General features: G+C 45.5%; 2 protein-coding genes and 1 long non-coding RNA gene across 4 annotated transcripts; 1 reads left to right on the plus strand and 2 right to left on the minus strand.

Moving 5' to 3' along the window:
* Positions 1–441: 441 nt before the first annotated feature.
* On the minus strand, positions 442–10,084 carry LOC116985107. Its single transcript, XR_004415206.1, has 3 exons — positions 9,807–10,084; positions 4,566–4,567; positions 442–460 (listed from the first exon to the last, which is right to left on the minus strand). It is a non-coding gene; the product is annotated as an uncharacterized LOC116985107 (long non-coding RNA).
* A 1,792-nt stretch (positions 10,085–11,876) lies between these two features.
* Positions 11,877–20,255, minus strand: mgst1 (microsomal glutathione S-transferase 1). 2 transcript variants are annotated; one of them, XM_033039533.1, is made up of 4 exons: positions 20,145–20,255; positions 19,868–20,009; positions 15,043–15,143; positions 11,877–14,014 (listed from the first exon to the last, which is right to left on the minus strand). In XM_033039533.1, exons 2-4 carry the CDS (start codon positions 19,982–19,984, stop codon positions 13,768–13,770), a joined length of 465 nt encoding a protein of 154 aa, XP_032895424.1. In that variant the 5' UTR covers positions 19,985–20,009; positions 20,145–20,255; the 3' UTR covers positions 11,877–13,767. The 2 variants fall into 2 exon arrangements, with proteins under 2 accessions (XP_032895424.1, XP_032895423.1); XM_033039532.1 differs by having other exon boundaries at positions 20,175–20,251.
* A 9,970-nt stretch (positions 20,256–30,225) lies between these two features.
* Positions 30,226–48,391, plus strand: slc15a5 (solute carrier family 15 member 5). The gene is made up of 9 exons (XM_033039329.1): positions 30,226–30,583; positions 32,646–32,868; positions 34,382–34,551; positions 36,471–36,691; positions 37,678–37,864; positions 39,633–39,821; positions 41,139–41,270; positions 46,854–46,962; positions 48,009–48,391. The coding sequence occupies exons 1-9, from the start codon at positions 30,226–30,228 to the stop codon at positions 48,151–48,153; spliced, it is 1,734 nt and encodes a 577-aa protein (XP_032895220.1). The 3' UTR covers positions 48,154–48,391.
* The last annotated feature ends 8,925 nt before the right edge of the window (positions 48,392–57,316 follow it).

Here is a 57,316-nt window from a genome sequence, read left to right on the forward strand (position 1 = left end):
CTGGAGAACATGGATAAGTGGAAATTTTAGATTGGGACAGAAGAAGAGTCCCACCAAACATCATCTATCCATGTTCTCCAGAGATGCTGCCTTACCCGCTGAGTTACTCCAGCACTTTGTGACCTTTTTAGAGTAATACATTCTTATATTTCCTTTAACAGCAATAAAACATTTCATTTTCATTATACCACATATGCTCACTATTTATAAGATGAAAATATACTAATAATGTTTTAATATCTTAGGGGATTTTTCTTTTAATTCTACATTCAGAACAGTTCCACTAGGACCTAATTAATACAAAGCTTTAAAACATCTTCAACAGACATAATTAATATATCCAAAATGTTTTTGTTACTCTGAAAACACGTTACAATGGAAATATGGGAAGTGAGCACGATTTCCATAAGCAATATATGGAAAATAAATGGACCGACATATATAAAAATATTTTTAAAAACTATGGGATATATGTTGCTTTCAAGTTGCAATTCATTGCACACTCATTTCCAATGAATGATTGGACCCAAGCAATGTTATCAGAGGGTGGAGGGTATATGGAACGAGCTGCCAGAGGAGGCAGTGGAAGCAGGTACTATAACAGCATTTACAAGACATTTGGACAGGTACATGGGTAGGAAAAGTTTAGAGGGATTTTGGCCAAACGCGGGAGGGTGGGACATGCTTAGATTGAGGCTTCTCAGTCGACAAGGATGAGTTCGGCAGAACCGTCTACTTTTGTGCTGCATGGGTCTTTGAGTCAAAACTAAATGATAGTTCTGTCACTCAGTGACCATCAGGAGGCAACATTGCATGGGGAATGTCTGCATTAGGACCTGCAACAATGCAGTTGCAAAGACCATCCAGTGTTCAGCAAACAGATGGATGGTCACTAAAAGGCAGAGAACTTAGAAACAAGGTGAACATTTTCACATAAATATTTTAGCAGCACAACAAGAAAGAATTTGAATTAATTTGGGCACCAGACCCTCTGGGAAGGGTGACAGATAATGTGACAATGCGCATTTTCATAAGGCAAATAATAACTTACATTAAAATGCTGCCTCTACCAAAGAAACGCTGTGTCCTGTTGAATAGTGAACTGTGGGAAAGAGGGATGGCATCTACAAGAACATCTCGATGAGGGTTAGTTAAGAGAAATTAATTTGAAACATTCTTGAGGAACATTTAGATTAATTGAAAGATACAGCATAGAAACAGGCCCTTCGGCACACCGAGCCCACACCAACCATCATCACCCGTTCACACTAGTTCTATGTTATCCCTACACACAATGGGTAATTTACAGAAGCCAATTAACCTACAAATCTGCATGTCTTTGAGATGTGGGAGGAAACTGAGACCTGGGGGAAACCCACGCGGTTACAGGGAGAACGTGTAAACTCCTCTCTGACAGCACCCTAGGTCGGGATTGAACCTGGAACTCTGGCGCTGTGAGGAAGCAGCTCTACCTGCTGCGCCCCTGTGCCACTCGGATTGTTATTTATTTCATGAGGGTGACAACAATGGTGCAATATGATGGAATGTAAGGCGAAAAGAGACACCTCTCTACAAATCACAGTGGGGCACAAGGACTCTTTCAATGTCAAAGAATGATAGGATTCTAGTGGAAACTAATTGTTGGTCAGTAAATCAGTCAGGACTTTAATTGCAACACATAAATCCCCAAATCACATCTATTTTTCACAGTTCTTACTTTTAGGTTTAGAAAATTGTTTGCTCCAACATTGGCACATCAAATCATAGTCCAAAACATTAACTCATATGACTACGGCGATCGTAGCGATAGGTTTAGTTTATTATTGCCACGTGTACCGAGGTACAGTGAAAAGCTTTGTTTTGCATGCTATCCAAACAGTTCAGCGGGTACTCTACATAAATGCAATCAAGTCAACCTCAAGTACGATAGGTAGAGCGAGGTGGAAGCTACGGAGTGCAGAATATAGTTCTCAGCATGTGGAAGTTAAAAAGATTTAAACTTACAGAATGGATTCAGCTGAAACTAAGAAGCTGCCACCTTCTTCTATCAAATTGCAAAACCAGCGAAATGCACTAACCTTTGCTTTCAGCTGAATCCATTCTGTAAGTTTAAATCTTTTTAACAAAGCTAACAAACAGTTGATGTTCCCTTTCCAATAACATAAGCGAGATAACAAGCACAGCTTCATGAATGTCTCCTCTATAATATAAACATTGAGAGAGTATTCAGACTATAAGATTATAATGTGCATCATAAGTAGAAAAAACCAAAATGCTTGTTCTGCAGAAATATAACCTCATATAACCATATATGGCTAACCCTTCCTCTGTCAGAAGAACCTGTCAATCTTAAGAAACTGTCAATCTTAAGGATCTGTCAATCTTAAGAGGCAAGAGACTGTACTATGCTTTGTAGATAAGGTATTGCTGAATCATTGATTATTGGGGTATATATACATGTACTGAGATCAATGTCATTTTGTGTGGGGATGAGAAATCTATATAGTCTGTAATCTGCATACTGTGAAGAGATTTACCACACCTGTCTGGCGAAATAAAGATTGTACTGCTTGATCACTGATTTTAATTGTGTTTTTGTCTGTTTAAGAATACTGAACCATAACAAGCATTGTAGGGCATCAGTTCCAGAGACAAAGCCCAATATCTGCATTGGGGTGGAGGTTTCCACCGGCTGGGCAGTCTCAAACCAGAGATCACGTTCTTGAAATAAAGGGTCAGCTACACAGAAGATAGACACAAAATGCAGGAGTAACTCAGAGGGTCAAACTCAAGTACAATTGATAGAGCAAAGGGGGAGATGCGGAGAGCAGAATGTAGTTCACAGCATCTGTATCTTCTGTCAGACGGGAGCGGGAAAAGAAGGAATGACTGGGGTGGGACAAGTCTTTGATTATGTTGGCTGCTTTCCTGAGGCAGCATGAAGTGTAGATGGAGTCAATGTTGGGGAGTCCGGACAGTCTAATGGACTGGACTACACCCTCAACAACTACTACTCTCTGCAATTTCTTGCGGACTGAGCTGTTTAGTTTAGTTTAGAGATAAGGCACAAAAACAAGCCATTCGGCCCACCAAGTCCGTAGCGGCTAGCGATCCCCACCCACTATCCTACACACACTAGGGACAATTTACATTTATACAAAGCCAATCAACCTATAAACTTGTACGTCTTTGGAGAGTGGGAAGAAACCAAATATCTCGGAGTAAACGGGGAGAACGTACAAACTCCCTACAGGCAACTACTGTAGTCGGGATCGAACTCGGGTATCTGGCGCTGTAAGGCAGCAACTCTACCGCCACACCATTGTGCCGCCCAATTCTCAAACCATGCTGGATACTCTTGTGGCAGTGTTTATTGCACAGACAAAGATCGCCAGTACACATGTCCATATGATGGATCATCGTCCTATACGCTGCTTAATGATTTAAGAACCTGACCATCCAATTGAATTAATATATTTTATTTTTTAATCTTTAGTAATATTAATATTACATGTAATATTGCATGTAATATTAATATGTAGTCTTCAAAATTCTAAACATTTGAAAATCTAGTCTTTAACATTTAAAACGTGGCGGTACGCCATTCATAGAACATAGGCCCGCAATATCCGTACCAACCATGATTGGAAGTTAATTGATTCTCCTCGGCTTGCAAGTCCATCCATTCCCTGCCTATCCACGGAAAAGCAACCAACATAATCAAAGACCTGTCCCACCCCAGGCATTCATTCTTCTTTCTGGCAGAAGGTAGAGAAGCTAGAAACCACGCACCACCAGTCTCGAGGGAACAGATTCTTCCCCTCTGTTATCAGGCTTCTGAACAGTCCTACCAGAACCATGGGTATTGTATGATGCACCTCTATTCCATTACGGACATTGGACTTTGTCTCTGGAACAGATGCCCTACAATGCTGGGAATTATATTCTGCATTCTGTACCTTCTCATTTCTTCCCATTTGCTCTACCTATTGTACTTGAGTTTGACTTGATTGTATTAGGGGAAGAATTTTCTGATTTGATTGGATAGCACACAAAGTTTTTCACGGTACACAAAGTAAGTAAGTTATTTTTATTTACATAGCACATTTAAATCAACTCGCGTTGAAACCAAAGTGCTGTACATAGAAGAAATTGTATTTCCATACATCCATACAAATAAAAAGAAAAACACAAGACACTATAGAATTTAACATGAACGTCCCCCCACAGCAGAATCAACGTTTTCTACTGTGAGTGAAGGCAACAAAGTTCATTCCTCTTCCTCTATGTTCACCCGTGGTCGGGGCCTATTTGAGGCCTCCGCAGTCGCCGCAGCTGAGGCCCGATGTTTCAGGCCCTCTCGCCGGGATGATGGAACTCCGGCGTCGGAAGAACACTCTCAGCGGCTTGGAGTTCCGAATCGGCCGCTTCCTACCGGAGACCGCGGCTCCCGAAGTCCACAGGCCGTGCTGGGCGGAGATTCACACTGACGACCTCGGCGAAAGATCCCAGGCCTCCGCGATGTTAAACTCAGCGCAGCCCGCAGCTGGAAGGTCCGCACCCACAACTCCGTGATGTTGGAGTCGGCGGTCGCAGCACTCCGGAGCTTACCACACGGCGATCCTCGGTAAGGCATCGCCCGCTCCGCGATGGTACTTCAGCGCTGCATCGCCGCCAAAGCTGAAGTTCTGGCCGGTCTCCGGCAGGAAACGCCGCTTCAGTCCAGGTGGCAGGCCGCGAGGTGGGGGCGAAGATGCGGCTCGGAGGAAAGACACATCTCCCACCAGGTAGGGACTGAGCAAAACAGTTCCCCACCCCCCCATAAAAGAACTAGAAGTCCTCCAACAAAACCTTTTAACACATGACAATAATAAACTTAAATCTAATATCCATGTGCCCATCTAAAAGCCTCTTAAATGCCACTGTCGTATCTGCCTTCACCACCACCCCTGGCAGCGGGTTCCAGGCACCCACCACCCTCTGTGCAAAAAAACTTGCCCCGCACGTCTGTATTAAACATTTACTCTCTCACCTTAAAGCTATGCTCCATAGTATTTAACATTTCCACCCTGGGAAAAAGGTTCTGACTGTGTACCTTTCTGTGTCTCTGGTAATTTTATATACTTCTATCAGGTCTACCCTTGGCCTGTGGCACTCCGGATAAAACAATCCCAGATTGTCCCACTTTTCCTTATATATAATGCCCTCTAATCCGGATAGGTACATGCCAATGCCAGTGCGTACCATCACATAAAGCACTGGTCCCGGTATAATTATGGCACGACTGAAGCTTTGTATTTCTGCCTCACCGATGCTGCCATTACTGAGTAAGCACTGGCAGAGTGTGAAATCAAACTTTCACCCGACAAAGGGCTGAGGCAGAGAAACCAATGTCAGTCAGCTTAAGTGCTGAGTTAGGAGGAACTCAGCACAGCGCCGCAGCTGGTAGAGCCGCTGCCTCACAGCGCCAGAGACCCGGGTTCGATCCAGGCCTCAGGTGCTGTCTGTGTGGAATTTCCACGTTCTCCCTGTGACTGCGTGCATTTCCTCCGGTTTCCTCCCACATCCCAGATTTGTAGGTTAATTGGCCTTGGTAAATTGTCCCTAGTGTGTTGGGAGTGGATGAGAAAGTGGGATAACATAGAACTAGTGTGAACGGGTGATCGATGGTCGGCGTGGACTCGGTGGGCTGAAGGGCCTGTCTCCATGCTGTAACTCAGCGGGTCAGGCAGCATCAGGCAGGTCGAGACCCTTCTTCAGTCAGAAATGTCAGTTCAGTTCAGTTTAGTTTATTGTCACTTGTACCTAGATACAGAGAAAAGCTTTTTACAGTCTGTCCATTCCCTCCACAGATGCTGCCTAACCTGCTGAGTTCCTCCAGCACCCTGTGTTTTATTCAAGATTCCAGCATCTGCAGTTCATCCTTCTCTAAATTTACAGTTAGTTCACACGGTACACTATCACTAACTGATTTTACAGTTCAAGTATTAGCATTGCTGTGAAGATTAATCTATTTTTGTCAGTGTTAATGGATGGTCAGCATGGACTCATTGGGCCGAATGGCTCACTGACTCCATATTCACCTTTCAACTTGCTATGTAAATACTAGGGACAGTAATGTGAGTCTCGAACCATAGGACACAGCTTCAGAAGAAAAGGATCTACCTTTAGAATGGACATGAGGAATTGCTTTAGCCAGAGGGCGGTGAATCTGTTGAATTTATTGCCACAGACGGCTGTGGAGGCCAAGTTTATGGGTATTTTTAAAGCAGAGATTGATTGGTTCTTGATTAGTAAAGTTACGAGGAGAATGCAGAAGAATAGGGTTGGGATGGGAAAATGATCAAATGGCGGAGCAGACTAGATGGGCTGAATGGCCTAATTCTGCTTCCATGTGCTAAGCTCTTCTGAAACATATTATATGAATCGTCACTGAAACAGATAAACAGAAGAGAGTGAGATGAAGAGAAAGTGAGAGATAAAATATAGGGAGGCGTACAGAGAGACTGAGAATGGAGGGAGAACTTGAGAGTGGGGGGGAGGGAAGAGAAAGAGATAGAAGGAGAGAGAGAAGGAGTGAAGAAAGAGAGGGAGAGAAAGAGAGGGACACAAAGAGATTCAGAGAAAAGCAATGACATTGTCATTGGGAAGAACTTCCAGGCTGAGAAGTAAAAACCCAGGCTATAGTTTGGCTGAAAACTCCAAACAAGTGTTGCAATCTAAGGAGAAAGCAGGAGCATGTTGCCACAGGCTGAACTAGGCCAAAGTTCAAAACTGGCAGAGACAGCAATATAATAATTAACCTGCAAAGAAATCAACATTTCAGAATTGAGAGAGCGGTGAATGCTAGCAAAGGTCCAGTCAAACCGTAGTGTAAAGTGTGTGCAGTATCGGCACGTTACAAACCCAGTTCCTGCTTGACTCCAATCCTCTTCCTGCATATGAGAGCCTCGAGAGAGAGAGAGAGAGAGAGAGAGAGAGAGAGAGAGAGAGAGAGAGAGAGAGAGAGAGAGAGAGAGAGAGAGAGAGTGAGTTAGTGAAAAATCTGTGACTGTCCTGATCTACACCATTGCCAGAGTTTGGTCACATGCAAATTGGAGGAACAGTGCCACATATTCCGCTTGGGTAGCTGACAACCCAACATTCAATTCTCCACTTTCAATTACACACCCTCCTCTCTTTCCCATTGCTCCTCCCCATCTCTGCACCCATTTCTCCCACCCTCGCCCACCCACCCTCACCCCACTCTGCTCCTCTCCCCTGTCTTGTACGCTCATCTCCCATCCCTGAGTCCCCCATCTCTCTTTTATCCCCCCCTCTTTCCCCCTGTCCCCTCCCTCTGGCTTTACATTTCACTCCTCCTCTTCTCTACTTATCCAACTCATTTTTGGCTCCTTTTCACCTCCAGCCATTGTCACTGACTCCACTCATCTGCTAATCATGTGCACCCCTCCCTGTATCCACCATTTGCCCAGAGTAGGGGAATTGAGGACAAGATTAGATTAGATTAGATTAGATTATTTTAGATTAGTTTAGTTTAGAGATACAGCTCAGCAACAGGCCCTTCGGCCCACTGAGTCTGCCTACACACACCAGGGACAATTTACACATACACCAAGCAAATTAACCTACATATCTGTACATGTTTGGAGTGTGGGAGGAAATCGAAGATCTCGGAGAAAACCCACGCCGTCACGGGGAGAACGTGCAAACTCCGCACAGACAGCACCCGCACGGTCGGGATCGAACCTGGGACTCAGGCACTGCAAGCGCTGTACGGCAGCAACTCTACCGCTGTGCCATTGTGCATTAGATTACTTACTTTTTCAGCTGAGGGGGGAAAGATTTAATAGGAACCTGAAAGGTAACTTTTTTATACAAAGAGTGATGGGTACATGGAACATGCTGCCGGAGGGAGGAGTTAGTGGAGGCAAGTGTTTTCATAACGTTTAAGAAACATTTGGATAGGTGCAGGAATAGGATGGGTTTGGAGGGACATGGACCAGTGTAGATGGGGCATGTTGGGCGGCATGGGCAAGTTGGGCCAAAGGGCCTGTTTCCACACTGTATGACTCAATGACACCATCACTTGCAAGACTTTGTCCCGCCCTCACCTCTCTTCTCCAACTTCCCCCCTTCTCCATCAGTCTGAAGAAGGGTTCTGACCTGAAACGGTGTCTCCCATTTCCCTCCACAGATGCTGCCTGACCTGCTGAGTTCCTCCAACACTTCGCGTTTTGCAAGGATATGGTGACATTGATTTCTTTTGTAAGTGAATTTCCAACACTTTAATTAAATTTCCAGCACAAATGTTTTAAAAAATATCTGAGACTTCATTGCAAACAGCATCCTTCTAAGTTTCGCCAAGGAACTAGTCTGCTAAATTATACTTGTGTGTGATTCTTGTAACACCACCACCCCCTACCCTTGGCTAAAGAACACAACAGCATTTGAGCTGAGGAAATTCAGGTCCAATTGACAATAAGAATTAAGATTCCCAGTGAAACACCACAGGAAAAGTTCCACCAGTAATTCCCAGCTAATGTTGTAAACCCCTTGCAATCTTTACCTCAAAAGTCATATATTTTCAGCACAGTGGTAGAGTTCTCCCCGTGACCGTGTGGGTTTTTTCCGGGAGCTCCATTTTCCACCCACACTCCAAAGACGTACGTTCCAAAGAAGTGCAGGTTCGTACATTAATTGGCTTCTGTAAATTGTCCCTTGTGTGTAGGATGGAGCTTGTGTCAAGGTGATTGATGGTTATGTGGGACTCGGATTCCTTATAACAACCTTATAGCAAGATTCCTTATAACAACCAATGCTATCCGTGCAAGAATTGCAAACTCCACTAGGAAATCCAGATACCAGCGTAACAATAGTCTTTAATAGACTTTATATTCGCACTAAACGTTATACCCTTTATCCTCTACCTGTAAACAGTGGACAGCTTGATTGTAATCACGTGTAGCCTTTTCTTTGAATGGTTAGCACGCAACACAAAGCTTTTCACACGTGACAATAATAAACTAAACCAACTTAAACGAAAGCAGATCAAGCAAGCCAAAGTTTAAGCGTGTACGTACAAGCAAAAACAGAAGACTTTAGATTTAGTTTTACAGATACGGAAACAGGCCCACCAAGTCCGTGCCATCCAGCGATCATCCGTACATTAGATCTATCCTAGGGAGGTACGGTGGCGCAGCTGTAGAGTTGCTGCCTTACAGCGCCGGAGACTCGGGTTTGATCCCAACTCGGGGATGCTTTCTGTACGGAGTTTTACGTTCTCCCCAAGACCACGTGGGTTTTTCTCTAAAATCTTCGGTTTTCTCCCATACTCCAAAGACGTAAAGGTATGTAGGTAAATTGGCTTGGTAAATGTAAAAATTGTCCCGAGTGTTAACATGCGGGGATCTCGCTGGTCGGCGCGGAACCGGTGGTCTGAAGGACCTGTTTCCGCGCTGTACCTCTAAACCTTCAAACTGTAAACACAAGGGACAATTTACAGCAGAAAATTAACCTACAAACCTGCGCGTCTTTGGAATGTGGGAGGAGACCAGAGCACCCGGAAAAAACCCACACGGTCACAGGGAAAACGTGCAGACTCCACACGGACAGCACCCAAGGTCAGGATCAAACACGGGTCTCTGGCGCTCTGAGGCAGCGGCTCTACCAGCTGCCACCCCACTGTGACACCCCATTGGAGAGAATTCAGTGAGTTCATTTTTATTAAATTGTAAACACTTAAAAGATTAGCAGCTATTCTCCGCTCAGTTACTAAGAAAAACGTCAACCAAAAATCTTTTCACTAAACATTTTGAACAATTTACTGGAACAAAACACAGCACCACCCTGTGGCTAGATTACGCAATCCAAAGGTGACAAGCGTATCAGTCGTTGCAGTGATAAACATCAACCCTTCTTGTATTTAATCATTTTCTCAGGATCTAGACAGCCCTTAATGCCCATCCTCCAAATGCCCTTGAGGTTGGGAACCACATTCTTGAACCATTTCAGTCTTTCTTTTACCAGATTGCTGCCTGGATTAGAGGGTTTCAGCTACTGGGAGAGGTCGGACAGAACTGGATTGTTTTCTTTGGAGGTTGAGGGGAGATTTCACAGAAGTATTATGAGTATATAAAATTACAGATAGGGTAGACAGTCAGAACCTTTTTATCCCAGGGTGGAATTGTCCAACAGGAGAGGGTATAGCTATAAGGTGAGAGGGGGAAGGTTTAATGGAGATGTGCGGGACAAGTTTTTTTGCAGAGAGTGGTGGGTGCCTGGAACACATTGCCAGAAGTGGTGGTGGAGGCAGATACGACACAGTAGTTGTTTTTAAAGAGACTTTTGGTTAGGTGTATGGATATACAAGGATGGAGAGATATGGATCATGTGCAGGCAGTGGTGATTAATTTAACTTGGCATTGCGTTTGGCATGGACATTGTGGGCCAAAGGGCCTGCTCCTATGCTGTGGATTTTCCCAGAGAGGAAATGTCAAAGACTTGAGGGCATAGTTTTAACGTGAGAGAGGCATCGTTTGAAGGGGGTGTGCAGGATCATTTTCTTTGCATAGGGTGGTGGGTGGCGGGAACGCGCTGCTGCGAGTGGTGGTGGAGGCAGATACGATAGTGGCTTTTAAGAGGCTTTTGGAAAGGCCCAGGGAATAGAGATATGGATTATGTGCAGTTAGTATCATGTTCAGCACATTGCAGATGAAGTGCCTGTTCCTGTACAGTTCTGTGTACAGTCTCTGCTTATAAAGCAGTCTTTTTTTTTTGCTACACTTACTGAATTATGCCCTGATATGCACATATAATAAAACAGAATAATTACCTGAGTACAAACAGTTTGTGATAGAAAAGCGAACAATCAGATTACTGATATGCAAAGTCCTGCCAAGGTCTATTACCCTTTTTATATCACAATTTCAATTAGGATTAAACTGGCCATCCAATCTTAGATGCCCGTAATGATCTCTCTACTTTGGAATGCAATTTTGAGCGTTGCTATTTATTACTTGCATACTAACAAGTTTTCTCTGGCATAATAACCTTGATTTCAGATTCTGATACTGCAAGCCTCCAAATTGCAGCCTTGGCTCTCTGACCCGTATGCGTGGAATAGGTTTCCTGAAATCCTCTTTACCTCATTACCCCCTTAATTGTTTCATTGCCAAATTGAACTAAGGATGGCACGGTGGCACAGCTGGTAGAGCCACTACCCCACGGCACCAGAGACCCGAGTATTATCCAAACCCTGGGTGCTGTCTGTGTGGAGTTTGCACGTACTCCCTGTGTCTGCGTGGGTTTCCTCCAGCTCACCCAAGGTCAGGATCAACCATGGGTCCCTGGTGATGTGAAGCAGCGGCTCTACCCATTGCACCACCCTATTTAAAAAACAATTTACTAACTCAAAACCCAGGCAACATTGCTGAACAAAACAGTTAGCATTAGACCTTGCATCGAAACATACATCCGTCTGAAGAAGGGCCCCGATCTGAAACGTCGTCTGACAATTTCCCTCCACAGATGCTGCCTGACCTGCCGAGTTCCTCCAGCATTTTGTGTTGTCCATGTAAATTTGGCAGTTTTTAAGACAAACCAGCTTTGTGGTTAAATGCCTCCAGAATACTTGCCAATCGCTGCCCGAGTAGTTATATAAATGTAGAATCCAAACAAAAAATTAAGATGAAATTGAGCTGTTTCATTAATTCACGACTTTGAATCAGACATTTTAGGCTCCGACTTTCCCCACCAATTTCTTTTAAACTTCACGCAAGACACACACTTTATAAAATAGTCTCGGTAACGTCCCACTGTGACCCGTGTAGAATTAAAAATTTGCTTGGTTCTGTTCAAGAAAAAAGAAACACAAATTGGTTTCAAGTATTTATTAAAAGAACATATACTGAAAAAGATAATTGGAATGTCATTATACGTACAAAAAGCAAAATCATTTATCTGAATTAAATCACATCAGAATTAAACTGGCTCATGGTCAAATGTTGGATGTGATAATGTGGGTACCTAACATGGAGATGAGTGGTGCCCGAGGAACATAGAACAGCACAGCACAGGAACAGGCCCTTCGGCCCACAATGTCTGTGCCCAACATGACAAAATCTAATGTCTCCGGCCTGCATGTGATCCATATCCCTCCATTCCCTGCATATCTACGTGCCTATCCAAAAGCCTCTTAAGTTCCACTGGAAGGAATGTGACGGTACTTAATTGATAATGAAAGCGTTAAAAGAATAAGCGGGTCGAGTTCTACAAAATCAGGTAAGTTTGGATCATGGCAGGTTTAGATCAGATTCATAGTGTCATATAGTAAGGAAACAGGCCCTTCGGCCCAACTCATCAATGCTGACCAAGATGCCCTCCCTAAATTAATCCCATGATGCTTTCAAGAGAGTTAGATATAGCTCTTAGGGCTAACAGAATCAAGTGATATGGGGAGAAAGCAGGAACTGGGTATTAATTTTATCTGATCAGCCATGTTTATATTGAATGGCGGTGCTGGCTCCATGGCCTATTCCTGCACCTATTTTCAATGCTTCTATTTGCCTAAAATGTTCCTACCCATGTACGTGTCCAAGTGTCTCTTAAATGCTGCCATTGTACCTGCCGCATCTACCTCCTCTGGCAGCTCATTCCATACACACGCCACCCTGAGTGAAAAAGTTGTCCCTCATATTCCTATTAAATCTTTCCCCTCTCACCTTAAACCTAAGTCCTCTAGTTCTTGATTCTCCTACCCTCGGTAAAAGAATCTGTGCCATCACCCTATCAATTCCCCTCATCTTTTTATACAACTCTATAAGATCACCCCTCAGCCTCTTGCTCTCCAAGGAATAAAGTGCTAGCCTGCCCAACCTCTCCCTATAGATAGGCACAAAGTGCTGGAGTAACTCAACCGGCATCATGCATCACTGAAGAATATGGATATGTGACCTTTCGGGTCGCGACCCTTCTTCGGACTGATGAAATTGTCCCAACCTGAAACCACACCTATCCATGGTCTCCAGAGATGTTGCCTGACCCGCTGGGCTACTCCAGCACTTTGTCACCAGCTGTTATATCTGTTCTTCCAGGGTACATTACAGCCTAATAAATGCATTCAAAATTACACTTAATTTCTTGTAAGGAACTGGCCCCTAGATTACAACTGGCAAAACCTTACTCTGTCAGTGGTGGAAACACGGAACTGCAGATGCTGGTGTACAAAACAAGACCCAAAGTGCTGGGTCTGTTTTGGTAAACCAGCAATTACAGTTCATTGGGTCTACATTTTTATAGAAGGCCAACAAGTGCGGTGTTGAATAATTACCAAGCAGAAACAAAGTTCCCTAAACGAGTTTTATCATATCAGAGGAGAAACGTTCTATCGCTCACCCCCACCCAGAACAGCAACGTCATCCTGTCTGAAGAAAGGTCCCGACCCAACAAGTCACCCATTCCTTCTATCCTGAGATGCTGCCTAACCTGTTGAGTTACTCCAGCATTTAGCTTCTATCTTCAGTTTAAACCAGCATCTGCAATTCTTTTCCAACACGTCATCCTGCAGTTTATTTAATCTTCCTTCCCACAACACTTTTCCAACAAACTAAACATGGATTTTGCACATACATTGTAATGATGTCGATTATTGTTGTTATTATTATTATACGGCATTGCTGAGTATAAGTAAAAATAGCGTGGAATTACGGGGAGGAGGGAATCTTTTTTTTGGTGGTTAAAGAAGTGGTGGACATTTGCCGCTTGGGTTTAAAAGCGCATGCCCGTCTTCAGCACCCTGTAGGCCATGGAGAAGGTGGTCGCCATGCCCACTATCCAGCTGATCCCTCGTGCGGGTTGGGGAAGAGGAGTCAGGTAGGCGATAGTGTGGAAGATGCGGGAACCGGCGAAGATTCGGAAATGCAGCAGTGCCGTGGTCAGGTCTGGCCCCGTGAGGGCGTACATAAAACCAAAACTGATGAAGGGGACAATATTCTCCAGGTCGTTCTGGTGGCACCTGCAAGAGGGGGCAGAAGAGACAAACACCTCAGGTATGTTCACAGTCTAGTTTAGTTTAGAGATACAGCATGGAAACAAGCTCGTCAGCCCGTGCAGCAGGGGCAGCGCAGTGGTAGAACGGTAAAGCTGCCACCTTACAGACTGTGACCATCCACCGGGTGGCGCCATCAGCAATGGCAGCCTCGCCAACGGCCTGTCTGTCTTTTCGTCTTTTTTGTTATTTTTAGTATATTTACTTTTTTTTTCCAATCTCTTACCTTGCCGGAGATGCGATTGTTTTCCGGATCGTATCTCCGGTCGCTCTGCGGCCTAACATCACGGAGCTAGCGGCCTTGCTCGAGACTGACTTTGAGCCCCACTTGTTGCTTTTTATTGGTATGACTGTATGGCAAATTAAATTCCTCGTATGTTGCAAAACATACTTGGCTAATAAAGTATGATTATGATTACAGCCCCAGAAAACCGGTTTCAATTCTGACCATGGGTGCTATCTGTGTGTAGATTGTACGTTCTCCCCGTGACCTACATGGGTTTTTGTTCCGGGATCACATTCCAAAGACGTACAGACTTGTAGGCTAAGTGGCTTGGTAAAATTGTAAAAAATTGTTGTGTGTGAGTGTGAGTGCGAGTATGTCACCAGTCGGCGTCGACATGGTGGGCTGAAGGGCCTGCTTCCATGCTGCTGCGCTAAACTAAACCAAAATTGGGGGTTAAAAAAAAAGACACAAAGTGCTGGAGAAAGTCAGCGGTAGCATCCCTGGAGAACATGGATAGGCAACGTTTCAGGTCGAAATCTTTCTTCAGATTGATTGTGTCGGTGAGAATTGGCCCAAATACATCATGCTTCTGCGCCCCCCACACATTTTTTTCCCTAATAATCCGTCTGAAGAAGGTCCCAACCCAAAACACCCATGTCACCTATCCATGTTCTCCATAGATGCTGTATGGCCTACTGAGTGACTCCGGCACTCTGTGTCTTTATTTGGTGAACCAGCAGCATCTGTGTGTTGTTGTGCCTCCATTTACCTCCTCACACGCTCCACATCCGGGTCGGACCTCGTTAACTTTTTCCCGGTTTCTTCATCCTTGCGACCATGGGCCCGGGCATCCTCTGCGTTGGCAAAGGCCTGTTCACAAATCAGGTTTTAAACATGTTAGCGGTAATTGAACAGAAACACAGTGCAAACAATTCTCTGCTTGTGGAAATCCAGAAATTATCGACTTCTACTGATTGAAAGATACAGCACGGCAACAAGTCCTTCGGCCCACCAAGTCCACGGCGACCATCGATCACCCGTTCACACTGGCACTATGTTATCCCACTTTCTCATCCAATCCCTACACACTGGGGGCACTTTTACAGAGGGTCAATTAACCTACAAACCCGCACGCCTTCGGGACGTGGGGGGAAACCAGAGCACCCGGAGAAAACCCACGCGGTCACAGGGAGAACGTGCAAACTCCACACAGAGCACAGCCGTAGTGAGGTTCGAGCCCGGGTCTCCGGCGCTGGGAGGCAGCAGCACTACCCGCTGCGGCATTGTGTCCTCAGAAATATTTGAGTAAGCAATTTAAAGTTCTGAAATTAATTCTGATGGGATCCTATTACAAATAGTGTCTATACCGCTAAAATAAAATAAATCTGTTATAACGAAAAGACCAAAAGCCTTATTTAGTACATGCCTCGCACAAGTACATATCAACTGATACGGGATTAATAATCTGATATTCCTCATGGAGAAATGCAGAAAAAATAAGCACAGATGTAATAAAAATGATAATTTTCTTTTGCAAACATAAAGTCTACAGTAAACCCTCACATGGGGGGAGGCTGCTGTCCATTATTGCTGATTGTCCGCTATAACTGAGTGAGGGGTGTAAAGATTCACCCAAGGCCGGATGGGAAGAAACATGACAAGTGGGAATTCACAGGCTGGGGAGCCACGGATGGGCCCGGTACTCACGCCTGTCTTCATGCTGCTCACTCTCTCCACTCCCGCAAACAGATGCTCCCGCCACGGGGTGCCAGCTCGTTGGGAAACTGGCGGAAGTGGGGAGGAGGGCTCAACAGGAGCCCCGGTCCGCTATAACCCAAACCCGCTACATAGATGCCCGTGATTGTGAGGGTTTGCTGTATTGATGTTGATCATTTATGTTTTAAGAAACTGCAGATGCTGGAAAAATCGAAGGTAGACAAAAATGCTGGAGAAACTCAGCGGGTGAGGCAGCATCTATGGAGCGACGGAATAGGTGACGTTTCGGATCGAGACCCTTCTTCAAACTGATGTGGAGGCAAGGGGGGGGGGGAAGAAGAAAGGAAGAGGCAGAGACAGTAGGCTGTGGGAGAGCTGGGAAGGAGGGAGAAAGCAAGGACTACCTGAAATTGGAGGTCAATGTTCATACCGCTGGAGTGTGAACTGCCCAAGCGAAATATGAGGTGCTGCTCCTCCAATTTGCAGTGGGCCTCACTCTGGCCACGGAGGAGGCCCAGGACAGAAAGACACATCAGGTTGGTTATTGCGAACCGGACGGAGGCGTTGGGCGAAGCGATCACCTCTTCCTTTCATCTTCCCCCCCCCCCCCCTCCACATCAGTCTGAAGAAGGGTCTCGACCCGAAACGTCACCTATTCCTTCGCTCCAAAGATGCTGCCTCACCCGCTGAGTTTCTCCAGCATTTTTGTCTACCTTTGATCGTTTAAGTTGTTATTTATTCCTTATGTGGAGAGGTTCAATGGTTTTAATGGAATATATCCATTTCAATCTTAGCATTTATTACTTTTAAAGACTTGTCCCACCCCAGTCATTCCTTCTACTCCCCATTCCCGTCGGGCAGAAGGTACAGAAGCTTGAAAATGTGCACCACCTGCCTCAGGGACAGTTTCTTCCCCTCAATAATCAGGCTTCTGAGCGGCCCATCCATAAGCTAGGGTACTGTCCAATTCACCTCTACCCCATTGCGGACGTTGGACCTTGTCTCTGGAACTGATGCGCTACAATGCTGAGAACTAGATTCTGCACTCTGTATCTTCCCCTTTGCTCTACCTATTGTACTTGCATTTGGCTTGATTGCATTCACATAGTATTTTGAATGGATAGCACACAAACAAAAGCTTTTCATTGTAACTCAGTTCATGTGACAATAATAACCTCATCCTTTCAAATGAAAATTAGCGATGCCAACAATTTAATAATAATAATAATAATTTGTTTATAGGGACAGTGCATATTAATGAACATTTGCATGTAAATATGCGAGATTGTAGCCAATCAGTAGCTAATTTATCAAGAGAGAGCATGTGTTCCAGATTATTGACAACACATGACAAAGTGCATAAAGAGGCAAGCTCAAACATGAAGTTAAGACCATTTGGAAGTTTCAACCCAAACACACAATTGAGGCGCCACATTTTGTAGAGCCGCTGCCTCACAGCGCCAGAGACCCGGGTTCGATCCTGACCTCGGGTGCCGTCTTTTGGTGGAGTTTGTCCATTCTCCCAGCTTCCTCCGGCTGCTCCAGTTTCCTCCCACATTCCAAAGACGTACATGTTTGTGGGTTAATTGGCCCTCTGTAAAATTGCCCAGTGTGTAGGGAGTGGATGAGAAAGTGGGAGCAGATAGAACTAGTGTGAACAAGTGATGGTCAGCATGGACTTGTTGGGCCGAAAGTGTCTCCACGCTGTATTTTTCAATCACTTCAATCACAATTAAGACAAAGTGATTTACTATTGAAGATTTAGCTGATAAATTATATCAAACAGCAATGACAATATTTGTTGCTTAAGTCAAGTGGATCTGAAATATTTCCTTTTCACAGGTTCATGATTTTTAATATCTGCATTTTGTTTTTTTACACAGAATTTGATTTTGTTAAAGTCTCAATAGCAAGAAAGCATAGAATGCTCCAATTAGTTTAAAATAGGAGCAAACTCAATTCATTCTTTCTTCGAGAATGAACACAAAAACAGGGATGTAATGCTGAGACTCTATAGGGCACTGGTCAGGCCGCATTTGGAATATTGGGAGCAATTTTGGGCTGAGGAAGGATGTGCTGGCTCTGGAGAGGGTCCAGAGGAGGTTTCCAAGAATGATCCCAGGAATGAGTGGGTTAACATATGATGAGTGTTTTATGGGCCTGTACTCACTGGAGTTTAGAAGAATGAGGGGGGGACCTCATTGAAACATACAGAATAGTGAAAGGCATATAGAGTGGATGTGGAGAGGATGTTTCCACTAGTGAGAGTCTAGTACTAGAGATCATAGCTTCAGAATTAAAGGATGTTCTTTTTGGAAGTTGAGACAAATTTCTTTAGTCAGAGGGTGGTGAATCTGTGGAATGTTTTGCCACCGAAGGCTGTGGCGACCATCAGTGGATATTTTTAAGGCAGAGATAGATTATTGATTAGTACAGATTTCAGAGGTTATGGGGAAAAGGCAGAAGAATGGGGAGAGATAGATGAGCCATGATTGAATGATGGAGTAGACTTGATGGGCCAAATGGCCTAATTCTGTTCTTATCTCTTATCACGTGGAAGCTTTTAGTTAGTTGGTTGACTATGTTGACAATGTAATAATGTGAACTTGCACCATAATTTTATGATGATGAACTTTGAACATCAAAAATACAAAACTGAACTTAATATATTCCACTCAAGGTAAATCGAATTTCCAGTTACAATTATTAATAATCAAGGTTTCTTCACTGACATGGTATTTCCTGTTTAGAGATACAGCGTGGAAACAGGCCCTTCGGCCCACCGAGTCCACGTCGACCATCGATCACCCATTCACACTAGTTCTATGTTATCTCACTTTCTCATCCACTCCCTACATACACACTAGTATAATTTACAGTCCCCAAGAGAAACAAGGAACTGCAAATTCTGGTATACAAAAAAAAATACACAAATGCTGGAGTAACTCAGGGGGCATGCAGCATCTCTAAAGAACATGGATAGGTGATGTTTCAGGTTGGGTCTGGTCTGAAGAAGGGTCCCAACCCGAGACGTCAACCATCCATGTTCTCCCTGTTCACCAGAGAAGCTGCCTGACCCGCTGAGTTACTCCAGCACCATGTGTCTTTTTTCCTCCTCACTATTTCATTGTTTTGCGATTAGAATTAAAGTGTTTAATTCTCATACGCAGCAAATATCAACAGGATATTGAAATTCTTATTTGTAGCAGTTTTACAGGCACATAAGATGCAATAACAGCAAAGACTTATCAGTTATTCTAAGTACATCATGATTGTGCTAAAGAACTAAAGTACATGGTGCAAAGTCTGGAGTGACTCGGTGCTGAAATAGGGTTGAGGCTAATGTTGTGCAGCGTGGTTCAAGAAGCTGATGGTTGTTGGGAAGAAGTTGCTCTTGAACCTGGTGATCACAGTTTTCGGGCTCCTATATCTTCTTCCCAATAGCAGAAGTGAAATGAAGTCCTTCTTCCTCCCCTCCCCCTCTCCCTCGTCACCCATCTCCCTCCCTCCCCCACCCCTCGCATTCCCTCCCGTCCCATCGAATCAACGGGATGGGAGGGAATGCGAGGGGTGGGGGCCCTTCGGCCCAACGTGCCCACACCGACCACCATGTCCCGTCTACACCAGACCCTTACATGCCCCGTCTACACCCACCTTTTTGTCCCTGATTTGGGAGTGAGAAAGTTGGCAACTCTATTCAGCACAGACATTGTGGGCTGAAGGGCCTGTTACTGTACTATTCCATGTTCTGTTCTTATGCAATCTTCAGGCAGTAACTGAGTGAATCGACTTTTTTTTTATATACAAATCGATAAGGTGCCATTTTAAAATCAGTTAATATCATTCCACTTGCGAACCTTGTTTATAGATTAACTTACCCCACGAGTCATCCTAAAATAGCCCGTCAAGGGTCCCATAAGCATCATCTTCAGCACCACGATGCTGGCATACGTGGAATAAGCCAGGAAAACCTCGTCTTTAAATATATCCAACATCTCCAAGCCAGGAAATCAGCAAACGCTGGAAAAACACACAGATAAAAACACACAGGTTAAATAATGATTGATGCTTTAAAATTACACTCCAGTCGCCAGCGTCCCTGTCTCGGTGGTTGGCGTGCACTTTTAAAGCAAAGGGTAAAAGTTTGCTTCTAACTTTTTAAGAGGCTGCAAGAAGTTGTTGTACTTGTGTGAAACTCTGCTGCAGCTCGACAACTCCCTGCTGCTGCCTCTACTGCCGCCGGATACTGGAGGACCGCGCCGTCCCGCCCCGCCCTCTGGGTCGCGTCTGCCAACACCAGCGCCACGCGTGCGGCACTTCGGCCCAACCCCTCCATACTAGCCCATCTACGCCAATCCCATTTACCCGCGTTTTCTTTCGTCTACCTTTTCATTTCTCCCTCCACAGTTTCTTCATCGGCTCTAACATGGGAAGTGGCAGTGATTCTAAAACTGCGAGCAGCAAAAATTTGCTGTTTAACAATGAAATATTAGTTTTGTTCAAGAAGGAACTGCAGATGCTGGAAAATAGAAGGTAGTCAAAAATGCTGGAGAAACTCAGCGGGTGAGGCAGCATCTATGGAGCGAAACCCTTCTTCAGACTCAAAGGACCATTGGATGAGCGGCTATTTCAATTATATCGTACTAAAAAGGATGCTGGTTTATGAATGAGTGAATTAATGATGAATGAATGAATAAGATTATTATCCAAGTATTCACATACAAGGAATTCTCCATTGATACCAAAGATGGACACAAAGTGCTGGAGTAACTCAGCGGGTCAGGCAGCATCTCTGGAGAAAATGGATAGGTCACCCTTCTTCAGTCTGATTGTAGAATTGGGGGGGGGGGGGGGTATACTGGAAGCAAGAGAAATACCAGGACAAATTTTGGGGACATGTAACCTCAGGCAAGGGGTTTCCCTGATATGCCAACTGGCTACAGACGGTGTGAACCCATGAGGACAGACACAAAATGCTGGAGTAACTCAGCGGGACAGGCAGCTTCCCCGGAGTGAAGGAATGGGTGAAGTTTCGGGTCGAGTCCCTTCTCAAACTGAGAGTGGAGAAGGTCTGAAGGGGAGAGGGAAACGAGAGGAATGGACGGGTAAGGTGTGAATACAAGAGATCAAAGGGGATGTGGTTCAAGGAGAATGTAGAACAGATCATTGTTAGCTAGGGGAGGGGGACAACGAGGCATACAATGTAAAATGTAATCAGGTGGGCAGGAGAACAATCTTCAGCGTAAACCAGCACCTGCAGTTCCTTCCAACACATTTCGTCTGATCCCATGAGGGATACATTGTTGTGATCTGTGGACATGGTGAATAGACTTTACGTGGAGGGGTAGGGGGTTGAGGAGTGGAAGGTGAGGGTGAAGGGAGGTGTTTGTAGAAATTACCTCTATTGGACAATTTAATGTTCATACCGTTGGAATGTATGTTGCCCAAGAAGAATATGAGGTGCTGTTCCTCCAGTTTGTGTGTGGCCTCACTCTGCCAATGGAGGAGACCCAGGACAGAAAAGGTCAGTGTGGGAATGGGAAGGGAAGTTAAATTGAGATATTCGATATATTGTACAACTTATATATTATACAACTTATTTTAATACATGGAAGTGCAAGATGTTGCATTTTGGGCAGTCTATCAAAGGCAGGACCTACAGAGTGAATGGAAGGGCTCTGGGGAGTGCTGAAGAGCAGGGATCTAGGAGTGCAGGTACATTGCTCCTTGAAGGTGAGGTGACAGGTAGATAGGGTGGTCAAGAAGGCTTTTGGCACATTGACCTTCATCAGTCAGTATTGAGTATAGAAGTTGGGAAGTCATGTAACAGTTATATAAGACATTGGTGAGGCCGCATTTAGAGTATTGTGTTCAGTTTTGGTCATTGTATTAAAGGAAAGAAGTTGTCAAGTCGTAAAGGGCACAGAGAAGATTCACGGGGATGTTGCCAGGACTTGTGGGCTTAAACTACAGGTAGAAGTTGAGTAGGCTGGGACTATTCCTTGGAGCACAGGAGGATGAGGGGTGATCTTATAGAGGTGTACATACTCATGAGATGAATAAATCGGGCAAATGCACAGATTCTTTTGTTCAGAGTAGTGGAATCGAGAACAAGAGGACATAGGTTTAAGGTGAGAGGGGGGAGGATTTAATAGACACCTGAGGTGTAAATTTATTACACAAAGGGTGGTGGGTATATGGAACAAGCTGCCGGAAGATGAGGTTGAGGCAGGTACTATCATAGCGTTTAAGAGACTTTTGGACAGGTACATGGATAGGACAGGTTTAGAAGATAATGGGCCAAAAGCAGGTAGGTGGGACTAGTGCAGATGGGGCATGTTGTTCGGCATGGACAAGTTGGGCCGAAGGGCCTGTTACCACACTGGATAACTCTGAATTTGTAACAAGTTTCAACTTACAAATATGCGCAACATTTTGAAATCAAGTGCCTTGGAAACTGAGGAGCTTGCTACAATTTGTATTGTTTGTTGCAAATGGCTCGCTACAGTTGCGGAGAATAGCAGAACAAGGTGGAGCTTCACCCCAGAGTCCTGCGTCCTCTGCAGCGATATGAATGATGCACTGCTCTGGTGTTGATTGGGCGGGCAGCATCAGTCAGAGGGGGGATTGGTTCAGGGTTTGTGGTTTGCCTAGATACTAGATTCTGTCACAGAGTCCAATCCTTCCTGAGATCTTCAACAGCCCAGTATTTGCAGCAGCCAACATGAAGCCGACTTGGTTATTAAAAACAACAGCAGGATCTTAGGGCGGCACATTGGCGCAGCGGGTAGAGCTGCTGCCTCACACTAGCGCTGTACACCCAGGTTCGATCCCGACCTCGGGTACTGTCTGTGTTTGGAATTTGCACATTCTCCCTGTGACCACGTGGGTTTCCTCCAGGTGCTCCGGTTTCCTCCCATGTTCCAAAGACGTGTGGGTTTGTAGGTTAATTGGCCCTCTGTAAATTGCCCCGAGTGTGTAGGGAGTGGATGTGAAGGTGGCGTAACACAGAACTAGTGTGAATGGATGATCGATGGTCGGCGTGGACTCGGTGAGCCCAAGCGCCCATTTCCTTGCTGTATCTTTCAATTCCATCAATCAACCAATCAATTCAATCAATCAATCTTACTCCAGCATTTTGTTACTCCAGCATTTTGTGTCTATTTTCGGTGTAAACCAACATCTGCAGTTCCTTCCTATACAATCAATCTTAATCAGCTGGGAAAGTTTGCTGAGGAATGGTTAATGGAGTTTAATGCAGATACGTGTGAGGTGTTGCATTTTGGAAAGGAAAAACCAGGGCAGGGCCTACACAATGAATGGCAGGGCCCTGGAGAGTGTTGTAGAGCAGAGGGCCTCTTTCCACTGTATCATAGAGTCACAGTCATACAGCATGGAAACAGGCCCCGACAGACCAACTTGCCCACACCGACCAACATGTCCCATCTACACTAGTCCCACCTGCCTGCGTTTGGCCCAATTTCCCTCTAAACCTAAACTAAAACTAAGCTAGATCTCACCAACACATATCAAGACCTGTCTTGGCTGGCAATGAGATTGGGCCCTCCCAGTGAGATCAGGACTTGGTGGGCCAAAGGGCTTGTTTCCTGGCTATATCTCTAAACTAAACTACCATGTCAGTGAAGAAACCTTGATTATTAATGACTGTCATTGTGAAATTCGGTTCACCTTGGGTGGAAAATATTGAGTTCAGTTTCTATCTAGTTTTGATGTACAAAGTTCATCATCATACAATTATTGCACAAGTTCACGTTATCACACAGCCATGTTAACCAACTAAAAGCTTCCTCTTGGGAAGAATGAGTTGAATTTTAACCTAATTGGAGCATTTCCATGATTTCTCACTTTTGAGAATTTACCAAAATCAAATGACTGTGTGTAAAAAAGCAAAATAGAGAGATATTAAAAATTCTGAACCTGTGAAAAGGGAAATATTTCATATCCAGTTGACCCAAGTAACATATATTGTTGATGCCGTTTGATATCATTTATCAGTCAGATCCCTCCTGCATCATCAGAATCTTACTACCAATGCAGGCTGCCCTCGGGGTGGCTGCCATCAATGTTGGCACAGTCTCAATGGGTTGAAGGGCCTGTTTCTGTGCTATATGACTCTGAAACAATTTCTCCCTACTCTGTTTAGTTTATTGTCATTTACACCAGAATGCAATGAAATTCCTTGTTCGCGTGAAGTCCACAGAGTAAACACTTTCCACAGATGCTGCCGGATCAGCATTTTCTGTTTTATTTCCAATTACCAGCACCTACTCTTGTTTGATTTTCACTTAATATTGCAGCCCAGTCCATCACACAGACCAGACTCCCCACCGTTGACTCCGTCTACACTTCACGCTGCCTCAGGAAAGCAGCCAACATAATCAAAGTCTTGCCCCACACCGGTCATTCCTTCTTCTCCCTGCTCCCATCAGACAGAAGATACAGAAGCTTGAAAGTGCGCGCCACCACACCGAGGAACAGCTTCTTCCCCTCTGTCATCAGGCTTCCGAACGGTCCTTCCATCAGCTAGAGTACTGTCTGATTCACCTCTACCCCATTGTGGACAATGGACTTTGTCTGGAACTGATGCGCTACAATGCTGAGAACTATATTCTGCACTCTGTATCTTCCCCTTTGCCCTACAGATTGTACTTGAGATTGACTTGATTGTATTTTTTATAACATTATCTAATCTGTTTGGAAAGCGTGCAAAACAAAGCTTTTCACTGTACCTCGGTACACATGACAATAATAAACCTAAACCTAATATCTTTGTGCTTATCTGAAAGCCTCTTAAACGCCACTTTCATATCTGGCTCCACCACCGCCCCTCGCAGCATGTTCAATTAAACCCACTCCCAAATTTAAACTTAAAACTAAAATATATTTAAACCTAAACCTCAATTTAAACCTAAACCTGAACAGAAACCTAACGCTAACCCAACTTTACTTCAGCCAGACATCTCCCTGCTGTTTCTCACGGATAAGAACCAGCAGCTGGGGACATCCAGAGGAGGGGACAGGTCAGGGAAAGCCATGTGTTGTCTGCACAGAATCCGATCTGTGATCAGGCGACTGAGAAGGGAGAGGGTGGATCATAGTGCTGCGCAGAGTACTTGCCAAAATTCCTCTGGTGCAGCAGACCCATGAATGGAGCTGGCACCAAGACTTCATCTGCCAACACTTGTGCCCATGCCAGCACAGGCTGGCAAAGCATTCCAATCCATCCAGTCCCCCATTGCCAAAGAGGAGTCCAAGTGCCCGGTGCAATTATCAGTGTTTCAGGTGAAATATCACCGACTGTTTACCAAAATAAAATAAAAACAGTGCTGGAGGAACGTGGGCGGCACAGTAATGCAGCGGGTAGAGCCAGAGACTCGGGTTTGATTCTGACCGGGTGCTGTCTGTGTGGAGTTTACATGTTCTCCCTGTGACAGCATGGGCTTCCTCCAGCGGTTCCAGTTTCCTCCCACATCTCAAAGACATGTGGGTTTGCAGGTTAATTGGCCCTCTGTAAATTACCCCCGTAGAGTGTAGGGAGTGAATGAGAAAGTGGGATAGCATAGAACTAGTGTGAATGGGTGATCAACGGATGGCGTGGACTCGGTGGGCTGAAGGGCCTGTTTCTGTGCCATATCTTTCAAACAAACTTCAAATCAACTCAGCGGGTCAGGCAACAACAGCCTGAAGAATGGACCCCCCCCCCCCCCCCGAAACATTGCTTTCCATTCGCTCCAAAGATGCTGCCTGATCCATTGAGCTCTTCCAACACTTGGTGAGATTTGCTCAAGTTTCCAGCATCTGCTGTTCCTGGTGTCCCAGTTTCAGGTTTTCATTGAAAGTGCATTCACAAATCTATTTGTCGTGATCAAAGTACAGAGAATATATAGCTTCACGTTTAGTTCAGTTTAGTTTAGTTTAGTTAGTTTAGAGATACAGCGTAGAAACAGGCTTTCCAGCCCACCGAGTCCACGCCGACCATCACTCTGAAGAGAGTCAAGTGTTTAATTATCAAAGGTCGACACAAAATGCTAGAGTAACTCAGTGGGACAATGTTCAATTATCATATGTACTGAGATGGAACAATGAAATTCTTATTTGCAGCAGCATAGCAAGTCTGTAAACAAAATACTCATAGATAACATAAAAAACTAAAAATGTTAAATAAATTAAAAGCCCCAATATTAGTACAACCAAGGCAATTTGTAACTTGGTGTTTGTAGTGTTCAATAGCTTGCTGGTTGTTGGGAAGAAGCTGCTCCCGAACCTGGACATTATGCTGGGCCAAACGCAGGCAGGTGGGACTATTGTAGATGGGGCATGTTGGCCGGTGTGGACAAGTGGAGCCGAAGGGCCTGTTTCCACGCTGTATGACTATGTTACAGTCCATAGAAGTTCATAGTTGAGGTTAGTGCTGTGTGGTGTTCAAGAACCTGATGGTTGTTGGGAAGAAGCTGTTCTTGAACCTAGTGGTCACGTTTTTTAGATCCCTGCATTTTCTTCCCGGTGGCAGGAGTGCAATGAGAACATGGCCAGGGTGGTGTGGGTCTCTGATGATACTGGCTGCCTTTTTGAGGCAGCGACTCCTGTAGATCCCTTCGATGGTGGGGAGGTCAGTACCCATGATAGACCGGGCAGTGTCCACCACATTTTGCGATCTCCTTGTTTTCTGGTCGTTCCTCAGTTACATTTTAAGCTAAAATCTAGTCTTTGTGGAGGTTTAGATCACACATTATTGCTTTGGGATTGGCCTGCGTAGCAAGGTATGGATCGATCCCTTTGGCAAGATCTTCAGATTCTTTGCCTTTGGAATTTTGTGGCAGGGTGTTTGTACATGAGTAATTGGTCTGTGACAATCAACGTCTGGTGTCAGGCTCAATCCACTTACCACTAATGCTAAACTCCACACACATTGCTGGCATACTTGAGCTAATAAGGTGGTATTATGATCTTGTTTCACGTCTGATAAGGTCACAGTCTGAATCAATACATTTTTGCAATGATGAAGTCCAGGCCCACAACTTGCTCTGCATTCTCAACTTGGTGGTGCAGCGGTAGAGTTGCTGCTTTAAAGCGCCAGAGACCCCGGTTCGATCCTGACCACTGGTGCTGTCCGTACGAAGTTCATCCATTCTCCCCGTGACCTGCGTGGGTTTTCTCAGGGTGCTCCGGTTTCCTCCCACACTCCAAAGGCGTAGAGATTTGTAGGTTATTTGGCTTCGGTAAAAATTGTAAATTGTCCCTAGTGTGTGTGGGATATCGCTGGTGTACAGGCATTGCTGGTCGGCGCGGACTCGGTGGACCAAAGGGCCTGTTTCTGTGCTGTATCTCAAAACTAAACTAGTTTTCCAAGTTTTGAAATGTTATCGTGTGTCCACAACCAATTCTCCCTTTCTTAAAGCACAGATTGTGTTCATAGTTAAGATCAGCAAACTCATTAACTGTTGCAAAGGGATTGCTTTGAGCCCTCAGTCTTCTAATGGATAAATGTCTGAGGAAGTGAAGATAGACACAAAGTGCTGGAGTAACTCAACGGGTCAGGCAGCATCTCTGGAGAGCATGGATAGGTGATGTTTCTGGTCAGAACCCTTCAAACTGAAAGATAGAGATGGGGGGTGGGGGAATGGCGGAGTGGGGAGGGGAACTGGAGGTGAGAAAAGACAGGATCAAAACAGGGCCAGCAACAGATGACCTCAGGAAGGGTGGTCTGATGAAGTGAAGCAGTAACTGGAGAATATATTGACAACTAGAGCACTGTGAGGAGAGCAGAGTGATTCAAATAACACTGCCTGTCGGAATCTGACAGAAGCAGAAGTAAGAAGCCAGAGGTGAATATCAAGTTTCTAAAGCAGAGAACAGTACAGCACAGGACCCGGCCCTTCGGCCCACAATGTCCATGTCAAACATGATGACAAGACCATCTCTTATCTACTTGGTCCATAACCCATGTCCCTCCATTCCCTGCATATCCATGTGCCTATCCAAAAGCCTGTTAAACACCACTATCATATCTGCCTCCACCACCAACTCTGGCAGTGTGTTCCACGCACCACTCTGCGTAAAAAACCCTCTCCCACACATCTCCTTTCAACTTTTGCCCCTCTCACTTAAAATGATCTTCTCTGACATTTGACATTTCCATCCAAGGAGAAAGGTTCTGACTGTCTACCCTATCTATTTATTTAAGAAAGAACTGCAGATGCTGGCTACCCTATCTCTACCTCTCAGGTTTTACACACTGGTATCAGGTCTCCCGTCACCCTCCGGCGTTCCAGAGAAAACAATCCAATTCTGGGCAACGTCTCCTTGTAGCTGATACCTTCTGAACTAGGCATCATTCTGCTAAAGCTCCTCTACACCCTTTCCAAAGCCTTCAAGTTCTTTTCGTATTAGGTCGACCGGAACTACACACACAATACTCCACGTGCAGCTCAACCAGAGTCCTATAAAGCTGCATCACGACTTCCTGACTCTTGTACCTCAATACCCTGGCCTTTGAAAGCAAGTATACCACACGCCACCTTCACCACTCTATCACCTTGTGTTGCCAATTTCAGAGAGTTATGGATTTTGAATCCCATGATGCCTTTGTACATCATTGCTGTTAAAAGTCATCATTACTGTCCCCTTATATTCGACCTACCAAAATGCTCACTCTTCCTCTGACTAAAATCCATCTATCATTTCTCTGCCCATTTCTGTAGGTGACCTATATCCCGCTATATACCTTGACAGCCTTTTAGTTATGGATTCATATAGAGTCATGGAGTCATTTTGCATGGAATTATGCCCTTCGGCCCAACTTGTTCATTCCGACCAAGATGCCTCATCTACGCCAGTCCCACCTGCCCATATCTCCCTAACTCTTTCTCATCCACCTACCTGTCCAAATGTCTTTTAAATGTTGTTATAGTACATGCCTTAACTACCCCCTCTGGCAGCTTGTTCCATAGACCCACCACCCTCTGTGTGAAAGGTTTCCCCTCAGGATCCTATTAAATCTTTCCCCTCTCACCTTAAACTTATCTCCTCTGGTTCTTGATTTTCTACGCTGGGTAAAAGATTCTGTGCATTCACTCTATCTATTCCCCTCAAGATCTTACACACCACCATAAGATCACCCCTCAGCCTCTGGTGCTCCAAGGAATAAAGTCCTTTCTTGATAACATCCTCCTAAATCTTCTCTGCACCCTTTCCACTTAATGACATCTTCCTCACTGTCATGTCCAGACAGCTTCAGGACACATCAAATGAAGAAACCAGAGGTGAATATGGTGTTTCTGAATTTTTATTATTTTAAAGACTATGTAATGCGAGTCTTTAGGCTTAGGTTTATTATCATCACATGTACCGATGCACAGTTTGCATGCTATCCCAACAGATCAGATATACTGTCCCATACATAGATACAATCAGTTCAAACAACAGTTAGAACAAATGAGAAGATACAAAGTGCAGAATATAGTTCTCAGCATTACAGAGCATCAGCTCCAGAGACTTCTACTTTTGTGTCCATCTTCCATGTTTTAAATGTTGACATCGCTGTCATCGTCTGCCCTGAAAAGGACGCAAGCTTCCGGTGGGAATCAGTGGGACCATCAGTGGGAGCCGGAAGCTTCAATAGATGATGGTGGTAGCAGAATTAGCTCGGGATACTTCCAGTTTCCAGCCCCCGCGCCTCATGCTCTGGGGCCAGTTCCAGAGACAAAGTCCAATGTCCGCAATGGGGTAGAGGTGAAAGTCCTGACACACCATGGACAATTTTGCAGAGGGCCAATTAACCTACTGTCCCACAGGTCTTTTGGATGTGGGAGGAAGCCCACGCACTCACAGGGAAAACCTGCAAACTCCATGCAGACAGCACCCAGGGTCAGGGGAAGAGATACAGTGCAGAATATACTTCTCAGCATTGCGGTGCATCAGTTCCAGAGACAAAGTCCAATGTCCGCAATGGGGTAGAGGTGAATCGGACAGTACCCTAGCTTATGGAAGGACCGTTCAGAAGCCTGATAACAGAGGGGGGGGGGGGCGAAGCTGCTCCTGATTCTGCCATTCTTCAATAAGTGAGTGTTGGCTGACTGAGGCAGCAGGAGGACGCGATGTACCCGCTGTGAAATAGTCGCACATGCTTGTGGAATTCACAGTGTACATCCCACCATCCTGGTAATGGAATAGTAAGCAGAGGCAGGTCCACTGCACGGACAGCAGGCGATCGGGGATGGCCGCGGTGGGTCTGGAACATCCACAAGGAACCGACGTGGACCCTTCCCAGCGGAGAGGAAGGAAGCAGGGAGGGGGCCGGAGAGGAGCGGTGCGCCATTCCAGGAAGAAGGTGCAGATTGTGCTCTGCCTGCTTCTGGTCGAGCTGTGTGAGCGCTTCACTCACTTTGGGATTGTCTGCAACATGGTTCTGTTCTGCACCCTGAAGCTGGGCTGCAGGAACCACCAGGCTGCCATGGTCAACCTGTGCTTCGTTGGAGCTAACACCTTGACTCCCGTCCTGATGGGCTGGCTGGTCGACTCTTGCACGAAGAGAACTGCACTGGTTTACATCTGCGCACTCCTCCACTTCACAGGTATGGGACCCATCGGCATTCACTGTTGAGATAGTGCCATATCCCCTGCTACACCGGACAAGGGGGGACCCCTTCCACCCAGGCAACGGACTGTTCCAGCTGTTACGGTCAGGCAAACGCCTCCGTTGTCATGCTGTGAAAATGGAGAGGATGAGAAGGAGTTTCTTCCCAGAGGCCATTAGGACTGTAAACTCCTATCTCACCAGGGACTAACTTTACTGAACCACTTTACTGTTGTGTGGTGTCTTTTTTAAATTGCTGTTTATTTTTCGTTTTTTTCCCTCCCACTAATATGTGAATATGTGATTCTGTTCCATTCTGTTTGTAGTTTTTTTGGACAATCCGCGAGCATTGCCACTTTTTAATTTCACTGCACATCTCGTATGTGTACGTGACGAATAAACTTGACTTGACTGATAAGGGTCAATCTGTGTTTAATTATAGGTAGACACAAAATGCTGGAGTAACTCAGCAGGACAGGCAGTCTGAAGAAGGGTCTCGACCCGAAACGTCACCCATTCCTTCTCTCCAGAGATGCTGCCTGTCCCGCTGAGTTACTCCAGCATTTTGTGTCTACCTTTGATTTTAACCAGCTTCTGCAGTTCTTTCCCACACACACAGTGTGTTTTAATTATCATGGGTACCAAAATGGAGAGATGAATTTTACATAGTTATCTGCTTAGTAGTGCATACTGGTAGCATAGGTGGTGAGAGCAGATATTGAGCGAGGTGGTTCTAGGACACCAGAACTAACTGTTGAGCCCTCCCAAGGTGTCATGGGAGTCATAGAGTCTTACAGAGTGGAAATGGGCCCTTTGGCCCAACTTGGCCACGTTTCCCTTGATAGTTCTGTTCGTGAAGATGAAACCCATAGATGTTAAAGATTAATTCAATCCATGAATGTGAAGGTTAGCTAAGAAATGGATGACAAATTTGATGTGAAATAGATAGAGGCATATAGCGTGGAAACTGACACCGGCCCAATTTGCCCACACTGGCCGACATGTACTGTCCACAGGAGAGGAGGAATGGGTGACGTTTCGGGTCGAGACCCTTCTTCAGACCCGAAACGTCACCCATTTCTTCTCTCCAGAGATGCTACCTGTCCCGCTGAGTTACTCCAGCATTTTGTTTCTACCTTCGATTTAAACCAGCATCTGCAGTTCTTTCCTACACCTGTTCCGTCTACACTAGTCCCGCATACCTGCGTTTGGCACATATCCCTCTAAACCTGTCCTATCCATGTACCTATCTAAATGATTTTTAAATGTTGCGATTGTACCTGCCTCAACTATCTACTCTGGCAGCTCATTCCAAACACCTACCTATTTGTGTGAAAAATCTGATTCTTATAAAAATCTTCCCCCCACCCCCCTCACCTGAAACCTATGTCCTCTGGTTCTCGATTCCTCTGCTCTGGGCAAGAGACTCTGTGCTACCTTATCTATTCCTCTCATGATCTTATACACCTCTATAAGATCACCCTCATCCTCCTGTGCTCCAAGGAATAGAGTCCTAGCTTGCTCAACCTCTCCTCATAGCTCAGGCCCTCGGGTCCTGGCAACATCCCCGTAAATCTTCTCTGCACCCTTTCCAGCTCGACACCATTTTTCCTACAACATGGTGCCCAAAACTGAACACAATACTCTCGATGTAGACAGTGGCTCTACCAGCTGTGCCACTGTGTCTGCAACATTGCTTTTTTTCAAGAGAAGATACAAAGTTCTGGAGTAACTCAGCGGGTCAGGCAGTATCTCTGGAGAACATGGAACGGCGATGTTTCGGGCCGCGAACCTTCTTCAGACCAGTTACAATTTGAGGACAACTAATGTTGTGCCTCAGGTTTAGATTTAGGTATTGGTTCGTTATTGTTACGTGTACCGAGGTACAGTGAAAAACTCTGTTTTGCATGCTCTCCAAGCAGATCAGGTATACCAAGCATGAATTTACTCAAGGTAACTCGCCATTTACGAAATGTTTTGGGGGGGGGGAATGAAAGCTGTGTAAATGATACCTAATTTGTCTCTGTGTTTGAGTGATTTTCTCTGCCTGACTCCCTAAGGTACAGTCACGTTGCCACTGGTCGCTTTCCCCTTTGAGGATTTCTATGTTGACACGCAGCGTAACACGCACAGCCCGGCTGCAAGGGAGCAGGTCGTGCTGTTTTACGTTGCCCTTGTGGCTGCCTCTGTGGGTTCAGGAGGAATCCGGGCCATTGTTTGCCCATTCCAGGCTTACCAGCTCCAGGGGTTCAACCTACACCAACTGCGAAGCTTCTTCAACTGGTCAGTGTCCACCCTCACGTGTTGATCTACCACTTTGAGAAAGAGACAAATGTGAATTAGTTTAGCAAATGCTGAATTCTCCATTGTCGGAATAAGGAACTCCGGATGCCGGCCGATACACGAAAGGACACAAACAGCTGGAGTAACTCAGCGGGTCAGGCTGCATCTCTGGAGAATGCGGATAGGTGACGTTTTGGGTCGGGATCCTTCTTCAGACAGATCCCAGCTTCCACCTCTCTTTTCTTGCTTCCTCCCACCTACTGCAATCAGTCTGAAGAATGGTCCCGACCCGAACCGTCACCTATCCATGTACTGCAAGACCTGCCTGACCTGCTGAGTTACGCCAGCATTCTGTATCCTTTTCTGAATTCTCCATTAGTTATGCCCTGTGGAACACCACTCTGATTTCACCTTCTTTATCGTATGAGTCGTTCCAATTCAGGAAAAAGTGAAAAATGTGAGAAAGAATTTATGTTCATAGCGCCATTCATGATCTAAGGTTATTTCAAAGTGTTTCCTAACCAATGAAGTGAAGTAAAAGAGAAATGGTGGATTTTCTTCCCACCTTAAGTACCTCCAAACAGCACCCTGATGATCAAATGATCTATTTTTAACAATGCTGGTTAGAACAAAGAACATAGAACAATACAGCACAGGAACAGGTCCTTCGGCCCACAATATCCGTGCCGAATGTGATGCCAAGTTAAAGTAATCTCCTTGTGATCCATATCCCTCCACTCCCTGCACATCCATGTGCCTATCTAAAAGCCTCTTAAACACCACAACAGTATCTGCCTCCACCACCACCCTCAGCAATGCATTTCAGGCACTTACCACCCTCTGTGTAAAAATCTTGCCTCGCCCAACTCCTTTAAACTTTGACCCTCTCACCTTAAAGCTATGCCTCTAGTGTTAGATATTTCCACCCTGAGTAAAAGACTCTGACTGTCTACACTATCTATGCCTCTAATAATTTTATATTACTTCTATCAGGTCTCCCCTCAGCCTCTGGCGTTCCAGAGAAGACAATCCAAGTCTGTCCAACCTCTCCTTGTAGCTAATGGCCCCGAATCCAGGCAACATTCCGGTGATCTCCTCTGCATCCTTTCCAAAGCCTCCACATCCTTCCTGGAATAGGATGACCAGAACTGCAAGCAATACTCCAAATGCAGCCTAACCAAAGACCTATGAAGCTGCATCATGACTTGATTACTCTATCAATTCTAAACCATTCCTATCAATTCTAAACCATTCCTATCCATTCTAATACTATTACATCCATTCTAAAACGTTCCCATTCATGCTAATTTTTCCTATCCATTTCAAACCTTTCCTATCCTCTCTAAATCTTGCCTAACTATTCTAAACCTTTACTATCCATTCAAAACATATTCTATCTATGCTAAACCTTTCCTATTCATGATATCCAACCTACTGTTTGAATTGTGTTCTATTATTCTGAAAGTTGTGCGTTCTTGCTTTGACCTGCTGCATGTGTTCCGTCTCCCTGTAGGTTTCACTGGTTTTCCAGCTTGAATTCGGTGTTTGTTTTTGTGAGCATTGCCTACATTCAGCAGTCGATAGCCAAAAACCTGGGCTACCTCATCCCATTCACATCTGTGCTCATGACTCTCATCACCATTCACATGGTGCAGAACCGACTCATCTTTCGACCCAAGGCAGGTGAGAGCAACAAGTAGTAACAAGGTGATAATTCCGAGTAATGGCTGCAGCACTTGCTGTTTACCCTTTCAGCGTGTTTCAATGAAACTTCCCCAAAAGTGTGGCACAGTGGTGCAACTGGTAGAGCCACTCACTGCATCAGAGACCCGTGTTTAATCCTGACCTCGGGTACTCGGGTAACTTTGGTTTAGAGACACAACATGGAAACAGGCCCTTCGGCCCAACAAGTCTACACCGACCATTGATAACCTGGTTAGAGGGATATGGGCCAAACGCGGGAAAATGGGACCAGCTTTGATGGAGCATCTTGGTCAGCATGGACGAGTTGGGCCGAAGGGCCTGTTTCTGTACTGTATGACTCTACGACTTCCACCACGAGGAAAAAGACTTTAACTCTCTACCAAATCTACCCGGCAATTAATTTTTGAACCTCGGCTTCCTGTACTCCAGGGAAAACAAAGCAGTGTAGGGAGGAACTGCTGATGCTGGTTTACACTGAAGATAGACACTAAGTACTGGAGTAACTCTGTGGGTCAGGCAGCGTCTCTGGAGAAAAGGAATAGGTGATGTTTCAGATGGAGACCCTTCTTCCAGACTGAGAGTCAGGGGAGGGGGAAACTAGAGGTATGAAAAGGTACAGAACATATCAGCACAAGTCCAGTCTGTGGTCCTGACAGGTGGAACTCTCTCTCTCTCTCTCTCTCTCTGTGGATCGTGAGAAGTAACTAGGGGAGGTTGTGAGTCAGCGATTCTCAGGAGTCAGCGGGAAGAGTAGAACGTGAAAGGCAAATAAGAAGAGTGAGCGACGGGAGAGGGCAGCTGTGTTAGTGAGTTGTTTTACAAAGTGCGTGAAATAGGATGACGTGCAACGCCTGTGGATCGCTAATACTATCAGCCGTCTTAATATTTTCGCCCCTTATCATCCATTTCATGACATTAGATTTGCTAATCTGAGCTGTGTTGTGTTAGTCGCAGAAATGTTCACCTTCTCTGAGCTTTTGGTGCGATTCTGTTTGACGGGGGCTTTAGTGGCATGAAAAAAACAAAATCATTCATCATGGGGAGAGGGTCAATGTCCTGGAGTTCAAAAATTAATTTGGGGTTAGATATGGAAGGGAGTAAAATTCTCTTTCCCGTGGTGGAAGTCTGGAGCGATACTGCACGGAAAAATACCAAATACAACTTGGCCTCTGACAAGAGCCACAAGGTTTCTTAAAGGTATAGAACCACTTTACTTAGAGGGTGGCATGTGTATCAGAAGAGGTTGTTGAGGCAGGTACTATAACATTTAAAAGGCACTTGGACGGGTACATGGATAGGAAATGTTCAGAGGGGATATGGATCAAAATTGTGGGCAAAAGTGATTAGCATAGATGGTCGGCATGGGCCAAAGGGGCTGTTTCTGTGCTAGATGACTATGACTCGCAATGCTATGAACAGTGAATGGGAGCCAGTGATTGCCAAGGGAAAGGTGGTGGCAACATTAATATGTTATTCATAAGTGCATGTTCATAAGTTCTAGGAGCAGAATTAGGCCATTCGGCCCATCAAGTCTACTTCGCCATTCAATCATGGCTGATCTATCTTTCCCTCCCAACCCCATTCTTCTGCCTTCTCCCCGTAACCCCTGACATCCGTACTAATCAAGAATCTGTCAATGCCTGTCTTAAAAATATCCATTCCCCTGGGCTCCACAGCCGTCTGTGGCAATGAATTCCACAGATTCACCACCCTCTGACTAATATCAGTTTCAATGTCTTTAATTACTTTTCATGTCTGAGGTGTCGAATGTTTCATCTTAAATGGACATCTTGGTCGGCGTAGGCGTGTTGGGACGAAGGGCCTGTTTCCATGCTGTGTGTACCACGTGTAGCTCTTCGATGTTGTAACGTATGTTTACCGTGAGGACTGGATTGCAGGAGGCTCTCTAATGGCCACGGCTGGTGTTGTGGTGACTGCGCTGAAGATGTGTTGCACAAAGTACCGTCACGTCAGTGGGGAGGTGCGAGACTGGTTGGACCGAGCCAAGGAGAACTACGGTGGCTGGTACAGCGAGGCCCACGTGAACAACGTCAAGTGCCTGGTGCGTCTCATCCCACTCTTCGCCTGTCACATACTCTACAGGTTCTGCATACTACAGGTAAGCCGGGCTATGCCCGAGCTGGCCGCCAGCACCTTTTCCGGAGTCACTATATACGTCCGCGCCCGGGTAGTATTAGGGAGGGGACTACGAGCTGTCCACGGGATATCCGGGACCGCTGGGCACCGCGGGGGGTGGAACGTATCCTTAATAATGATGGTGATACAGTCGTTTAAGAGTGTATTTGATATTTAAGAATATTTGTTTCGATAATTGGGTGATTTTGTATTATGGTGGTGGGCTTGTTTGGTATTGTTTTGTGTTGTATATATTATTCTTGCAATAATTGTTTACATTTAATTAAATTTATTTTTGGTAAAGAAAACCTTGGAAAGCTTCCTGCAGTTACAATTGGGCAGAAGGTTGTACAGCTGCCGCACTGCGTTCGATCCTGGCCTCGGGTGCTATCCGTACAGAGTTTGCACATTCTCCCTGTGACTGTGTGGGTTTCCGTCGGGTGCTCCGGTTTCCTTCCAAATCTCAAAGACGTGCGGGTTTGTAGGTGAATTGGCCCTCTGTAAATTGCCCCTGGTGTGGATGAGAAAGTGGGATAACATAGAACTCGTGTGAACATATGATCGATGGTCAGCATAGCCTCGATAGGCTGAAGGGCTTGTTTCCATGCTTGTGTCTCCAAACTAAATCTAAAACTAAAACTAAAAAAAATTCCCACCTACTCCCTACACACTTGGGGTGGTTTACAGAGGGCCAATAAACCTACAAACCCGCACATCTTTGGGATGTGGGAGAAAACCGGAGCACCCAGAGGAAACCCACGCGGTCACGGGGAGAACGTGCAAGCGTCACACAGACAGCGCCCGAGGTTTGGATCAAACCCTGGTCTCTGGCGCTGTGAGGCAGCGGATCTACCAGCTGCACCACTGTGCCGCCCTGAAATGTGATGTATATGATGGGCAGTGGTTTATATACTCCAAGGTCATAGGCTTGTCAACAATCACCACTAACACTGTGACTTGTGAATGCAGATCCCATCGGCTTACTTCATACAAACAATGCACTCCAACCTGAACTACAGAGGGTTTCTCCTCCCAGTAGCAGCCCTGAATGTAGTGGGCCTCATCCCTGTGTTGCTGATCGCTCCCTTCCTCGAGTGCCTTGGATCCTACCTCCTGAGTCTTCACAGAGACCCAATATCACCACTCACGCAGATCGGTATGTTGTATATCACCAATGTCTTGGATTTCCAGCATCCTCGGGTTTCCTTTCAGTTCCATTTAGTTTACATTAGTTTGAGGTTAGTTTACTTTTGTCACTTGTACCAAGATACAGTGAACTAATTCTACTGTACTGTTGGTGAGAAAGTGAATTGCTTACCCTTTCATGTTAGTTATTCCCCCTTGACTAAATATATAATGTTTCCATTTGAATGGATAAAGAATTTCTCGTTATTTAGTTTAGTTTATTGTCACGTGTACTGTGGTACAGTGAAATGCTTTTTGTTGCGTGCTATCCAGTCAGCGGAAAGACGACACATGATTCCAATCAAGCCGCCACATACAGATGCAGGATAAAGGGAATAATGTTTAGTGCAAGATAAAGTCCAGTAAAGTGCAATTCAAGATTGTTCGAAGGTCTCCCATGAGGTAGATAGGAGGTCAGGACTGTTCTGTACCCGGCGCGGGGATAATGTACAAACTCTGTACAGACAGCACCCGTAGTCAGGATCGAACCCGGGTCTCTGGCGCTGTTAGGCAGCCACTGCGCCACCGTGCCGCCCCAAGACCTGACCATTCTGCCAGTTTCTGTTGCATTTTCACAACACTTCATTCATCATCGTTGCAAACATTAGCGACGCAGTGACGCTGGTTTCCGACGGGAACGGTGACGGACGCAACACACATCTCTGTCCTCCAGTTCCTGCGGACTTCAGCCGCTAGAAGTACAGGATTTTGGTGTGTGTGTGTGCTTTTACACAGATCACTAAATGTTGGCTTCAGAAACCAACTGAAAAGATTGTGGAATTTCAAGTGTATAAATTGCAGATCTGCGTATGTAGGGTGTCCGCTGTAAACGTTCCAAGCTGAAAGTTGGCCCATTCACAACAAAAGGCTTTTCCCCACACCCACTCCTGCACTTCCCAATCACATTCCTCACCAAGACTAGTTGCTGCTAATTACATTCTCTCACAGGCTTTCGAGAAGGTTATTAAAATGAGTTATTATGCATAAGGAAACTAATGGCAAATGGATGGCAAATGATCTGTATAATTTTGAACATTATTTGCAGTCATTTAAAATCAGGCTTCTCACAGGCAAAAGATTAGACGCTGATTAATAATGTTGATATTTTCAGATCATCCCATTTTCACCTTCAGAACTTAGAATATAGAACAGTACAGCACAGGAACAGGCCCTTCGGCCCACAATGCCTGTGCCGAACATGATGCCAAGTAAAACTCATCTCCACTGCCCACACATGATCCACATCCCTCCATTCCATACATATCCATGTGACAATCTAAAAGTTTCTTAAATGAGGAACATCTGCCCGTGCATGCGGCGGTGGTGGTCACCACGGCAACGCTTCGCCAGGCCGACCCCGCAATGCCGCAGGACAACATGCCTTCGTGGTCAGGTCAAGAACCCTACACCTACAAACTGGGACTTGACAATGGCGCCAAACTGGCGACTCTGTATACTGTGTAGGAAGGAACTGCAGATGCTGGATTAAATCGAAGATAGATACAAAATGCTGGAGTAACTCAGCGGGACACTGCATCTGAGATGCTTATCTAACATGTGTCTAAGTGCTTACGCAGAGCGATACTTGTACTGAAATGTATGCAAAAATTAATTTCACTGTACCTCGGTATCTGTGGCAAATTAAATACGATGACCATTGGCCATGGATGATGCCTGCTCCAGATGTGAAGTTGTGGAGGACCTTGTCGCTCGTTCATCCAATTACTCCTGTCTTTCAGTTCTTGGACACCTGTGTGCAACGTTGTCCCTGGTGGTGGCAGGGATATCGGAAGTACACAGGAGGAATTTCCTCCTGGTGGAGCAGGTGCTATCCGGGAAGGTGCTCCTTGTATCTTCCATGCCCTGCTTCCAGCTCACTCCTCAGTACCTTCTCCTTGGAGTCGCCGAGGCACTGGTCACGCCAGCCTGTAAGTACATCGCTTGTGTGATTAGTTTAGTTTAGATTAGAGATACAGCTCTTTGGCCCACAAGGTCTGCGCTGACCAGCAATCCACGCCCCCAAACCCTACACACACACACGGGACAATTTACAATGATACCAAGCCAATTAACCTACAAACCTGTACGTCTTTGGAGTGTGGGAGGAAACGGAACACCCGGAGAAAACCCACGCAGGTAATGGGGAGAATGTATAAATGAGAATGAGAGGTTTAATTTCATTTAGTTTAGAGATACAGCGCGGAAACAGGCCCTTCGGCCCACCGGGTCCGCGCAGACCAGCGATCCCCGCACATTAACACTATCCTACACGCACTAGGGATAATTTTTACATTTACCAAGCCAATTAACCTACAAACCTGTACGTCTTTGGAGTGTGGGAGGAAACCGAAGATCTCGGAGGAAACCCATGCAGGTCACGGGGAGAACGTACAAACTCCGTACAGACAGCACCCGTAGTCGGGATCGAACCTGGGTCTCCGGCGCTGCATTCGCTGTAAGGCAGCAACTCTACCGCTGCGCCATCGTGCCACAGGCAAGGGGGGGGGGGGGTTTATTAGGCAGATGATTGGATCAAAGGCCAGAGTGAAAAACAGGCAGGTTTTGAAGAATTGTAATGAAATTGTGAATCAAGAACACTGTCACAGAGCCTCCACCTTGTGAAATTTTCCACTGGTGGTCATTTGATTCAAAACCCTGGTCACTACCATACACAACAATGGGAGCATCATCCTTATACACATAGCTCTTTCCTCAAAAAAACTTTTAATCTACCAGCTGCCATTCACAATTTTAATTTCCACAGAGATTTAACATTTTATCATAAAATGTCAGCTGATTCTTACTTGAAACAATTAATTGAATTAAAACACAAATGTTAATCGCAGTGGTTAATTTCAGCAGAAAAATGAAATGAAACCTAGCATTTGCATTGTAACATCAGACTGCCTGCAAGGTAATACGTTTCTTCCCAGTTGTTATCAGGCAACGGAACCATCCTACCACAACTAAAGAGCAGTCCTGAACTACTATCCACCTCGTTGGAGACCCTCGGGCCATCCTTGATCAGACTTTACAGGCTTTACCTTGCACTAATCGTTATTCCCTTATCATGTATCCGTCCAGTCTGAATGGCTCAATTGTAATCATGTATTGTCTTTCTGCTGACTGGCTAGCACGCAACCAAAGCTTTTCACTGTACCTCGGTACACGTGACAATAAACTAACCTAAAGTAAAGTAATGTATTGGTTAAGTTGTTGAATCTTATGCTTGTGTTTGGTTACAGATACACTGATCACATTTAGACTCTCTCCAAAGAGCATTCAAGGAATTGCAATGCATTTCATGGCTCTCTTCAATTGTGTGGGCTGCTTTGTAGGAGCGATTATAATTCAAAGCATCTATCAAGTATTTGGAGGTGAGAGTCACTAATATACAGGATGTACTCTAAAGCAACCCATGACTTCAATCTGAATGCCGGTGAGGTTGGGGGCGCACAAAAATACAGATACTAGAACCTTAATACATAAAGTGCTGGAGGAACGTGGTGACTGCCCACGTTTGGCCCATATCCCTCTAAACCTTAGTGTTTAAGAAGGAACTGCAGATGCTGGAAAATCGAAGGTACACAAAAATGCTGGAGAAACTCAGTGGGTGCAGCAGCATCTATGGAGTTCCCTCTAAACCTTTCCTATCCAAGTACCTGTCCAAGTTTTGTTATTGTACCTGCCTCCAGTACCTGGCAGCTTGTTCCACATTCCCACAAGCAATATGGGGGGAGTTGAGGGGATTAAACGATCAGTTTATATGTGTTGGAAGGAACTGCAAATGCTGCTTGTACACTGATGATAGACACAAAATGCTGGAGTAACTCTGTGGGACTGGCAGCATCTCTGGAGAGAACGAATAGGTGGATGGGATTATATGGGTGGTTGATGGTTTAGTTTAGTTTAGAGATACAGCGGGGGGGACAGGCCCTTCGGCCCACCAAGTCCGCGCCGACCACCAATCCCGCACATTAACACTATCCTACACACTCCAGGGACAATTTACAATTTTACCAAAGACAATTAACCTACAAATCTGTAAGTCTTTGTGGTGTGGGAGGAAACCGGAACACCTAGAGAAAACCCACACAGGCCACGGGGAGAAGGTACAAACTCTGTACAGACACGACCTGTCGTCAGGATCGAACCAGGGTCTCTGGAGCTGTGAGGCAGCAACTCTACTGCTGAGCCACCGTGCTGCCCTTGGTTGGTGGGCTGAAGAGCCAACTTCTATGTGACAGCATCCGAAGTCAGATATCTCTCAGTGACTCCCTGACTCAATGTAACATGTGGATGGAATTTAGACAATATATTCAGCCAGGCCACCCCTCACACACACACACTTTCTTTTCTTGTTTAAAAATCAACTACTTTAGTTTAGTTTAGGTTTGGGATACAGCGCGGAGCAAGATCCTTTGGCCCACTGAGTCCACACCAACCAGCGATCAACCCATACACTAGTTCTATCCTGCACACTAGGGACAATTTACAGAGGCACAATAAACCTAAAAACCTGCACGTCTTTGGGATGCGGGAAGAATCCGGAGTCCCCGGAGAAAACCCACGCGGTCACGGGAAGAACGTACAAGACAACACCCAAGGTCAGGATCAAACTCGTGTCTCTGGCGCTGTAAGGCAGCAACTCCACTGCTGAACCAGCATACCACCCTTGGTACTTCACACTCAACACTCTAATATTACCCTCGTTCTTAGATTATGGAGTAAGGTCTCTCTTCATAACTTGTAAATCTATGACATAGGATCAGATTGGTTCCCTTTCGCTGAATTTGTTCCAGTGTTTTAACATCGTTGCAAAATCCGAGACGTTATTCTCTACATGTTCTCAGTAATGACTTCTATCAACACACGGCTTTCTCACATTTACAACCTATTTCAACATTCACATTGTTTGAATCTTTGAACTTGCGGCCCTGCATTGTAAGAATAATTTTGCAGCTTAGCCAACTGTTATACTTAGATCATGATCTTTATTGATGTTAAGATCACACCGGGAATCACTTTATTTAATTAACTCCATTCAGTAATCAGTTACTATTTTAGTAGAAATTCTCATCTTTTACTCAGTTTTTATCCCGTCTCTCAGGTCGATTGCATTTAAATTTGTTTAAACTGCTTTTTTAGACTTTTTAATTTTTAATTCTATATTTCAAGAGGGTCAAGCCAAGAGTCAACAGAATGGGGAATCCATAGGCAAGAGTGTTTATATTGATTGAAATATGCAGCATGAAAACTGGCCCTTCGGCCCACCGAGTCCATGCCGACCATCGATCACCCATTCACACTAGTTCTATGTTAGGCCATTTTCTCATCCACTCCCCACACACTATGGGACAATTTACTGAGGCCAATTAACTAAAAACCCGCAGGTCTTTAGAATGCAGGAGGAAACCGGACCACCTGAAGGAAACCCACCCGGTCATGGCGAGATCGTTTAAACTCTACAGACAGCACCCGTGGTCAGGATCGTACCCAGGTCTCTGGCGCTGTGAGGCAGCAACACTGCCAATTGTGCCACTGTGCTGCCTAATTGTCATATCTATTGATAATGGCTTAACAGGCAATGTAAACGCAATAACACACAGATAATATATAACAATCAACAATACAATAAATTAATAACCAGAATACTAGAATAATACAAAGACTGATAGCTGTGGTGCAGACAAATTTGAGATTGCAACAATATTCAGTGAGTTATAGAGATCTAATGAAAAATCCCTGGAGAATTTATCGGGTTGCATGGTGGCGCAGAAGTAGAGTTGCTGCCTTACAGTGCGTGCAGTGCCAGAGACACGGGCGCTGTCTGTATTGAGCTTGTACGTTCTACCCATGACCGTGTGGGTTTTCTCCGAGATCTTCGGTTTCCTCCCACACTCCAAAGACGTACAGGTTTGTAGGTTAATTGGCTACTTGATATAAGTGAAAGTTGTCCCTTGTGTGTGTAGATAGTGTTAATGTGCGGGGATCGCTGGTCGGTGCGGTCGTGGTGGGCCGAAGGGCCGATAAATCCCCAGGGCCAGATAGGCTGCATCCCAGAGTACTTAAGGAAGTAGCTCCAGAAATAGTGGATGCATTAGTAATAATCTTTCAAAACTCTTTAGATTCTGGAGTAGTTCCTGAGGATTGGCGGGTAGCAAACGTAACCCCACTTTTTAAGAAGGGAGGGAGAGAGAAAACGGGGAATTACAGACCAGTTAGTCTAACATCGGTAGTGGGGAAACTGCTAGAGTCAGTTATTAAAGATGGGATAGCAGCACATTTGGAAAGTGGTGAAATCATTGGACAAAGTCAGCATGGATTTACAAAAGGTAAATCATGTCTGACGAATCTTATAGAATTTTTCGAGGATGTAACTAGTAGCGTGGATAGGGGAGAACCAGTGGATGTGGTGTATCTAGACTTCCAGAAGGCTTTCGACAAGGTCCCACATAAGAGATTAGTATACAAACTTAAAGCACACGGCATTGGGGGTTCAGTATTGATGTGGATAGAGAACTGGCATGGCAAACAGGAAGCAAAGAGTAGGAGTAAGGGTCCTTTTCACAATGGCGGGCAGTGACTAGTGGGGTACCGCAAGGCTCAGTGCTGGGACCCCAGCTATTTACAATATATATTAATGATCTGGATGAGGGAATTGAAGGCAATATCTCCAAGTTTGCGGATGACACTAAGCTGGGGGGCAGTGTTAGCTGTGAGGAGGATGCTAGGAGACTGCAAGGTGACTTGGATAGGCTGGGTGAGTGGGCAAATGTTTGGCAGATGCAGTATAATGTGGATAAATGTGAGATTATCCATTTTGGTGGCAAAAACAGGAAAGCAGACTATTATCTAAATGGTGGCCGATTAGGAAAAGGGGAGATGCAGCGAGACCTGGGTGTCATGGTACACCAGTCATTGAAAGTAGGCATGCAGGTGCAGCAGGCAGTGAAGAAAGCGAATGGTATGTTAGCTTTCATAGCAAAAGGATTTGAGTATAGGAGCAGGGAGGTTCTACTGCAGTTGTACAGGGTCTTGGTGAGACCACACCTGGAGTATTGCGTACAGTTTTGGTCTCCAAATCTGAGGAAGGACATTATTGCCATAGAGGGAATGCAGAGAAGGTTCACCAGACTGATTCCTGGGATGTCAGGACTGTCTTATGAAGAAAGACTGGATAGACTTGGTTTATACTCTCTAGAATTTAGGAGATTGAGAGGGGATCTTACAGAAACTTACAAAATTCTTAAGGGGTTGGACAGGCTAGATGCAGGAAGATTGTTCCCGATGTTGGGGAAGTCCAGGACAAGGGGTCACAGTTTAAGGATAAGGGGGAAATCCTTTAAAACCGAGATGAGAAAAACTTTTTTCACACAGAGAGTGGTGAATCTCTGGAACTCTCTGCCACAGAGGGTAGTTGAGGCCAGTTCATTGGCTATATTTAAGAGGGAGTTAGATGTGGCCCTTGTGGCTAAGGGGATCAGAGGGTATGGAGATAAGGCAGGTGCGGGATACTGAGTTGGATGATCAGCCATGATCATATTGAATGGCGGTGCAGGCTCGAAGGGCCGAATGGCCTACTCCTGCACCTAATTTCTATGTTTCTATGTTTCCGTGCCGTATCTCTAAACTAAATTAATCGATCAAAATTACCCATTTAGAATTGGCGTATTGATCACAATCCTTTATCGAGTAGATTGTTATCCCATTTATCTAATTGTCCTTCACCTCAATAGCTACACACTCAGTTGAAAGCGTATCTGGAAGAAAGCTGATAATTAATTTAGCAGTTTTATCAAAGAAGCTCTACTTAAAACAGTCAGCAATACGGTAAGAAGATGAATATGCAGATATTTTAAAACAAAATCGTACGCTTTTGAGGAAGCTAATTTTTAAATGGTCGTTTCATTTATCAGATGAATTGTCTGCTTAAGTACCTTGCTTTGAGTTAACGAGTATCTTGTTAATGGGAACATTCATTTAGAGAGAACATTTGTACAGGTTTTATTCATCCCCACAATCTGCAGACTATAGTGTTTAATATGAACGACTGGTTCAGGGGAATTTTAGCTTGGTTTGGAAATACAGCATGGAAACAGGCCCTTCGGCCCACCGAGTCTACTCTGACCGTCGATCACCCGTTCACGCTAGTTTTATGTTATTCCAATCTCGTAGTTTTGCTCGTAGTGTTTCATTCTTAAAAGTTTGCCACTGAATGATACAATTTCTGCAGAGTCATAGAGCTGTACAGCACGAAAACAGGCCCTTCGGCCCACCTTGCCCATGCTGACCAGGTTGGGTTAGTCCCATTTGCCAGCATTTGGCCCATGACCCTCTAAACCCGTGATATCCACATTTCTGTCCAAAAGGTATAATTGTATGCACTTCTATAGATTTCCCTGGCAGCTCATTCTGACAGACTACACTCTGTCCCTGAGGTCTTTCCTCTCTCACCTTAAGCCTGTGCCCTCTAGTTTTAGAATCCTCTAACCTGGGGAAAAGACTGCGAGTGTTCACATTACCCATGCCCCTTATGATCTTGTACACCTCAAAAAGGTCGCTGCTCACCTCTCAGCCTCTTACGCTCCAAAGAAGAAAGGCCCGGCCTATCCAACCTCTCCCTATAACTCAAGGCCGCACACACAGGTAACATCCTGGTGAATCTCTGCAGCACCCTTTCCAACTCCAAGATAACTTTGAATAGTTCCAAGTGTTCTTGGTTGCTCGTGTGTTGGGAGTCAAAATCTTGCAGCAAAGTCGGGGTCTCAGACGGGTTGCATCAAGGAGTCTTCATGATGGAACCTTCCCATCTTATCCATGTATCAGTGGGGCCTGTTTCAAAGACGCACCTCCACAGGACGGGCAGAAGATGGAGGAACTCTCGGTTGTGTGATTCCTATTTGCTCCTTTGTCTGAAGTTGCTGTCATTTTACACACTGATTGTCCTCCCTCCATAGGCCAATGGTTTCCAGATGATCTGAACAATGGGAATTTGGACCGATTCTTTTTCATTGTCGCAGCATTCATGCTCCTAAACCTCCTGGCCTTTTGGCGAATCTCACACAGGTAGGTATTTGTTTATTGTTTGTTAGTTTATTACCGTTGCGTGGACAGAGGTACAGCGATAAGCTTTTGTTTGCCTGCTATCCAGTCAAAAATAGACTGTACATGAATACAATCAACCTGTCCACAGTGCCCAGATGAAGGACAAAGTATACAACATTTAGTGCAAGATATAACATTGAAGTTTGATAAATTCCGATTAAAGATAGCTTCAATGAGGTAGATGTGAGGACCACACTCTGAGTTTCGTTTAGTTCAGTTCAGTTTAGTTTATTCTCTCGTGTACCGAGGTGGTACAGTGAAAAGTTTTTGTTGCGCATTAACCAGTCAGCGGAAAGACGATACATGATTACAATCGAGCCATCCACAGTGTACAGATACACGATAAAGGGAATAACGTGAATGACATTTAGTACCAGATAAAGCCAGTAAAGTCCAATCAAAGATAGTCCGAGAGTCTCCAATAGGTAGATAGTAGCTCGGGACTGCTCTCTAGTAGTTGGTTAGATGGTTCAGTTGCCTGAGAGCAGCTGGGAAGAAACTGTTCCTTGGAAAAAATACACTTCAAGGAAGGACACAAAGTGCTGGAGTCATTCAGCAGATCAGGCAGCATCTCTGGAGAACACGGACAGTTGATGTTTTGGATCGAGACCTTTCTTTTGATCGAAAAGTCTCGAATCGAAACATCGCCTATCACTGTTCTCCAGAGATGCTGCCTGACCTGCTGAGTTACTCCAGTTACTTTGTGTCATTTTGTGTAAACCAGCATCTACAGTTCCTTGGTACACAAAAAAACTCAGCGGGTGCAGCAGCATCTATGGAGCTAAGGAAATAGGCAACGTTTCGGGCCAAAACCCTTCTTCAGACCCTTCGCTCCACAGATGCTGCTGCACCCGCTGAGCTTCTCCAGCATTTCTTTGTGTACCTTCGATTTTCCAGCATCTGCAGTTCCTTCTTAAACTCTACAGTTCCTTGTTTGTACATTACGAGGATAACTGTTGACCCGCTTTTAATTCCATTCGTTGGTGTAACGTTGTTGCCTTGTGCAGGTACAGGGACCTTCGTCAAGAAGAGGACTGGTGCGTGAAAGGAAGTCTCCTGGACAAACTAATAGAACATGAAAAGTCTCTGAAATTCTATGACAGCATTCTGGAAAGTTCCACCACCTTCTGTCCTGTGGAAGTGGTTCTTTGAAACAAGCCCTTTGGATACAGGGTTTTACAGGGCCACAAGCCGAATGGAGGCAAATGGGACTAGCCCAGTATGGCAACTTGGTCGATATGGACATGGTGGGCTGAAGGGCCTGTTTCCAAAGTAGATAGTACCAATGTTTATATTTGAAATGATCTGCAATTTATCATAAAGTTAGTCATACAGCACAGAAACGGGCTCTTCGGCCCACTGAGTCCACGCCGACCAGTGGTCGACCAGTCACAATCATCACAGGATACTGAGTTGGATGATCAGCCATGATCATATTGAATGGCGGTGCAGGCTCGAAGGGCCGAATGGCTACTCCTCTACCTATTTTCTATGTTTCTATTCTGTTATTCCACTTTCTCCTCTACTCCCTACACACCAGAGACAATTTACAGAGGGCCAGTCAACCGACAAATCCGCACGTCTTTGGGATGAGGGATGAACCCGGAGCACGTGGAGGAAACCCAAGCAGTCACAGGGAGAATGTGAAAACTCCACATGGACAGCACCAGAGTTCAGGATGGAATCTGGGTCTCTGTCGCTGTGAGGCAGCGGCTCTACCCGCTGTACCACTGGGCCGTCCCACCTGATATCATAACAGCGCTGTCATAAAACGTGCAAAGTAACCAATAACTTTTTATATTACTCTATTTGTCAAACTTTATCGCTTGCCACCTGATTACAGAATATCGGTTTTTGAAAGTCCAGTCAATTCCTAAGTCTGTAAACTGCTGCCAACATTAGTCATGTTTCCAATTCTCGATGATTCTGATGAACGCAAATATTTTCTTCCGCAATAACGAATATTCGAATAAAATTCTCGGTGAAATAACTGCAGATCAGCAGTTCTTTTTGCAAAAAAAATGACACAAAGTGCTGGAGTAACTCAGCGGCTCAGGCAGCATCTGTGGAGAACATGGAAAGGGACATTTTCGGTTAGGACACTTCTTCAGAATCTGAAGAAGAAGTGTCCCGACCTGAAAAGTCAACCATCCATGTCCTCCAGTGATAATAATGAACAAATATACAAAGCAACCTCCATCTACACTTCTCGCTGCCTCAGAAGGCCACCAACATAATCAAGGACCTGGCACACCCCGGTCACTCATACCTCTCCCCTCTCCCATCAGGCAAGAGGTACCAAAAGTGTGAAAACGCACACCTCCAGATTCAGGGACAGTTTCTTCCCAGCTGTTATCAGGCAACTGAAACATTCTATTAACAACCAGAGAGCAGTCCTGCCCTCCCATCGACCTCATTGGAGAACTACAAACTATAATTGGACTTGACTGGACTTTATCTTGCACTAAACGTCATTGAGTCATACAGCACAGGAAACAGGCCCTTCGGCCCATCTTGCCCATGCCGCATCTAAGCTAGTCCCACCTGCCTGCGTTTGGCCCATATCACTCTAAACCTATCCTATCCATGTACCTGTCCAATTATCTTTTAGTCTATTGTCCTATTGTCTTATTGAGTTTGGTTTCCGACCCGAAACGTCACCTGTTCCTTTTCTCCAGAGATGCTGCCTGACCCACTGAGTTGCTCCAGCAATTTGAGTCTGTCAAGTGTCTTTTAAATGCGATTATAGTACATGCGCCCTTTGCCTCCTCTGCAACTTGTTCCAGATACACACCACCATCTGAGTGAAAAAGTTGCCCCTCGGGTTCCCCTCACCTTAAACCAATGTCCTCTGGTTCTTGATTCCCCGACTCTGGGTAAATGACCCTGTGCGTTTACTCTAACTAAACCCCTGATAAAGTTTTGTTTTTGTGCAGGTCGGGAATATCTAAGGACTCTTACCGCTTTAGAAATGGAGATTTAGAGTCGAGCCTGTCGTGATCTATAATAAAGATGATGTATGTTGTCCTAATTCAGAGCTCACTCCGTTTTAAATCTCTCCATTTCTGACACCGGCTTGACCTTACAAGTGCAATTGAATGTTTGTGTGTATTTTCGTATGCCTGTGAGGAATTTCATGCAGGACATTCACAGCAAGCTAAGAGAGCCTCGCCCCTGTACTTGCCCTTAGTACACGTTGCTAATCCTTCATGTGACATTCGAGGTTGTTGCCAGGACTCGAGGGTCTGAGCTAGCGATTGAAGATAGACACAAAATGCTGGAGTAACTCAGCGGGACAGGCAACATCTCTGGAGAGAAGGAATGGGTGACGTTTCGGGTCGAGACCCTTCTGCAGACTTGAGGAGTTATCTAACATGCATGTAACATGGTTAAGTTGCCTCCTACCGTGTAGAAATATCTGGGGTTTTTTGGCAAATAAAATTGAAAGTGTATGTAGCCTGCATCTTTGCATCCAAACTCATTATCGACACTTTGCTGAGAATTATCCTGGTACTTTATTGCATGGAATTTTAACTTCCACAAGACAGCTGCTCCTCCACCTACGGCTACGTTCCGAAAAACCCCTTCGTAAATCGAAAATATCGTCATTCAGAAACGCATTTAATACAATGTGATCACGTTACCTGAAGTGAGCAGCGCAAAGATCTTATAGCTATAAGATCTTTGGTGCAGCGGCTCGCTGCCGTTGCCGAGTGTCTGCACCATCGTAAAGTCGAAATATCGTAAGTCGAAGCATCGTAAATCGGGGAGCATCTGTATTGACACTGAGAACACAATAGCAGAAGAAACAAGCCAAGGCTAGTGAGCCCAATGTAAATGAGTCTGAAGCAGGGTCCCAACCTGAAACGTCACCCGTTCACACTAGTTCTACAAACCAGGGACAATTTACAGAGGCCAATTAATCTTTGGTGTGGGAGGAAACCAGAGCACCCAGAGGAAACCCACGCGGTCACAGGGAGAACGTACAAACTCTGTACAGATGGCACCTGTAGTCAGGATTGAACCCGGGTCTCTGGCGCTGTACGGCAGTAATTGCCGTGCCACAATCGATCTGTAGAAACTGAGAATGTTTGATGATCGACAAAAGTGCTGGAGAAACTCAGCGGGTGAGGCAGCATCTATGGAGCGAAGGAAATAGGCAACGTTTCGGGTCGAGACCCTTCTTCAGACCAATGTTTGAATGTCTGGTGGGGTTTTTTTCAGTTTTTTGGTTTTGTCTGTATTTTTATTCTGAATAAATTTATTTTTGGAAAAGGAAACTCCTGAATTTCAAGAGGCTGAGGGAATATGTTCCACGTTAGAGATCCACCAGGCACTGCAGCCCTTCAGGCTAATTTCAGGTTGTACTTTCTGCGCCTTGCTCCACCCCATTGTAGGCAGATTGCAGGAAGCAGACTGCACCCAAACTGGTTCCTCCAGCCTTTCAAGAAATCACTTAATGACTTCTGTAAAGCTTCCAGCTCACTTTCGCTCCTGTTTTCTCACGTTTTAAATAGAACCCTCCCATGGTTGCCGTGTTCACAAGAGTCTGACTCTGAACCAGTGTGGAGGATAGGTCGGCCTGTCACTGGGAAGCCTTGTGCAAATTCAACAGCAGATGGCTTCATTCACATCTCGGCAGGAGATTTGCCGGGATCCTTTGGTGGGCGGCTGGAGCAATGTTGTGCTTGGGTATATCTCCTGTCTGGTCATCTCAGTTCAATTGCTCAGTGAAGTGCGTACACTCCCCTCCCCATTTTCCCAGCCCAGCGCGGGGCCGAGTCAATGGTAGACCCTGGGATGAGGTCCAACTACAGATGTCCCTTGAAGCCACTCCTCACAACTTGACTTGAGCCAAAAACATGTCCAGGAACTGAATGAGTTCACAAGAACTGGTCTCCCCGGGAATACACATCACACTGGAGCCAGGAACTGTGGGGTTGCTATTTATCACTGTTTCTGCTGACATAGGATCAGACAATTCTGATAGGATTTCATTGAAACTCTCTTAAATTCTGATATGATCTCATTCAAACCTGAACAGTGAGAGGCCTGGATAGAGTGGATGTGGAGAGGAGGTTTCCAAACAGCCTAGGACTAGAGTCTAGGGGGGCAGCGGCAGAGTTCCTGCCTTACAGCACCAGAGATCCACGTTCGATCCTGGCTTCAGGTGCTGTTTGTATGGTATTTGTATGTTCTCCCCTGAACCGTGTGGGTTTTCTCCGGGTGCTCCAGTTTCCTCCCAAGGAAAGACATGTGAATTTCCTCCCGCAAAGACATGTGAATTTGTAGGTTAATTGGCTTCTGTAAATTGTCTCTGGTGTGTTGGATAGAGCAGGTTTATGGGGATTGTTGGTCAGCGCGGACTCGTTAGGCTGAAGGGTCTGTCTCCACACTGTATCACCAAACTAAACTAAATTAAACTAAACTGAACAAGAGGGCACAGCCTCAGAATAAAAGGACATACCTTCAGAATGGGGATGAGAAGGAATTTCTTTAGCCAGAGGGTGGGTCTTGAATCTATGGAATTCATTGCCAGTGTAGGGTAATCAAGACTCAGAGGACATAAGTTTAAGGTGAGGGGAAAGATTTAATAGGAAGCTGTGATATTACTTTCTCTGGGTATATGGAGTGAGCTGCCTGAGGATGTACTGTATTTGACTCATGTACTATAATAGCATTTAAAAGACTCTTGATAAGACTCAAAGTGCTGGAGTAACTCAGCGGGTCAGGCAGCATCTCTGGAGAAAAGGAACGGGTGACATTTCGGGTCGGAAACCTTCCAACTCAATAAGACAATTGAGCACTAAGCTAAAAGATAATTGGACAGGTACATGACCAGGATAGGTTTAGAGAGATGTGGGCCTAATGCAGGCAGGTGGGACTAGCTTAGATGCGGCATGGGCAAGATGGGCCGAAGGGCCTGTTTCCTGTGATGTATGACTCAATGACTTAAAATTGTTAAACTGTTCAAATTCAGTATTATCATGATGAAACGTTTGGAAACAGTGCAGTGTGACCTGAGGTGTGCGTTTCTGTGATAACGTTCAGATTCAAGCGTGTGAAAACATCTGTACTGCATAAGTACATTCTTTGTTCAGAAGTTGTTGCCCATGTTCTGACGGGGCGTGCCTGTAAGAACAAGGGCAACAACTTCAGAACAGGTTTAGTTTAGCTTAGTTTATTGTCAGGTGTATTGAGGTGTACAAAGCATCTTTGTTGCGTGCTTTCTACTCAGTGAAAAGACTGTACATGATTACAATCAAGCCATCCACACTGTCAAGGGAATAACGTTTAGTGCAAGATAAAGTCCAGCAAAGTCCGATATAGCCAGAGGAGGTAGTTGCGGCAGGTACTATAACAGCATTTAAAAGATATTTGGGTAGGTACATGAGTAGGAAATGTTTAGAAGGATATGGGGCAAACTTGGGTGAATGGGACTAGCTTAGATGGGGCATCCTGGTCAGCATGGACTGGTTGGGCTTAAGTTTCTGTTCCATGTTGTATGATACTATGACTTTTTGAAGGGTGGGAGATTGCAACCTTCACGTGGTTTGCCCTGTTTCGACGAATGCAATCAACCTGGTGTGCACAATCAAATAAAGATCAAATAGAACAAGCTGTCCTGCAACTTTAGGCTGTGCACGCCATACGCACGAGGAAGAATGACCTTTTGAATATCCTCACAGCCAACATCATCTGTAGCAAACTCTGAGAATGGAAGTAGACACAAGGAATTATAGATGCTGGAATCTTGAGCATAACACAAGGTGCTGGAGTAATTCAGCGGGTTAGGCAGCTTCTCTGAAGGACATGGATAGACGACCCTTCTTCAGATTGACCCGCTGACCCGGTGGGCGGCGCGACTCTAGTCAGCAGCGGCCTCTGCAGTCCGTCTGTCTTTTTATTGTTTTCTGTCTTGTTTCTATGTAGTTTTTATTGTTTTTTTTTGTCGGGGTATGTGTGTGTGGGGGTGGGGTGGGGGGGGGGGGGAACTTTAAGGTCTTTCCCCTGCACGGGAGACCCGACCTTTTCTTTGTCGGGTCTCCGTTGTCGTTGGGGCTGCAACGTGGAGCGGCCTCCAACAGGAATGACCTGGGGCTCCAGTTGCGGAGCTGCGGATCTACTCACCATCACGGAGCTGGCCGAGTCCGGAGCGGGTGTAGCTGTGGTGGAGCGCTGCTGTGACCCGACACCCGGAGCTTCGGAAGCTCCTACCGCAGGTCTGTGGACAGTAATACCGGGAGCCCGCGGGTCCCTGCTGGGAGACCGCTTTTCGGGGCTTCCGCAACGGCGACTTCTCCCGCCCGAGTTGCGGGGTTGAAGATTACCTGGAGCGGGGCCTACATCACCGCCCCGCGCGGCTTGGAATGGCCGCGGGACTTTGTGAGCGCCCGCCGGGGCTCCAACACCAAGAGCCCACCGGGGCTCCAACACCAAGACCCGGTGCGTGGCCTTGCATCACCCGGCGTGGCTTTAATGGCTGCGGGACATTTAACATCGCCCGCCGGGGGCTTTGACTCTGTCTTTGACTCTGACATGGGGGGGAGAGGGGAGTGCAGGGGAGAGATATGTTTTTTTTTGCCTTCCTTCACAGCGAGGAGAAGATGCGCTGTGAAGGATGTTTGTGTAAATTGTGTTGGGTCTTGGGTCTTTTTTGTTTTGTATGTATGGCTGCAGAAACGGAATTTCGTTTGGACCTCAACGGGGTCCAAATGACAAATAAATGTATTGTATGTATTGTATTGTATTGTATTGAGCTACTCCAAAACAGAATCAGAAGCGGGGAATATATTGATGGGAAAAAATTGGTAGCGGTCGGCACAGTGGCTAAGCTGGTAGAGGCGCTGCCTCACCGCGCCAGAGACCCGGGTTCCATCCTGAATTTGGGTGTTATCTGTGTGGAGTTTGCAGGTTCTTCCTGTGACCGCGTGGGTTTCGTCCGGGTGCTCCAGTTTCCTCCCACATCCCAAAGACTTGCAGGTGTGTAGGTTAATTGGCCCTCTGTAAATTGCCCCTAGTGTGTAAGGAGTGGATGAGAAAGTGGGATAACATAGAACTAGTGTGAACGGGTGATCAATGTTCGGCGTGGACTCGGTGGGCCGAAGGGCCTGTTCCAATGCTGTATCACTAAACTTAAAGTAAATGTAGCTTTTGATTTTAATTGGTATTAGATTAGATTACTTAATGACCACACAGTCAAACTGGTGGAATTCAGGTTCAGTACAGGATGTTACAAGGTAGGCTGATTTTGCCTACAAAAAACACTGCTCAGTGCTGTAGGTGTGGTTTGGTTTTGGAACTGTTCACCTCTAGAAACAGCCTGACAAGCCAAAATCTGTCCACTTGCATCTTAAATCGTTTTTTTAACATAGATAACATCTGGCGCAAGCTAGAACTCATTGTACAATGTAACATGGGCCTCTCATCACTCAATCGCCACGGGTCATTTGGATTCCTTAGCCAAACGTAAGGCTTTCTGTCCGTAACAGCCTTTCACGCTTCGATGAGCTCAGTAACCACACCTGCAGGTACATTCACACTTGCTCTGAGCAGAGCTGCCCAACACCACACCTTGGCTGGGACGGACAGCTGCTAACTGATGCCTTGCCAAACGCACTGCAGCAAAAGCACGTTGCAAGAAAAAAAAATCCCAGAACACAGAACAGTGCAGCACAGGAACAGGCCCTTCGGCCCACCCAGTCTGTGCTGAACATGGTGCCTAGACTAACTCTTATCTGCCCACATGCAAGCCATATCCCTCCATATACATGTGCCTACCTAAAAGTCTCTTAAACGCCACTATTATATCAGCCTTCACCACCACCCCTGGCAGTGATTTCCAGGCACCAAGTAAAAATACTCGGCCCGCACATCTTCCTTTAAACTTTGACACTCTCACCTTAAAGCTATGCCCTCTAGTCTTTGGCATTTCCACCCTGGGAAAGTTCTGACCATCGACCCTATCTATGACTCCCCACAAACTCAGCCATTATTGTCCAACCTCTCATTATAACTAATCCCCTCTAATCCAGGCAGCATTCATATAAACCCTCTCCAAAGCACTCATACCCTTCCTGTAGTGGGCGAGCATAACTGCGCGCAATACTCCAAACGCGGTCTAACCAAAGTCCTATAAAGCTGCATCATGGCTTCTTCACTCTTATACTCAATGCCCCGAGCAATGAAGTCAAGCATACCATACACCTCTTCACCCAGAGGGTTGCGAATATGTGGAATTCTCTGCCTCAGAAGACAGTGGAGGCCGATTCTCTGGATGCTTTCAAGAGTTAGATGAAGCTCTTAAAGATATCGGAGTCAAGGGATATGGGGAGAAGGCAGGAACCTGGTACTGATTGGGGGTGATCAGCCATGATCACAGTGAATGGCGGTGCTGGCTCGAAGGGCTGAATGGCCTACTCCTGCACCTATTGCCTTCTTTACTACTTCATCTACATGTGTGGACACTTTCAAGAAGCTATTGACTTGGACCCCAAGATGAAAGCAGAACAGAGCATATGGATTACAAAGAGTTGTTGTTCCACATACAACAGACAGCTTTAGACCAGAAACGTCACCTATCCAAGTTCTCCAGAGATACTGCTTGACCCGCTGAGTTACTCAAGCACTTTATGTCTTCCTTGTGTGACGAGGCAGCTTTTGTACTGAATGCGGCATGCTCACAAACTAATGGGGTCTTGGACAATGCCACCTATGGGTTCCCAGATAATCAGTTGTCATTTAATTTATCATCACTCTGTCATAGTCAAAGGAAAGTAGCTCCAGTTGCTAATGTCTCTGAGATATAGCATGAGTAAGAATGGTTACATGCAATGGTGGCACAGTGGAGCAGTTGGTAGAGCCGCAGCCTCGTAGCGCCAGAGACCTGGGTTCGATTCTGACCTTGGGTGCTATCTGTGTGGAGCTTGCACGTTCTCTCTGTGACTGCGTGGGTTTCCTCCCACATCCCAAAGATGTGTGGGTTTGTAGGTTAATTGGCCCTCTGTGAATTGCCACTGGTGTGTAGGAAGTGGATGAGAAAGTGGGATAACATAGAACTAGTGTGAACGGGTGATGGTGTGGACTCGGTGGGCCGAAGGGCCTGTTTCCATGTTGTATCTCTGAACATTGGAGCTACATAGGAAGCTGCCACTCCATCTACAACGCCGAGAACTATATTTAGCTCTCTCTATCTTCCTTTCCATTCTAGCCGGTGCTCTTGAGTTTGGCTTGGGTATTTATGTACAGTATTATCTGATCTGCTTGGATAGCATGCAAACAAAAGCTTTTCACTGAACCTCGATGCACATGACCA

This window comes from Amblyraja radiata, chromosome 21 (assembly GCF_010909765.2).
Source record: "Amblyraja radiata isolate CabotCenter1 chromosome 21, sAmbRad1.1.pri, whole genome shotgun sequence".
NCBI lineage: Eukaryota > Metazoa > Chordata > Chondrichthyes > Rajiformes > Rajidae > Amblyraja > Amblyraja radiata.

What these genes read in the sequence shown, in the direction of transcription:
- mgst1 (XM_033039533.1), bottom strand. Translation starts at nt 19,984, where the DNA reads ATGTTGGATATATTTAAAGACGAGGTTTTCCTGGCTTATTCCACGTAT. An exon ending in ATTTTAGGATGACTCGTGGG is followed by an intron (nt 15,144 to 19,867) that starts GTAAGTTAATCT and finishes ATTTGTGAACAG; the next exon opens with GCCTTTGCCAACGCAGAGGA. An exon ending in GATGTGGAGCGTGTGAGGAG is followed by an intron (nt 14,015 to 15,042) that starts GTAAATGGAGGC and finishes CCCCTCTTGCAG; the next exon opens with GTGCCACCAGAACGACCTGG.
- slc15a5 (XM_033039329.1), top strand. Translation starts at nt 30,226, where the DNA reads ATGGCCGCGGTGGGTCTGGAACATCCACAAGGAACCGACGTGGACCCT. An exon ending in GGCACTGGTCACGCCAGCCT is followed by an intron (nt 39,822 to 41,138) that starts GTAAGTACATCG and finishes GTTTGGTTACAG; the next exon opens with ATACACTGATCACATTTAGA. An exon ending in CATCTATCAAGTATTTGGAG is followed by an intron (nt 41,271 to 46,853) that starts GTGAGAGTCACT and finishes CTCCCTCCATAG; the next exon opens with GCCAATGGTTTCCAGATGAT.